Source organism: Varanus komodoensis, unplaced genomic scaffold (assembly GCF_004798865.1).
Source record: "Varanus komodoensis strain SLA01 unplaced genomic scaffold, ASM479886v1 scaffold5, whole genome shotgun sequence".
Taxonomy (NCBI): Eukaryota; Metazoa; Chordata; class Lepidosauria; order Squamata; family Varanidae; genus Varanus; species Varanus komodoensis.
The window spans coordinates 3,516,719-3,588,807 of NW_025336087.1; positions in this window are offsets into that span (position 1 = coordinate 3,516,719).

Here is a 72,089-nt window from a genome sequence, read left to right on the forward strand (position 1 = left end):
TTCGGTTAACTAGTTCACTACTGGTTACTCACAGAGTGTGTTAGTGCAGTGTGCAAGTCTATGCAATAAGGCAGAGCACTATTGGAGGAAAAGAAATTAAGTGCAGGAAGTTGGTTTGGTAGCATTCCACATAAATCACAGGACTGAAGTGAAAACTGGAGGTGCTGCTCTCCTGTCAAAGCCTTCACAGCAGCCGGATAGCTCACAAAGGAAGGAAACGAAACGCAGTGCCAGGCCTTTGCCCCTGCAAAAACCAAGGTGCTAATAAACACTATTTTTTATGGGAGTGAAGCCATCTTCTGGGTCTCTGTTACCCTTATTTTAAGTTGCAGAATCCTGTTAAACCAAAATGTTTTAAAGGAGAACGTTCATTTTCTGCTTTCTCTTTTTGCAACCATTCCCAGAACCAAATGCCATGAGATTTGCATTTTAGTTGAGTTGAGATGGAGCTGCTCTAAAATTATGTCAGGAGCACGCAGACATCTTTACTGCTGGGAGGTCCTCTTTCCAATAAATTCGTAGCCTGGAAAGGCAGCTTTGGACTTCAGTTCCCATAAGTGAGGTGCTGACTATTGACCATGTTGGCTAGAGTATGTGAGAGTTGCAGCCCAAAAATACCTGGAGGACATCAGGTTGCCTTCTCCCATGTTTCATTTAAATTGCATATCATATATACCTAATTGTGTTTTTTTTAAATAGATCAATTTTAAAACAGCCAATGCACAGCAGTGGGATAAATAAATCATATTGGAGCACAGAGACAGGAAGAGAAACACAGTAAAATTCTTCTCCAGCATATCTTCTCACTAGTCCAAAGTCCAGAGAGCCAGTGTGATGTAGTGGTTAAGAGCATGGGACTGGGACTCAGGCGATCTGGGTTCTAGTGCCTGCTCAGCCATGGAGCCAACCGGGGACTTTGGGCCAGTCACAGACTCTCAGCCCAGCCTACCTCACAGGGTTGTTGTTGTGGGGATAAGATGGAGGAGGAGAATGATGTAAGCTGCCTTGAGCCCTTTGTAGGAAAAAGGCAGGATATAAATCAAAGAAAAAAAAAACCATGGATGAACATGGTTATAACCTTTTCAGAATTTCAAAATCCAAGAGTGAATGAGCCAGGTAGCCTTGCCATTATGGGGACTGTTCCTTGCAAGTAAAGCCAATTTGAGCAAGGTATTACTCCTTTCATAACACAAATAAAGCAAATTTAAACTGTAATCTTATACCAGTTTACAGAGGAATCAGCCTCATTGAATTAAATAGGATGCAGTTCTGAGTTGACATGCATAGGATGGTATTAGCGGTCAAACACTGACTGGGTGCAACCACGAGTGACCAGCCTATGGCTCCGCTCATGTTGCACTGAGACAGTGCAGCAGAATGAAATCCAGGAAGATCCCTTCACCCCAATCAAGTGATCAGAAGCACAGCCAACAGCAGAGTTGTTTTGGTGTTCGCTCTTTATAAAGTTTAAATGTAAGTAGTTACAATACTTTCCCCCCAGGGCTCAAGTAGAGAATGCATTTCGCAGATCAGCGGACTGAGGTCCCTTTACTGAATAAAATGCTTTCAGTGTAATAGGGCTTGAACCATTACCATAGGAATTACAGAGCTGTGAGTCCAGCCATTACTGCTGCCACTGCTGCTTAAGAAGGGCCAGATTGCAATCATTTTGCAAAATGTTGGCTGGCTCCATATTTTTAGGGAAAGTTACATGTAAAGTAATCCCAGCAGAGAACAAGTTTCACGGAATGAATGTTAGACTTGGAATAAACAAACAGCCCCAAAACAATTTAGTCATCCCACACCTAATGGGAGATATTGGAATCCAGATAAACTTACACATGTGAATGGTATTAGATTCTCCACAATCTCTCAGACTTTAGCTGTCCTGTCCCTTCCAGGCAGCTGACTGAATATGATGGATAAGGAACTGCTTGTTACAGGCAGGACTAGAGGACAGGAGGGTATCCAAGGGCCTTCAGCATACCATTTATGTCACAGGTCATAAATCTATCCAACATAATCAAGAAACTCTAGTTAAAGAGGCCATTTTATCAGGCTGCTGTTTGTATTAATGATTAAACAAAAGATCATAGATTGCATCATAATGGAATTATGAATACTTCACCTGGATAAAGGAAAACATTGCTAATAAGACTGTACTTTTGGTTTGTTGTGTTTTGGGGGCTGCAGAGCTGAAGCTTGTGTGATTGTTTTACTAACAGAATTTTGATAGTACCCAGTAACAAAAAAACTACAGAATGCTTAAAACCATTTTAAAATACAGAATAAGCATAACATTTTAAACATGTTCCAATGACATATGCATCAACCAACAACAACCAAAATGTTAGGATCTGAATTGCATGTTTTTAAGACTGAAGAAGTTGGGAAAGAATAAACATATTCACCTACCCCTAAAAAGACTATGGTGTTGTTTTCCTTTTTGCATTTTAAACTCCCTGAAATAATAGTACCAGCAGGTCTACAGTGGCCATGCTCAATGAATTCCTGGTACTTTTTAAACAATTGTTTAACTTCCCTTTCCCTCAGCACAGACCAGGAATACAGAACAAGCTGTTTCCATAGCAAAAGTCGAGTTAGTCTGTTGCAGGAGAGCCCCTGGAACCACCAGCCAATTCCACTGCCCTCTTCTTCACGCTGTCTCTTGCGGCAGAAAGATACCATTCCTTTAACATATGTTATATGTTACCACTCAGCATATAAAGTCCTAAACGGCTTAGGCCCTGGCTCTTGCCTGCACTCATATATGCCTACCTGGCCTTTCAGATCAATGATCTCACATGAGCCATAGGGAAGTGAGAGGGCTGGCTGCTAGGAGAAGGGCCTTTTCTGTTGCTGCTCCCCACATCAGGAATGCTCTCCCTAAGGAGAGCCATCTGACACCTTCCTTATACTCTTTTCTGCACCAGGCAAAGACCTACCTCTTTTAAAGACTTTTTAATATCTATCAGTCACCACCTAACCTCCAGTGGTATTAATTTAATGTAATTTTATTCCATTTTTTATTCATATTAACTTATGCTGTTGTTTTATTGTTTTATAATGTATTTTAATTGTCTGATGTTAGCCACCTAGAGATGCAATGGGTGAAATAGGCAGCATAGAAACATTTTAAACAATGAATGAATGAATGAATTTCTAATCTCTGATAAGAGCTGCCCAACAATTGACTGAGTCCCACAAGTAACTCAGTCAATTAGGCCAGAGGCCCATGCCTGTGTGCATGCAGCTACTCCATACATCTATCCAACGTGTAGGTGGGAATGCATGTGCAGACCCTGCCCACAAGGACCTGAAACCCTCTGACTCCACCCCGTCACAGGCATGCTTAGAACAATGTCTGAAGTGTCCATTCACGGAGACCAGGGTAGGCAACTCTGGGGGACTCCACCCTCTAAACCCACTGCGGTCTACCCCTTCTCAAATACTGGCATTGGAAAAAGCCATGCACCTTATTTCCCAGCAGAAGCACTGGGAATCCAGCGGTGTGCTACTAGCAACAATAGCAATGGATGCATGAGGCCCCAAGGATTCCTTGGACCATGTTGCCCATCCCTGCTGTAGATTCTCACATGACTGGGAGTAATCAAGGTTACTGATCATGTGGAGAGCCTACAAGGCTATGCATGGAGTTGTAACTCTTTCAGACCTGTTGATGTTACGGGGCCAGAATTCAGGCAGATATCAGGATGGGGCCGTGTCCTGCTTTTCCCTACAAGCATTCGATATATCTCAAAAGAGTGCCATCTTCTGAGCACCTGCCCAGCTTCCTGCTGGAAAGCACAACATTTGGGTCTTAGTTTTGAGAAGGAGAGGAAAGGGAAAGGGGGAAACTGCAGGATACAAACTCTGCAATCTAAATATGTTTTCAATAGTAATTGTTTTCTTTTTCAGTTGGCTTTCCTTAATCAGAAGCAACATGACCCTTTTGACATCCTTTTTATTTCAAAGCACAGTCGCCATCTGCCATTTGTTTTGGAGATGGCCTGCCTTCTTTCAAAGACAACCTGCAACTTCAGGCTTTCCTTGCATCTTAATACTTGTCACTCAGTAACGTGGGAAGACTTTGAGGTACGTCCTCCATGTCCATGCTTGGAATTACAGTACAGCTCTCCATCCCCACCTTTGGCTGAATCTTATTACACATATAGGTACACATTGAGATAGACAATATATACTTCAAAGGCGAATGTGTGGTTGTTGGGTTTTTTAAAACTAAAATTAAGAACAGGAGTGCCCTTAATAGATACTCCTATGTTTTCTTTAAATCAGAATGTTTCAAAGAAAGTTTTCCTGCAAAGCATTTGAAGTGGTTTACAAAGAATGAAGGGACCCGCTTATCTGAAGTTACTGAAGATCCATAGACATAGAATGATACTCATGAAAGGCAGTTTTATTTTCCTAGTCATACAGCCCAGGAAATGCAGTCTTGCTGCTTATTAGTTGCCCGTCCCATGCCTGGACCAAATGAAAGTGAACTTGTCAAGATACTGAACTTTTGTCAATAGCAGTTGGAAAGCCTTATGAACTGTGGATAGAAGCACATGGTGTTGCAGCTCTGGGGCCAATGACATGGTACCCAAGGACACCCATGGGCCAGCAGACACCCAGTTGTTCAGGTGGCAACTGACATTCCCTGTTTGTTTGTTATTTCTTTTTCTATTTAATAACCAAAAAAAGGTAGATGGGGGTTGGGAAGGCAAGCAGTGAAGTGGTGATGAGAAGCAGCAAATCTTGCCAGTAGACCCCTGATAGTGTCAGGATCCATTAGGGATCCATCAGTATGAAGCACCACTGTATTGTTTGTTGAGAATGACTCAATGGTCTACCTTCTTTCAATGCTACAGGTCATGGAGCTACCGTAGGATGACCATGATATTTAGAAGCACTCATTCTGTGAGTCCAGAATTTTCATGTTGATCCAACAAGGGTTAAAATGGCCATTTCAGTTAGATGAGAGAGCAGAGGATTTGGGGTGAAAGTGTCATCAGCAATTGAATTTTCTATGTTTTGGGCTCCTGCGAGTCCCTTGGACTGCTGCGAGTCCCTTGGACTGCAAGGCGATCAAACCGGTCAGTCCTAGAGGAGATCAACCTTGACTGCTCTTTAGAAGGCCAGATACTGAAGATGAAACTCAAATACTTTGGCCACCTAATGAAAAGGAAGGACTCCCTGGAGAAGACCCTGATGCTGGGAACAATTGATGACAAAAGAAGAAGGGGACAGCAGAGATTGAGGTGGCTAGATGGAGTCACTGAAGCAGTCGGCGTGAGCTTAAGTGGACTCCGGGGGATGGTGGAGGACAGGAAGGCCTGGAGGAATGTTGTCCATGGGGTCGCAATGGGTCGGATGACTAACTTCACGACTAACAACAACAACAACATTGAGACTTAGGCAACATTTGCATTCATCCAGTTGCAGGTTGTAGAGGAAGATCTTTCTATGTCACTTATATCCTGTGAGCTCTGAAACTGAGATGACCTTTGAGATCAGCCTGAATGTCTTGCAGGAGTAGGATGTAAAGAAAGGGATCCAAGAAGTTAGTCAAGGTGGCCAACCAAGGGGCTTCCATGTAAATGAACTGTTTCTCTCGAAGTCACAGATTTCGTCACTTTCTGGAATCTGTGTCCAGTACAACAGGCAAGTTGCCTGGTATGGAGTGTAACAGAAAAAGGAAGCAATGATGCAGGAAATGAAATCATACTTATTTTCACTTTTTCCTGCAAAGTTACAGAATTCATGGAAAAGCAGGACATAAAGAAGTTAAAGTCTATGGTCACCATTTTGAAGTATGCATAGTCCTTGCCTGATTGGAACCCATCCAGGCAATGTTTTTGCTATGCTTCTGAGCCCAGCTTCTGTAGTTGAATACCCACAGCACACAATATGGCCACCAAAAGCCAAACAGCAATGGAAAGCTTGGTTGTGCCATGCCTGGTTAACTTTGGTAGTACCATGCCTGGTCTGCAGTTCGTGGAACTTAAAGACCCATATGATGATCTGTGGCTATGAAACATGAGAAGACATTTTTGAAGAATAGCATACCAAACACTGCACATGATCCTGGCCCTAGATCCCCATGGGGATTGTGGTAAGTGTAATTGATCCAAGTCTGCAAGAGCCTGCCAACACTATATTCAGGACATAGACCCAGAAAACAGTGATTGCCACACAATTCAGAAGCAACCCAGTTGTCAATGGTATAAAGTACATTTGTTTTTATGTGCCATTAAGTTGTCTCTGACTTATGGTGAACCTATGACTGAATGCCCTCCAAAATACCTTGTCCTTCATAGCCCTGCCCACCTCTTGCGAACTCAAGACTGTGGGACTGAACCATCTCCTAGCTGGTTCTTCCTCTTCTTCTTCTGCACTTGACTTTCCCTAGCATTGTCTTCTCCAGTGAGTCTTGCCTTCTCTTGATGTGCCCAAAGAATAACAGCCTCAGTTTCATCATTGCAGTAGAGTACATAGGATTATAAAATATTTGGTGGTGTTAAAAGCCATAGGGCTGGTTATGTGGGCCGTATCCATTGCACCAGCTGGATTATAGGCACTTCTCCACAGCACACTGTTTTGGACTGATAGTCATTGTGAAGGATTCTCACAACTGCTGAACTTTAAATGCATCTGTAGAAAGCAGAGAGGAAAACCACGTATTTCCACATCTTAGTAGAATCAGGTCATGTGTTCTAGGATTTAGCTAGAATAAAGAAAAGGGATACTAAAACAGATCAGTTCCAAATTGCATGGGAACATAGTTTCAAACAAATTTCCAAGGTAGCTTTTAAAATTATAATCAAGCAATAATCATAAGATGCACATCTCATCATATCTATACTCAAAATATCCACAAATATATCCAAATTATCAGTTTAAATATTCTCCATATCACAGTAAAATCATTTGCCAATGCATCAGGAAACTTATCTATGGTTAGTTAATAATAAAATTAAATTTCACACAACTAAAAGGATAGTGCCCAATTATCCATGAAATTATCCCATCTTTGGTTGTTCTCTTTTGTTCTCTCTCTATAAGGGAAGACATCTTTGCCATACTTGCTAAATCCCACTTTGTTGCTAACTTTTCTTTTACATCTGCAATTGTAAATTCTAAGAATAACTTTCAAGGATTTGTATAGCTTTCCCTAGAATGATGATTGAGAAACTAGAGAGTGTGAGAGCCAGTTTGAATAATGCACAGAGTATTTCGTGTTGGATGGTGGAGATATACTTTGAAATCCCCACTCACCCATGAAGTATGGGGTATTTTGGACTATTTTCCAGCCTACCCTTCATTACAGTAAAAATAATGCTGCCCTGAACTCCTTGGAGGAAGGTTAGGATTAAAATATAATAAATAATACATGGAAATCATTTGGACATATGCATAAGAATTTAGTTCTCAAGTGCATGCATTCCTTTTTAACCACTCAGTGTTGGCTAATCAAACCCTTTCTGTGCAAGTGAATCAAAGGGGATTTTATTTGACATTATTGTGGTTGGATTTTTATTTTTGTGGTGATGGTGAAACTGCTTTGCCTGCGCTGCATATGTTCAGAGATTTTCTCATCTAAAAGCACCAGAAGTGAAACCATTTTTGCACCCAAAAAGAAAACATTTTTACATGTAAAGAGAATCCATTTTTGCACCTATAGCAGGGTGCAGTTTAACTGGATGTCTAAAAGCTGGTTGCCCTTAAAGATGGTTGCTGTTGACTTTCCATGACTCATGCTTGGAGATGGTTTGACACCCTAGCAACTCCATTGATCCCCAATACTCTAGAGCAGGAATGGGACACATGTGGTCCTCCAGATGTTCTTATAATGCAAACACCATCAAACTCAATCAGCAGGGCAAATTGTCAGGGATGATGGGAGCTGTAGTCCAACAAACAACATCTGAAGGGCCACAATTTCTCTTCTCCCTCTCTAGGTCTTCTATTTGACCAATGACAGGTGATATCAAGAAGGTCCTTGAGCTATTTCAAACCGTCCAAAAGAGTGAAGAGTAAAAAGCCTGTGGCACAGCTCAGAGGTATAATGTTGAAGAGAAATAATGAACATTAATGTTGTCCGTTTATCACTCGCAATTCACCAGTGTGAGTCCAATGTTGAATTATTGATAGGAAATCTAGCAGAAGAATCTGCTTTTCCTCTCAGGGACAATTGAAAAAGGCTCCAGAAATGGCTCTTCCAGGAAGAAATATTTGGATAGAGGTTCCTTTTAAAAGGCAGGGTCCTCCAAGCCATCTGTCATAGAGAATTAGGAATATAACATATTATGGGACAAGCTTGCATGAGCTGTCATTTTTCACCCAAGACAGTTAGAATGCAATCCTGTGCATTTTTTGCTGGCTGCAGAGATGCCAGAAGTATTTCATGCATATTATTCTACATCTGTGGTGCTAAAAGCACCGCTGTTGCTACCTTGTCCCATAACATACCATATTTTTCGCTTTATAAGACGCACCTGACGCACCTAGTTTTTAGAGGAGAAAAACAAGAAAAAAATATTCTGAATCAAATGGTTTACTAAACTATTTAATAAACTATAACAGAATACAGTAATACCGTATTTCAACCTTGTAAAGTGAACAGCAGTCAACAGTGGCATTAAGAACCATCATCACTGTCATTAACAAAAGAGAGACTTTAAAGTTCGAGTACTCTTCTAGTTTTCGTTGAACCCATAGAACTCATCATCACTAGAGTCAGAATTTATGAAGCTCTGTTGCTCACAATCACTGACATCACTTTCTTAGTCAGTAGTGGAATTATTGAAGGAATCCACAAACTACACCAGTTATACAAGAGCTGCTGCAGACAATTCAATAACAAATCTAAAAAAGCCAGTAATGTCCATGCTGCCCTACTAGTAAATAATAGAAAAAAACTTCTGACAAAAAATGAGATATTGTACGGTAAATCAAACACAGCGGACTAAGAAGCCTTTGAAGAATAAACTTCATACATGAAGGTAATGCTGTTCAAATATCCACTGATCCTAAAAAAAATGAGTCTGAACAACTAACAGATAATTGATCCATGGAAAGCTTCCTGATAATCACAGGCACATTCCCCATCACTTCCCCATGGGCTTCATTAAAAGACAGGTTGCCATTTGAAAACACACACTGACCTGTGATTAACAGCTCTCACCTGCGTCGGAGGAGGGGGGCAGAGCAGGGCACACCGAGCGCGTGCCAGCCAGGTGGTGCCACGTGGGGCCCGCAGCGTGCCGGCGGTGGTCTTCCGGGTGGCGCAGTGGCGGCAGTAGGTCTTCCCGGGCGGTGGGGGTAAGCAGTCCATCTTTCCGTGCGGCCGGCAGGTTAAAGCCTGCAGCTCCTCCTCCTCTGCACCGCTCCCCCTGAGCGGCACAGCTCTCACCTGCACCGGAGGGGAGGGTGGAGCAGGACGCGCCGAGCGCGTGCCGGCCAGGTGGTGCCACCTGGTGCAGGTGGCCGGCAGCGTCCCGGGCGTCGGGCACACACACATTTGCTCTATAAGATGCACAGACATTTCCCCTTATTTTTGAGGGGGAAAAAGTGCATCTTATAGAGCGAAAAATACGGTACTATATGCCTAATTCTCCATGACAAGAGGCCTGGAGGATAAACACACACACACACACACGCTCAATTATTCCTAAGTCAGTTGGCAGCCAAGGTTTGATGATGTAGCATTTAAATCGGACAAGAAGATAGAAGCACGGAGCTCAGTGCAAATTCAGAAGGCAGGCTGAGAACGGTATTGGGCAAAAAACCTTCTACATGAACATATTTTACGGGCTCACAAGTTTTCCTCTTTTATTTGTTATCATTTGTTCATTTGTTTGCATGAAACTTTTTTTAAAATTTATTTTATTTTATATTTTACAAAGAAAATTCCATGTGTGGACAATGTGATTTGAACAGGCCCACAACAGGGCACCAAAAGTGCAGGAATCCTATATGATTCATAGTTCCCACACTGGCTGTTTGAGGAAGCAAAATAAAAAAGTAACCATTTAAATGTGGCATTATAGTTTAATGCTACATGTAACTTGGTCCTTGCGGGGAACAGAATATTAGACTAGATTAGACTTTGGTCTGCTCCAGGAGAGCTCCTCTGAGTCTGGCTTACATGGTTATCGTGCTTTATTCTCATGACAACCTTACGATGTAATGTGAAGCACAGATGAGAGATACAGACTTACACAAACCCATTAAGTGTGCGCTGTGCTGCAGTACGCAATCCTATTGCCCCCACGGCAAATGCTTGTAAGCCTCTGACTTTGGAGGCTTATGTGCACTCGGTGCAACGTAGAAGGTGCAACGGTGGTGATGCCTGCCACCCTTCACGCCCTGCATGTTCTCCAGGCAGCCGTTTCCCATCTAGACCCAGTGCCAGGGAACCGGGGAGGTGTGTGTGGGGGGGGGATTTTGAACGAATCACTATACTTCGAATGGAAAGAGTAGCTATTTCATGATAGCAGGGGAAACTAACGAGGTGGCCAGTATGCCTGCTGACTCACTCTGCCAGTCAGATGCTAAGACCTGGTGGCCCACCTGACGGATTCTTCCTCTCCAAGCGGGACTCAGGCCAGCCACTGCATGGACAGCATGTCTTCAAATGGTGGGTTGTCCTCTGTGAAGCAGGACAACTGCCCAAACTACTTTCTCTGTGTGTGCCTAATAAGATTCTTCCCAATACGATGGCTACTCATATGCAGTAAATATATCCCTACTGAGCATATAAAAGCTGGTGCAAGTATTCTATAAAAAGCTGGTGCACACCCTCCTCCCGCTCCCTTTTACACACACTCACATACATGCAAGCTTTGGAAGTGTGGGAGATAGGATTAACTTCATCTCCCCTCCCATTGTTCTGAGAGCCCACACATGGTGCAAATCGTGCTGCTTTGGACCACAGTGACGGAGATGTGATCCACTACTGTGCCTAATAGGTAGCACATGTTCAGTCAATAGAGTACATATGGAGAACTTCTAAAGAACTGTTAAAGGTAGTCAATGGAGCTACTGTGCAGCAGCAAATTGCAGTGCAGGATCTGGACATCCCCAGTCGTATAGGGAAAGCACCGTTCCAAGGCTAGGAGATCTGCGTATAGTATTCTACAGTTGCCAGTCCTCTGTGTCAAGGCATGTCAGAGGCTGAAGGCATCATCCAAGTCCAGGTTTAGACGAAGGATCTGGAGTCTGGAGGTTGCCATCCATGGTCACCACCTGGACAGCAGGTCCCTGTAAGCTAACGGCACAGGGCACAAGGTCTTCATCATTCCCACTAGGGTGAAATATATTGTCTTTCTTTTTAAGATAATAGTTATTATTTCTAAATTTTCATCCACACATGCAGAGTAAGATATGCAAATATTATGCAAATCTGTGACTTCTTTTTCAGATGGTGCATCTCCTCTTATTTGGCAGTGCATGACAGAATGCCCCAACTGCAAGGCTAACAGCAGCACTCTCCACTCAACCTATACCTGGCATAGCCACCATGGGGCCTTTCTTGAGACACTAGTCTAGAAACCAGAGTTATCTGACCCTCTCTCAGAAGACAGGACCTATCATAAACTTGAGCTTTGCAGGAAGGATGTCACATGCAGTTGGATGCCGTAAAGTCATTCATAGGGAGAGCTCTACAGAATGGATGTGCTTCTGAAACATTTCCCACAAGAGATAGCTTGACAACAGTCCTTTGCCTTTCCAGGAGGTGCATGAGGCAGCAGAGCAATAAAGTGGATATGAATGCATGCAGGGTTTCATTGCTTCTGTTCCGTATTACTGATCTCTCTCTCTCTCAAACTTCAATTAAATTTTACTATGCCTATACATGGGAGGATATCTATTGACTGGCCTTCTTCAATATCTTTGGAAGTAGGAGCTGCAAATGACTGGAAACAGCAGGTCACCCTGCTATAACTGGACATACCCAGCTGAGAAGTCTGAGAAGGCATGCAAGACTGAAGACTTTCTATACCAGCAATGGGCAACCAGAAGCCCTTGACCTCATTTTGTGCAGCCCTTAGGCTCTTGCAAAAGCTTTCTGAGAGTGATCAGTTGAGATGTCTAGGAAGATGGACTTGTCTTTTCCTGGCTGCTCACTGGGCAAAAAGGAAAAGTGGGGATGGGGGAGAGACTGATATTGAAATAAGACATGCATCAGAAAGGGAGAAAGCATGAGAAGGAGGCTGACAAAAGAGAGATAGAAAAGGAATGGTCCCACCTGACACTGACGGGAGTACCCTGGAAGTTTTCTCTCCAGTAAATACAGCCTTCAACCAGGTGGGACAAGGATGCTCATCCCTATGCTATGTAGGCCATGTTCAACCATGCAAGGAGAACACTGGGCATCACGCTGTTGGATGCCCAATAAAATGCGTTGTCCAACTGAATTCACACTGAATCCTTCTTGGTAAGGAGGAGTCAAAAGCACAAGCTCTACTTGTTCCTCCTCAGCCAGGTTCACATGGAAAATGCATATGCATACCATAGGTTTTGGGTCACGTTCCAGTGCCTCATCATGCATGCCTTTGTTTCTCTGACCTCTTTGCTGTCCTGTTTTTCATCTTGTCATTGTTGCTTGGAGAAATGTAGGCCAGAGTCAGATGGTACAGTATTGTCCTGCATTTGCGTCCATGCAAAATAAAAACCTTAGTAATTAATGATCAGGTATTGAGCTGGTGATCTGTGTGCCAGAAGCTTGCTAGTACACACATGCAGTGATGCTGTTGGCATTATCGAACCAGAATGCCCTGTCCTCTTACCACAAAATAGACTGAAAACTTTGTTGTAGGGCATACAGGTTGACTTGTCCTCTGGAAGCCCTTCAGTTTGAAAGGCGTCAAGAATGGTTTCCCACTGAACTGTATGGCTTAGCCACATAACAGCCATTTGCTATCCCAACTGGCCACTGTACCGTTCAACCAGGCATGTAGGAGGTGTTTTGATGAGTTCATCATGAACTCATCACAAGGAAGTCACAGGTCTCTTGCACAGCCTGAGCTGCTCCCATCGATCCACCTGCCTCAAGACCAAGGAGAGACCACAATGATGTGCAGTTCCCTGCACTTTTAGACTACTACTGGGGATGCCCTGCAAGGAAAAAGACAGGAGCAAATGAACATGTTTGTCAAACCTTGTAAGAAAGCAATCATGGCTTTTTCCCATGGTGGGGAAGGTGCACACAGTGCTATTTTTCCATTGGACTCTCTGGCACTAGTAGCTCCAGTCCATTATGAAAAGCAGATACTATGCCAGGGGCTGGGAGTAGCTGCTCTTGGCACCTCTTCCCTTCCCTTTGTTGCCTGCCAACGGGCCTGTATTCACCCAATCCTGCTTCTGAGTATTCAAGCAATGTGAGAAGGGCCATCACTCAGCACGTGCTTTGCATGTAGAAGGGCAGAGGATCCATCCCCAGCATCTCTGGGTAAGGCCAGAAGAGTTTCTGCCCCAAATCCTGGAGAGCAGCTGCTAATACTTGTCAATGATTCTGGTCCGACTCCATACACAGCAGCTCTCCAATGTTCCTACATTTCCTCTTCTTGAATGCTTGCAATAGATCTAGTCTCCAGTAAAACTGTGCTGTTGTTGCATCCCTTTGACATGGCCATTAAATTCTTTACTATCCATTGTTATTTTTATTTTTCTGGCCATGTTAGGAAAAATTTTTACTTTTGCATTCTGATTTTTTAAAATTGCACATTGATGGTATGCTGTTAAGTTTTTAATCAAGCCACCTGCTAAGTCCCACTGATGGGCCAGGAAGGCAGGAAAAGACACACAGAGATAGTTTGAAATGAGCAGGTGAGATCTCAGGAGAAGCTACCTCATTACCTAGAACAGAGCCAGTGCATCCCATAAACTAGAAAAACAGTAGTGCTTGCTCTTCCCATTTTGTACAATGAGATATTGTTCATTGTTTTCATGTTCATTTGTTTGCAATATACCTGGCTTATGATTTTCTATATCTCCATCAAATATCTTTGATATGATGACAAATACAGTTCTTTTTGCATCCAGATTTTGATAGTTGCATGATTTGTTTGTGAATAGCTAGGTCATCTGTCAATGAGTCATCATTGGTTAATGGAATGGATTCTATTCCCTCTTCCTATATCAATCAACGAGCTAATGAGATTTGTGTCTATAGAGAGCCCTGGAGGCTCTATGCAAAATCCATGGAAAGCAAACACAATTTTAAAGGCTAAATGAAATAAGCAAACTCTTTAAAGGTGATGATGGGTCAGATTCAATTATCTGCTTCCTAGAGATTCTTGCCAGTTTGCAGTGTCTATATCTCTATCTGTTAAGCCTTGTGTAGGGTACTAGCTATTGCATGGGGTTCCTTCTTAGCTACAGATCACCCTAATCCATTAATATGCACATTAGTTATGACAGGAGTTCCACCATTATAAGATGCAAGATCAGAACACTCAAACTTTACCATTTGGGAGGCCCTATTCTTCTGCCTCTCCACAGTACAGCCAAGAAGCTTAGGAAACCCAAGGTTCATGGCAGCATACACTTCACTTTATTGCTGCTTTCTAACTTGCTCCTGTGTCCCAGTGAACAGCTGGAACTGGACATGGACTACTCAGTATGCCCAGAGAGCTCTAGTCCAATATCTTACTCAGCAAGAGCAAGGGCATCCTGGACCTCATCTACTTGGCCGGAGGCCTAGCAGCTGCTGCTAGAGGCAAACTTCCTTTTTCTTACTCAAAGTTGGCAGTCACCACATGGTACAGAAGCAAGGGAAACAACTCAGTGCACCCCATGCATCTGAGACAGGGAGGGAGGGAGCCAGCCCTACCATTAGGCAGAGCGAAGGAAACTCCACAGACATTAGATGATTCTTTATTGTGGAAGGTGTCTATTTCATTGTCTCAAGGTGTGGAAGGCCTTGGGATGGGCTTGGTCTCAAGCAGCACAACTGCTTTTCAAAGTTACAATGGCATTGGCACGTAATCATACTGCACTGGGAAAATATCTAATCCTTCTTCTGACACCCTCACAGACACTTCCTTTTATACATGCATGTTATGGATCTAGTTCTCCTCCCCGACTTCAGGGCCTCCAGCAACATGGAGGCTGCCCAAAAGCAATGACGCATCTAGGCACCCAGCACCTGTTTTAAAAGGTCTATTCTGTGTGCCGGTTTTCAGGCATCATTTCTGGCAGCCTTCCCATGATCATCTTTCCATTTAAATCATCACTCAGTACATATAGAGGAAGAGCTGATCCACATAACCCCTTAATGATTTACCAAGGTGATGATAATCCCACCTCAGGAAAAAAAGTGGGAAATGTTTCTCCAGCAACAGCCCCTTCCTGCACACTGTGACCTCAAGAGGTGTTGGTCTACAGGTGCATTGAACTAGAATGCCCATCACTCACTGCCTGTAGGTAATGGGAATTGTAGTCCATCACAGCTAAGGGGTGCCAGGCTGGGTAAGATTGATCTAGAGTTGTTCAGCCTAGCTATCTGAGGATTTGCCTATCTCAGTATGAACCTGTCTGGTTATTAAGAACAACAGGAGAGACCCTTCAGGGGGGACCCCCCTCCTTATGGAGGCCTGCTTGGTGGGCATATAGGAAATGACTTCTTCCTGCATCGTTCCCCATTCTGGAATGCAGTCCCACTGGAGCTACAACTAGCCCCCATTCTCCACATCTGGAAATAGGATCAAGACACATCTTCTTAATTAGGTTTTTAAAATGGGTACTTTGGCATTTGAGGTTGTTTTTAACACTTGACTGTGTTTTTATTTGCTTGTGATTTGCATTGTATACATTTTCGTTTTGGTGATCTTTTCAAAGGTATTTTAGAAATGTTCTACATAAGTTAAATAAATGAACAACTGAAACGGCTACGTCACTGAGCTTCAGGTTCAAATCTTACTCTCACCACCAAACAAGCCACTAAAACATCTCTCCTTCCCCGCCAGAGACCCCCTCCCACCTTCTTCAGTTTACAGACTGTAATAATATTTACCCACAGTTTGTGGGTTTAATACAAGGGTGATTAGGATAATGTTACTGTTTAAATGTGGAGTGCTCTGGATACTTGGAAAACTTTACTGAATATGAGTAGGCCAGAATATCATGCAGGCTTCAAAACGACTGTATGAAAATAACTGCACTCTGAAAGAATAATCTGATCGTATCAAACCAGTCAAGAGTCTACTCTTCCACTCACTAAGTAACACAAATTTCCTGAGGGCACCCTGTATGCCAGGTGCAGTGTTTCTCAATCCAATGTGATTAAGGGAGGATGATGCCAGCCCCACATTGTTTGAATTCTGTTGCTAAGCATGGCTTTCAAGTAAACGTTAGACTACTGGGCTTAGGGAAGGAGAGCACAATATCCTGAACAGTATCACGCTGTTTAAACATGGGCCATTCAGAAGTGTATTTCACTCCTCTGGTTTGGTTAAATAAGGGGTCTGCAACCTGCAGCCCTCCATAATCTTTGGATTAGTGTCAGCTCCAGATTTTGTGGGTACTTGTCAAAGCACCCTCAGAGTCTCCTACCCGTCTTCTCATCACGCTGGTCACCATCTGCTATTGCTCCTCCTGCTCCTCTTTCTCGCCGTTGCTACCCCTTGCTTGTTTGGCGGGCAAAGACCCAGCAACCATTTAGATAGCACCTACCATCTCTTCCTCTCACCACTACTGTTACCTGGGCCCGACGGACGGTTTCCTCACCACTACTGTTACCTGGGCCCGACGGACGGTTTCCTCACCACTACTGTTACCTGGGCCAGAACAAACAAACAACTGGAGAAGAGGAGGGTCAAGCCCAGGAGGCTTTTGTCAGTGGGCCCTTCCTTGGGTGTGCCCAACGTTGCCTACCCTTGGCATCAGCCCTGTTCTGGAGAACAACTCCCCAGCCAGCTTGATCAAGAAATAGAATGCCAGTTGCTAGGGAAGGTAGACTGCGCTCTTGCACACAAGTCCTGCTTGCATATTTTCCATGGGCCACTGGATGGTTACTGTGTAACCCCACTGCTTGGTCCAATCCAGCATTCCTGTTTGTATGCTCTCCTTGATCTGTTATTGTCTCAGGTCATTGTGTGCTTCCACTGAATCACCATCTTCTGCATGCCTGAGATAATCACAATATTGGAATGACTGCTCACATTCCCTTAAATGGAATGTGTAGAAAAGGCCCTACTTAATCAAGAATACTTTCTTCACTTCCAGATCACTTTGGCTTCTTCTTAGCACTTTGAATATGTAAAAATATCAGAGCTTGAACTGAGAGGGAAATGGGTTATTATAGGACAATCAATCCTGTTAAAAAACAAAACAAAAATGCATGTATTGTGAGAAGAACAAGACAGTCCTGGACATTCCTATGATGACTTAGGAACAATTTAAATGTTTAAATGTTTAACAATATAAATGTTTTAATAAATAAATAAATAAATTTATTTAGTCCAGAAACCCTCTGGAAAGATCCAGGAGAAAACTTCAAAATTTGTGATATCAGATAAAAACTTTTCTGAACTGCTGTTTGGTCTGCTTCTCTATTAGGCCAGATGCCTGTGAGTCAATAATTCAGCAACAGCCTATTGTCAATGCAAGTGGAGTACAAACCAGGTGACATACGTTGTGATGTAAAACAGGGGGTGACAACCTGCAGTCCTGGGCCCCATATGGTCCTCCACCCCCAAGACTGGAAGCTCTACATCCACTTTGCAGCAGATGGACTCCTAATCCCTAGCCTCTGACACTTGTTTCCTGCCAGGAGCAGTGACACAACAATGGGAAGAGACCACAGAGCAGTGCGAGTGTCCCTGTTTCGCAAGTAGGAGGGCTCAGGTTCAGTTTCAGCATCTTAAAGGGATGCACGCGCACACACACACCCCTCTGTCTGCAACTCTGGAGAGCTGCTGTCAATCAGAGTCAATAGAACTGGTTTTGATGGACTAATTGGTCCACAGGAGCGTCTTCTGTTCCAAGCAATCTCAGTGGCAACTGTCGATGGATGGGAGGGATTTTAATCTCCAGCACACATGCACACACAACATTAGTCCTAGGTCTCAGCAGGCAAGGATGGAAAGCTTAAACCTACCCACCCCTGCAAACTGGGTAGGGGAGAAGTGCATGTGAACACGCTGTTGTTTAGTCACAATGCCGTGCCCAACCCATCACGACCCCACAGACAACATTCCTCCAGGCTCTCCTGTCCTCCACCATCCCCCAAAGGCCACCCAAGCCCCCACCCACCATCCCAGTGACCCCAACCAGCCACCTCAACATCTGCTGTCCCCTTCTCCTTTTGCCATCAATCAATCCCAGCATCAGGGTCTTCTCCAGTGAGTTGTTCCTTCACATTGGGTGGCCAAAGTATATGCAGCTCTTAGCTCACAAGCCAACACTTGATGTAGCCCTTGGGGCCAAAAAGATTAGGCATCCCTGCTATAAAATCGCATTACTGAAAAAAGAAGCCCATGGGGCTATGTACAGTTTCCTAGGTCCTCCTTCAACACAGTAGGACTTGCTTCTGAATAAACCTGCATAAGACTGTCCTGTAAGATGCAAAACAGCCCTGGGGAGTAAGAGTAGCAACATGTTTCTCTGAGCATGGACAAGCTGCAAACCTAGTCATCATCTCTTAAATGAGGATGAGCAAGCCCTTCTTTAAAATTTCTGCTGATTTCTGTTCTTTCCAGGACTGATCCAAACACTCAGCTGAATGTAACCCTCAACAAGTTTTCCTTTAACTAAAAATGAAAGGAGGGCAAAGAAATTAGATTGCAAGCCATTGGTGGAGGCTTACATTTATGTGTCTTAATCCATGCAGCATCTAACCCATTAGCCACCTTGTCCGTAGAAAATAAAAAAGCAGCACAAAATGATTTAGCTGTTTTAAACAGAGGCTAATTTAATAGCACAGCTGTGCAGCAATCTTGTTTGTTAGCTAAGTAGCCTCAATTCCCATCAGGATTTCATTTAGTTTCACAAATTCTGCACCAAATCTCCAGATACCCTGAAATATGTACACTGACCATTCTGAATTAAGTGTCTTTCTATTCTAATTAAAGATTGTTTTCCTCAAACATGACCATTTTTGTCTCCTATTCAACTGAGTCTTGCTCAGTTTCATCTTGGCAATGGCTTCTTCTGTTCTTCAGCCAGCTACAGTTGCCTGGCAAGGTTCTCCTGAACCATCCTCCAATGTAAACATATCAGATGTCATGCAGGTGTGGAACTTTTTTATTTTTTATTTTTCTCGCTCATGTTCAACCACACTCCAAGCAATCTATTTTCAACATCCCAATAATCCAAAGGTTTTCAGAGTGTGTTCTGCCGAACCCTGCGGCTTCTTGTCAAGGATTCCTTGATGGAGGAGCGGTTTAGTGAAAAGGTATGGCCCTGCCACTTCCAATCTTTCTGCACAATATGAAGTCACAGAAAAGGCTTTGTGCATGTTCCAGCTTGCACTGTTACTTGGCATGGGGCCACAGTGAGTTCCAGTAGACCTTGGCTCAGCATGCTGTGGTGATGGACTGTGCAAGATGGAAGAGTGAAGCACGGAGGCTCCATGAATCTGGGCATTCCTCCAGCTGCCAGCTCCGTCCCAAACACTTTGCTTGGACAGTGGCTTCCCGCACTGATGCAGCAACTGGCGGGATACTTCTCTAGACACTGCTTTAGTGTCTCTGTCTACCCTCATTTTCTACCCAGTTTGAGAAGGTATGGGACTGAGTGAGAATCTCTTCCAATTGGAGGAGGCCTGGGTGCAGCAAAAGCAGTTTCCAGTGGATAGACTGGGAGAATCATTCTCCCAACCTGCTGCTGGGATGGGGCCAGACCTAACAATGCCAAGGGGCTATGGCCATGCATCCTTTGACATTATTTGGCCCACAGAAGACTGGGAGGATCATTGACCATCTGCCCTATTATAGTTGCCCATTCTTGAGTTGGTACTAAATTGTGGTGTGGCACTGCAACTAAGCAGGGGCACTGTGTCTTGTGTGTGCCAGCATATATGGGAGACGTTTTAGGGCTGCAGCAATCAGACCTTCTGCTACAGGACAATCCTACTGGCATTAACAAGAGCATTTCCGGGGAGGTGGCTTGGAAACTGTGGCTTTACTAGAGAATCCAGATCTTCATTACAGAGGGTTTGGTCTACCAAAGAGAAGCCTTCCATAGTATGTAGAATGGGCCGTTGCTACATTTGTCTGCTGGTATACCAAGAACTGAATTGCATCAAGATAACATATTAAGAACAATGTAAGTAGACAGAGTGTCAGTGTCCATGTTCAAGGTGCCCAGTTTTGGAGCTTTTCTAAACCCAGAGAGAGGACGCAGTCCTATCCTGTTTGCCATGGATGCTCACAAGCTTCTGGAGTTGGAGGCTGAAGTGCTTCCAACAGCAGGAGCATCAATCTCCACCACTGCCATGCCTTGCCTCCTGCATTTACTCTAGCAAGTGTTTTGGCCATCTAGATTTAGTGCTGTGGAAGAGGGGGAGAAGGGAGGCCAGGGGAGCAATTGGAGCCAACATAGACCCATGGCCCCAGCTTCCTCCCCTCCCTGTGCCCCCAGCACAACCTATGTGGTGCCCTCTGGGGCCTATTTGCAATGACAAGGGCCCCAGTGTCCTTCCCTCCATTTTTTTCCTTTCCAGGGCTCCTATAGGATTGTTCCCCGAGTTCCCCTAAAATATCCCCATGCATTTCCTTCATTCTCAATCATAATTATAAAACAGATCGAGTGGAAACACATTTCGATCTACCATTGTCTTCTCACTATCTGTTTATAAAATAGCACTAATACTGTATATCAATATTTCACATTGTATTTTATGTGTTTTTGTAAACTGAACTGCTCAAAGTGTTTCAGCTATTGGGCATTATGGAAATAGCATTCATTCATCATCATCTTTCTTGTTTTCTTTACTATATATGGCTGCTCTATTTCTCAGTAGTACTCTTAACGGCAATCGTATGCAACCATCGTTCCGTCAATGTATGTGGCCACCCCTCCCCACCCCAGTCAGGCAAGAAGAATGCAAACCTCAATTATTGCTTTAATCAGACTGCTGCTGCAGATGATTGCAGCAGTGGGTCTGTAGTCACAGCAAAGGTGAATTACAGCTTGTTGCGAAAGCCCAGTAAAATCCATTGTAAAAGTATAAACTCCGAGCAAAGGCTCAGTGGGTTTAAACCACATATCCAGTTTTCAGCACTCAGGAGGACTCCAAGCAGTTCTGATCAGCAACGTTTGAGGCACAATAGTTGGTGTATATCCTGCTCTTGAGGGAAGGTTTCAGGTCTATACTAAATTTGGTTCCATCCACCAATAAAAACTTCAGTTTCACAGCACATACTCTTGAGGGACGTGACATACAAACCTCAACAAAGTATGAAGAAACACAAGTCAGACCTGCTGCAAAGTGTTGTAGCGTGGAGTATGATGGTTCAGAAGAACAGCTCTACATTTTATCATCCATTCTGGAGAAGCTGATTTGATTTTCTTCCAACAGTAAATCAGCATTCTGTGGTCACTGGGCTTTTTTCAGGTACTCTCCAGTAAGGGTTCTTTGACAGAAGACTTTTTGTACTTCTGCAAACATTGGGATTCCCATACACCTGTTGGCACCTTTTTGAGTGTGGTTGGCTCTACTTTGGCTACATAGGCAATGCCAGAGACTGAATGTTGGAACAGACAGAACAAGGGAAGTGCTGCAAATAAATTTGCAGCATATTGCTGGTGCATGCTTACCTAAAACTGGGGCTAAAGCTCTAAGCATGAAGAGAGCAATCCTGGTTTTAATTTGGGTCTTACCTGATGTGTTGCTGGTTTTTTATAATTATTTTCTTTAATGAACATATAAATGTGCATCCAAACTATATGCAATCCAATGGAGCATGTGGTTTCTGAATGTAGCTGAGAGTTGGATCTGACCTCACAGGAGGTCCAAGGAGGCAAATGGATTGATCTATGCTGCAACCTCTGAGATATGAAGGGATTTTGACCTGCACAGCAAGCCAGGCTCAGTCCCACCTCTACTGATGCATTAATAGCTCACTGAATTCTCAGGTGGCTGGAAGCTACTCGCTCGCAGCACAGCGCCCAGTATTGAATGGGACACTGTTAGAGTTCTTGTAGCTAGGCAGAGATTAACTGCAGTATTAGTGTGAACATCACTGCACAGACCACACTCTACTAGCCTGTTCCAATCTGCACCATCAGGACAATGAAGAATGTTGGCTTTGGAATTTTCATTAGCAGAATTATTTTAAAATGCCTTACTAAACTTTAAAAGAAGTGGGGAAAAGAAGAGGCTGTTTCCTTTGCTGTTCCCGGGGGGGGGGGGGGATGGACGCACTGCTATTAACATATTTCTCTGCTGATTTCTAGAGGTACCTCTCACTTTGGCTATGTGAGACTTTAAGAATTATTTTCTCACTATGAGCTGGGAACTGGCATATCTGGACAACTGGATGCTCTTTCTACCATTTTTATATCTATCTGTCAGACTCTGGGTTTCCTACTGTCTTCCAAACAACAGACAGCTTTTGGCAACAGCACTTTATTTCTGAAGTATATTCAGCACACTATTAGCCAGGAAAGGAAGAGTCTCGGAGCATATGCAGAGCAGTTTGTTGAATCCAAACTATCTTCAGTAACCCTGGGCTCCACTCCTCTGGGGTGGCCCTCTGGAAATGGTCAAGCTGCCTAGCTGTGCACAGGCCCTCTAGTTGGCTCACCCTTCTTTTCCAACACTGCATCATGAGGTCAAGCTCTCTGGCTCTTCTCTTGTTCCAGGACTTCCAGGGTCTGCCTGAAAACCTGGAGGTGGCAGCCTTGAGATAAGCTTTCCCTCCTCCTCCATCTATGTCCTCTGCCATCTCTATGTCCACAGATCTTGTTTCCCAGAGAGTTGGTGCTACCTTGGCCCTGGAAAGCATGCCATGAATAACTGCCTCTTTCCTTCACATGATCTGTCTCTCCTTTCTTTTCTGGCACTCTGTTCTATTGCCCCCTCCCAGTCCCCCTTTTACTGGCAGCATTCCATGGCCCCCAGCATGCTCAGTCCACAGAGGGGTTGCTCAAGCATTTGTTTGTTTGTTTTACTTCTTTAAACCTGTTGTAATGTTATTAATGTCATCCATGCTATTTGAGGTATTGACATTTTGGATTAACCACTGAATACCTTCCCAAAGTAGAAATCTGCTTCTGGCAGTGGTGTGCGTGGTATTGCATGCTTACCAAGTGTACCAGCCATGCCCCCTTCCATGGAGACTGAATGTGTGAATGCCGCTTACATGTGTAAAATCAAAGAGAGTTCAACTAAAATTGTCTGGTTGGTCTAGCTTTTGAGTAAAGAAATCAACTCCATAGGTTTAGTCTATGTGTGATGGATTTTATGCTTTCAGGAAGCATTCCCTCCTTCAGTCCACACATGGATATGTGGCAACAACAAAGGTGGAGCTGGTGGCCAGGAGGGACACCACAGCTCCTTCCCACCATGTGGTAGGCGAGATCAAGGGAGATCAAGGGAGATCAAACGGGGTCAGACTAGATGGCCCAAGAGGTCCCTTCTGACACGCTCGGCTTGTACAGTATGGTTCTATATTTGTTGTGGGCAAAATCACTGTAAAAAAATATACACATTTTGTTCAATGCAAATGTGGAATGGGACAGCAAAGCACCTGAGTGAAAATTTAAGTTGTTTCCTACTGCACATTTTGGATCACTCATATATATATATATATATATATATATATATATATATATATATAAATAAATAAAAATCTTGTGTTTGAACCTTCAGGATGCCTAAAGTTTTGCAACAGCATTCCTTTGGAACAAGATACTTCCTCATTTCCTTGAGTTTTTTGCTTCCAAGTAAGAGATTGGAAAGTATGTGGGGACCTTGCGTTTTATAGCCCATATTTGTATATTCTAATTTCCAGATAAAAATTTATTTTGCTTAATTTACATTATTCTCAGGTTTGGGCTAGATTTATGAATGACTGTGTATTAATTGCCATATAGCATTCCAATTTTATGGGGTAGTTGGGTGTGTCTCAGTGCAATCCAGTTTATGACTTGCTTAAGGGTATATTTTGGAAGAAAAACACTATGTTTCATTCTATGCCAGGAAAAAAAAGCACAAAAAGCAGCATAAAAGTTTTTACATTTGTAAGGTCTGTTTCTGAAATAATTTGAAAGGCAAATCTGTTTATTTCCATGCTTTCTCAATCACAGGCCCATTTTATTTCCCGCATAAACTGTGAATCTGGGTGCATAGCCACTTTTCAAGTAAAATGCAGCAAAATATACATGCCAGAAGATGACTAATGGGGGAATAGATAATAAACATATACAAAGATCTCTATGTTCAAAGTTCTTCCATCTGTACCCTAGTATATGATTAGAGATTACTCTGCAATTGTTCCACCAGTTCTTGAAAAGGAAGCTACAGTGTTGCTCTCCCAGTCTTGTCTTTAGATATAATGCTCAATGGAAGGGCAGAAGGGATAAAACTGATAGTTCTTCTTAGCACCTTAAGCCAGGAGTCCCCTTTTGCTGGGGACAGTCCTCTATTTGAAGCCCCCCTATGGAGGGTTTCCTCCACCAAGTCTGGCTGAAAGATAGAGCTCTAAGCAGGGCCTTGTGTGAAGTATCAAGGCTGGCCCCTGGACAGCAAACTGAGCAGGTATGCAAAGCACCTGGTGGCTTTCTTCACTGTTATGATGAGAACTGAACTGTATTTCCGTTAAATGAAATAATAAGTATATCTTATGTTTTATCTATATGTATAGATTAGCATATGTAGAAATAACCTATCTAACCCATCTCTTTGGGACATGCTTCCCATTTTGCATAAGTAAATGGTGCATAAGTAGGCACCTATATTGCTCTCCCCTTTAAATTACATTCTTACAACAAAAAGAATGTTATCACTAGGTCAGCTAATATAGTTATGTCAGCTAAGGGTGAATAGGATTAAATTAGACTTACAGTGGTTATGACCTTTCATCACCAAACCCAGCCCAACTAACTTTTGAAGGAAAGGCACCCAGAGAAAATGACATCTGAAAGTGACGCTAAAGAAAGAACTGACTCACAACAAATGAATACACTGTTTGCAAGGTTGCAGTCTTGATCTAAGCTGCCTTACGGAATTTCTCATCCCTGGTGCTTTAAGACCATTGGTGGAAGGCCTGCTCACAGTATTTACAGTTCTAAAAAGCAGCTGAAGGCATTTTCAGTGGTGGCTTGATCTTTGCAGAATTTGTTCTCCAAATTCACCTGGTGAATGCCTTCCTATTTGTACAGACATTTGACTCTTTTTATGTTCCTGACCATAATTTTGTCTTAATTGGGTGTGTTTTAATCTGCTGCTGCTTTTGGCTCCTACCATTTCTTAAAGTTTTACCTTCTCTTTTTCTTTTGCCCTCTCCTTTCTCTCCTGTTTTCTTTCTTTTTTTCCTTTTTTGCCAGCTGCTGTAAGGGCCAGTTTAGAGTAGCTGTGCATTTTAAAGCGGAAGGAATGCATGAATGAAATGACTTCAAATCATGAACTGTTACTTATGTCAAATAAATCCTGAAACACTCATTGTCATGGAATGCAAGGGCATAGCAGTGGTGTAACAGGATCTTGCCAGTTCAGAGAAAAATACTAAAACTGTACAGGAAGTATCATTTTCTTTAGCTCAGAACATCTATTTCTCTATTATTAGCTCATACTTGCTCCTGAAGTTCTTGCAGCTATTTGATACTGGCTTCTTCCAATAAGTCACTTAACTTTAAGATACCCAGAAGTTGTGAGATAACAGTCCATAATTACTATACTGTTTCTGTCTATACTTCCTGTAGGCATTGCTGGGGACAAAATGGGGCAGGGGAGACTGGTCTTGCCATTAAAGTTTTGTTATGGTAACCATTAAGGAAAAGCAAATTACTGGTCTGAGTTTTTTAAGACACCATTCATAAACCTCTGATAAACAGTCCTTGTAAAAAAAGAAACCTGAAATGGCAAATGAGTCATGGATGTTACATTAAACAGAAAACCACAATGTACTAACCAATTTAAGCTACTGCACCAACAAAGAGGAAAAGCTTTCCACATGAATGTCAGGCAATTGGCAACAAGATCAAACATCCTACTGAACTGCAAACATGATGTAATGAGCAGCAGTGTTTAGTGCCTTGTTTCATAGTGTAATGCACACAGGACACACACACACAGAGACACACACAGACATTCCTCATGAACTGTTTCAAGGCATTAAAAATGAATCATTCTGACAAACTGCAATATAATGTTTTTTCATGGCATAGGACACAGCTCGATATATCAGTCATAAGCCTAAAACAGAAGAATATTTAGCAATTCTCCCATTCATTGCCCAAGGTGCAGTTCGAGTAAAATTATTGAACTGTTTTCAGTGGTCTCCAGAAGTTGTTTAATGACTCATCAACAGGATTAGTAATAGATATTTAATCATGTGTCTCTATAGATTTTTCCATCTGAATATATCTAAGCAGCTAATCTATATCAGCAATAGTGTTGTTCTTCACATGTTATCTTGTGCTTAAATGTTTTAAGACCACGACACTTGTCTTCCCTTATATGTATTCAGGCGACTCTTGGGGAAACCTTATTAGTCATTTCATGGCCAATGAAACATTGCCAAGAAGCAATATCTAAGTTGGCCTCTTAGTGGTGTCATCCACTCTTTGGAAAATTCACATGTGTGGTTCAAGGGGCAAAAACAGTGGCAATTTTCAAATGCCTGTGAAAACACATCTATTCACATGAAGTTACCTCCCTGTTTTATTGCTATAATATTCTAACGTTGTAAAATGTTCTTAATTAACAACAAATTTATTATCTTGTTTTATATTCTTATGTAACATTTTCAACTTATTTTATTGTGGATTTCAAAATAGATATGATGACATAGATTTGAATATATCAATGATACATAAGCTTCAACAAATACAAACCAAATAGCCACATGTTTCTATTCAAAAGGGGCATCTATGCGTATATATAATCTGTTCAAGTACTCAAAGCAGTGTTAGGTCCTCAGTCCTTGTATTATAGGAGGTGAGCATATCTCCTTCCATATAGCTTTTATGCTGGCTGGGGAAAGGTGGGAGTTATAGGGCTTCCTCCTGTCTAATCATGTATAGGACTGTACCCTAAATTGATGTGACCATTATAGCCACCCTGAAATATAGAGTTGTATAACTATACAGGTATGTTGACAGAAAAAGAGAGTGGCTTGACCAAGGCCACCCAGCGAGTTCATAGGTAATACAGGAGTTAGGAAACTGCCTTGTATTCAGTTATCCCATTGGTCCATCTAGCTCCGTATCGTCTACTGTGATTGACAGCAACCCTCCTGTGACCTTTTCCACCTGGAGATGTCAGAGGCTGGATCTAGGTTCTTCTGCATTCTTCCGCTGAGCTTTCACCCATCCCCTGCCTGGTGACCTTCTTGGCCCCATCTCAGTCTCCTAATCACTGTACTAGATAAGTATGGAGTAGATAAGGGAGCACACTGTTAAACTGGGGAATTCACTACCTCAAGATGTAGTGATAGCCACCATGGATAGTTTGGATGACTTTGAAAGGAAATTAGACAAATGTATGGAGGAGAAGGCTAACTATGGCCACTCGTCTTGATGACTCTGTGTGGCATCCAGAATCAGAAGCAGCCCACCCATGTCCTCCAGTGGCTGGGGAACATCACCAGCAGGTTGTTATTGCTCCCGTGTCTCACAGAATGCTGGTCTGGACAGACCCTTGGTCTAATCCACCATGACTCTTCTCATATATTTATTAGAACATAGAATGAAGGCCAGTTACCTATTACTACAGTTTAATAATTTTGCTGGTTGAAACCATAGGGAGGGGCATAATTTTTCTAGTCTTCTATAGAATGTTAAAAAGCAAAGTGGTACTTCTGATTACAATCCAAGTTTCTAGGTCTGGAACAAAAATGCATGCATTGGGAAGGCATATGTACTGAAAGTGTGGGTGTGAGTAAAACTTTCCAGGATCAAGAGGAAGTGTTTTGTAATGCTACATTAAGACATTTCTGGCTATGGCGGTGAATGTGCAGTGGTAATTGATGCTTAAGAATAGCAGCAACTCAACTCTGGTAAATAGTGACATTCTCACATTCTGTGGCCATCTCATCTGAAACAAAAACACTTGTCCCCTATTCAGGCCTATACAGATTGATGTATATCACAGTGACCTGTGTTGACATCCAGTTTTACTGACCATTATGTGCATTAAGACCAATCTTTCTGGACTTTCGCATCCTCTTCCAAAAATGCAGCCTGATCCCCTAGTTTGCTGTGACTGCCAAGAGTCTTTCAGCGCAAAAGCTAAAAGACAGACAATGTTGGAAATCCTTGTTTACCTTCATTAAGTGCCCCCTTGGGAGTTAATTGGCAATACATTGACCTAATTGTTTTTCTTTCCACTCCTTTTTCCAAGTAACATTGATGTTTCAGAGTGGAACCCAAAACCATTGTTTCTGTGAAACTTCATTCTGAAGTCATGGATAAAATTGTTTGTATGTTTGCATACAAACAATTATATTATAAAATGAAATAGGAGATGAGACCCATGAACATCAGTGCACTTATGACAATTTCAAGATGGAACATATTCCCATGAAACTCTCTGGTTCCCATACGCTCCCCTTCATAGTTACATTGCAGCCTACCTTCCATCTTTAGCTCTCAGTGATTAGCAATTAGCACTTCTCGGAGAGAGCTCTGCATCTGTTCTGACCCCACAGGGTAAGCACAGAATATATAAGATATCCCTTTTCCCCCAGACCATAATTAAGGCGGATTACCTCTGGCACAGGAATGTGTCAGCAGCAGCAGCAGTGAAGCTCTCTGGGCAGTTTACAACAATGCATTAATAAAGCAAAACAAAATACAGTACAAATATAATAAAATCAAAGTAGCATTAAAATGAAATTTAAAGGGCTAAAAGGCACAGTAAAAATTATTGTAAAAAGAACTTGGTTATATAAGGCCGACTTAACCTGGTGCCAGAAAAGATGCTAAGTTTGGTGCCAGGCAGGCTGTAGTGGGAAAGCTGTTCTATAGATGAAGGGCATCCAGAGAGAAAGCCCTCCCCCTTATAGCTATACTTATTTTATTGTTTATTTATTATTGTATTTATAGACCATCTTTTTTCCTTCCAAGGAAATCAAGGCAGCTTACACAATTCTCCTCCTCCTCCTTTCAGTCTTACCCTCACAACAACAACCCTGTGAGGTAGGATGGGCTGATAATTCATGGCGTTAACTTATCTTTATGTGAATTTAAAAGTAATCATTATCTAGCCCATGAGAGCAGACCTGCAGTCCCATGGCCCAAATCCAACCCATCAGGGCTCTGAATCTGGCTTCCAGGAGTGCCCAGGTGGCCATGCTCCCTCCCATAGTCTTGCCCTTTCTCCTGGCCACAAATCATGTGGAGGTTTCCTGGATTTTGCAACTTTGTCCTCATTAGAAAGAGTTGCAAAGCCTGTTCAAAGGTGTGAGTATTGGCAGTGAAAGCTATCAGCCAAAATATATTTTTTTCCTTTGTCTTTTGGCCACATCTCCTTTGTTTTTGGCCCCATTCACCACTGGAATGCAGCTGTTGAGAACTTCTCCAAAACTGAATTCAGCCCTCAAACTGAAAGAGATTCAGCATCTCTGACCTAGAAGGTGACATGCCTTTCTTCCACTATATATCTACCTATTTGCCAACAATCTGTATGCTATTCTGCATACAGGATTTCAGGTTGGTTTACAGTTGTTTGAATGATACAATATAATGAATAAGACAATGTAAAATTAAAATGTAATCATAGCCATAAGAGTAAGAGAAAAAACTGTCAAATAGATATTTAAGGTGGCTATCCTATATCCTCTTACATGGAAGAACTATTGACTCGGGTCACATACCATGGGAATTCATCACAGCTGTGAACCCAGCATACAGCTATATATGTGCTGGTCAAATGAACAAAAGCCATTGCCTTGTGAAAACACTCGTTTAAAGGAGACCCAGAATTTTGACAGCTAGCTATCAGAATTGTCAAAATTCCTTTTCCACAGAAAAAGGGGTATACTTTTGCCTTCCTTTGAAAAGTAGCTTGAGTCAGGAAAAAGTGCAAAGAGTGTATCACCCTGAGGTCTGTTATAGGAAGGAGGAAAACATCTTATCACAAAGGGAGAGAGTATCACCCACATCAAATCACTTCTGCCCTTGCTTTGTTTGAACAGCTTGCCTTTTGTCAGTTGTCAAGACAAGTACTTCTCACTGACATTAGCCAACTGAGGGTCCCCATTGCTACACATGTCGTCCTACACAGTTGCACAAGTGCAACATACATACATCAATATTTTGTACTCATTGCATGCACCAAAATAGTTACCAAAATGTTTCCCATTCATTCACAGCCACCCAAAGTGCCACTTAGCCACTTACTTAGGGCTGTCAGCTACTGTCAAAGTGGGAACCATGAATGCCAGCTGTCAAGCTGAATTTCATCATCTTTAGTGGTGGGAAGAATAGTAAAGAGACCAAAATTAAAAAAAAAAACACCAGGAAAAAAGCAGAAATCTGCTCATAATTGCAACAGGGAGACAAGCCGGCTCTGCAGTGGACACTCCTGGGATACCTGTGAGAGCATTAAGGAGAAAAGGGAGAAGGGAGGGAAGGGGAAAACTTATCATGCCAAAATTGAGGGCTTATTGCCAGAGCAGGTTGCTCTGACATGCAAACTCATGCACTGAATTCAAAGGAACTTACTGCTAAGCAGGCTGGCACAGAGTTCCACTGTTAAATACTTCAATGGCCTGGGAAGGTTGGGGGCGGGGGAAGTATTCTGCCTGCCATCTAAATGATCAGTACCCAGCAAGCTACCCTGGAAAGAGGTTTTCACAGACAGGCTGCCACAGCCTGATCTCTGGTCACCAGTGGCCTCAGCCTGAATGTGGGAGGATCTTGCAGAGAGCATCAGACAATAATGACAGCGTATAGGTGGCTCGACATGCAGAACTAGCATGCTTTGGGGCTCAGGCTTTGTGAACTTTTTAAATTAAGAACCAGCGCCTTGAATGAGGATCAGAAATGGCCTGTAGCTAACAAAAACTCCAGCAAATTGAGGAGCTGGATTTTGCATTTCGATAGAGATCTACATACATCATTTTCTTAATGATATTGTAAACAGAAAGGCTATATATCTCTTCAAGTTTGCAAAAACCTGTATCACGTCAATAAAATTACAAATTGTGTTTGCTAGCTTTGAACCATTTATTCTGAAACAGTCCATTTGAAGTGCCGGTGGGACTCATTCAAAGTAAGTGGCTTGATGGCAGATGTAGCTATGAAGTTTTCAATCAGGAGTGGGTGACTTGTGACTATCCAGATGTTTTGGCCTGCAACACTCATCAGCCACTGCCAGCAGTATCTGTGCTGAAGGATAACAGGAGTAGAAAGCCAGAACATCTGGAGGGCTGCAAGTTGCCCACTCCTGTATGTCAGGCCTGGACAAGGATGGATGTTGGAACCTTATTTCAGCAGGCTTCAAAGTTTTCTGTTAACTCAGTTTAGTGCAGCTTTTACCAGCTTTGGCTCTTCCTGTTATGGCCTTCTACTGCAGATCTCGGCACTGACATGAGTCTTGAGCCAGCTTCACAGAAGGCATTAATAAGAACTGGGGTATTCAGCCAAGACAAGAAATTCTCCAAATATGGCAGGCAATATTCTTAACTCTGAATCGAGGGTCGGTTGCAAAGAAGATGAGAATAGCAGATCTAAAGCGGGAAGCTTTGTTGGCAGAATAAGCCCAGCTCGGTTGAATCTTGGAAGCAGTGCAGAGAGCAAGTAGCAGATTGGGCAGGAATGTGGAAGCTACTGGAGCCAGCAGTGAAGAGAGGGGAGCCAGCAAATGTAGGTGATGGGAGAGTCAAGAATGCGAGGATAACTTGTACGGACAAAGGGCAGTGGCAAAGCAATGTAGGTCACTCAGAGTTGGGAGCACCTCTGAGTTGTAGGAATAAGGCAGGATATTTACTCATTTGACTGCTGTATCAGAAATATCCAGGTGCAGGGGAAGCGACCAAAAACCACCATCCTTGTTTCTTTTGGAGCCTCGAGAACTGTACCAGCATGACAGAGTGGAACATAATGAGTCCCTTCTTGGAGAAATGGAAAGCTTCCAGAGTAGCTGGGCATATTTCTGCAACCATCAGAGGTCTTTCAGAAGATGCAGAAAAAGGCAGAGCACAGGGGAAGGCAGCAAAGCACAACCACCCTTGGCTCTGTTGCACCAGCATCCATGTCCCTCTTTAAGAGCTGCACTAGAATGAGAGTAGTTGCTGTAAGAACAATAGAATAGACAGATCCGTTGCTGGTTACCATTCACTGCACTTGGAACTCTGGAGGGGGCTCTTTGTCGTTTGTGTGGTTTGCGCATCCCTCAGTGCATTGGACAGGTTTGGTGTATGTCGCTTTGGCTTGCACTTTACTGATGAATAAGAATTGAGACTGTGTAGGAAGGGCTGATATTGCCTGTTTTGTAATTTGTTTCAAATGTTATATGTTAGCATCAGGGAAATGAATTATTTGGCCTGTTTATTGCTCTAATGATATGTGCTGTTGTAATCAATGCATTGTGTGCTTTTTATTTTTGTATTTCTTGTTGGACACTTTGGGTACTATTTGTGGAAAACTAAGCTGGGAAATGTTTCTGAAGAGGACTGAGTTCAAGCTTTTCCAGTTAAGGATCCTTCCCCACTTACATTGAGAGAGGGAGCCAGGGTTCGGTAACACCTCCAGTGGTGATCTTAAGATAAAAGGGCAGAAGTGTAGGTCAGCTAGCAATATTAGGCTTCTTCAGGGGTTCAGTCATCATAAATGAAGGGCATGGGAACATGGGAAACTGCCTCTTATACTGAGTCAGAAGCCAGTTTATCTAGTCCAGTATTGTTGGCACTCAGTGGCAAAGCTATCCAAGGTTTCAGGAAGAAGATTCTCTGCCATGGAGTCACAGTCCTGGATGGAGGCACATGCTCTGTCCCTACTTCCTCTATTGACAGAAAAAGTCAGGATGCCATCATGTTTGTGATGTCAGGTTGCCACTGTCCAACCTTCTCACCACTGCCCTTCACCATCAATCCAGAACGGACAGGGTGACAGCAGCACATGTGGCCTACACAATCGCATGTGCACAGGATTAATGCCTCAAGCTTTTTCCATTAAGGACATGGGCACATGCCAGAATCTCCTTCAAAAGCTTGGGTAATGCTCCTCTCACAAATGCATCCTGCAAGACCACCTTTCTTCATTTTTGACAACCATCACGGCTAGAAAGATTATGGAACTTTGAATATAAGAAGCTCGAAAATATGAGAATTACTCGTTACTCAAAGCTTGTTTTTAAATCTTCCCCTAAGATCACAGAAAAATTAAAGGCACCAATGGGTTTGGGTACCCATTAAGAGAGTTCACACATCACTGCTGATTAAATGAGTACCTGGGATGTAGTGAGTGGCATTCTCCATCTCATTTGCACTTGATCACACTTAATGGGCTTTTGTTCCATTGACTCTGCTGGAATTGTACTTGAGTAGGGAATGTTCTACAGCTCAGGACCAGTATCTGGGACACTGACAAGTCAACTAAATGGGAACACTTGCCTAATTCGGAAAGAATGATCATACCTTATGATATTTCATTTTTCCCCGTCCTTTGCAGTTTGGAAATGCCTTTCATCTTTAGATCTTTGCAAGTTGCATGATTCCTGTTGGAATATCAGAGAGTGCTGGCAAGATATCACATTCAGAAATCATTTAGCATTTACAACAGTTTTCCTACTAGCTTAGCCAAAGGATGGCCTGGCACAAAGGTGTCTACTCTTTTCACACACACACACATCTGACAATTCTCAAGTCCACACACATATACACACCCCTTAAAAAAAACCTATGGTCAGTTTTCCTGTCACCATTGCCATTAAAATGAATGGGAAATAAAACAAGAAGTAAAGGTGGAAAATGAGTGGCTGTGATTACTAACAAGAAAACCATTAAACATTTGAATGCAGGCTTGTTTTCCTGCTATTGGTTATTATCATTCTACATGAAGAAAGAAAAATGAACATGGCCTCTGAAGAATATGCCATGCACCAAAAGTTTGGAAAAATCAACTCAGGCTGCTGAGCTCTGCTAAGGAAGACATTTGAACAAGTGCCAGACAAATCAGGGGGTAATGTGGGCAACCGTGAATGCAGTGTGGGTTCTGTTATCATGGAGTTTATTAAGGGCAAACACAGAAAGCATCAAACAAAAAAGACCTCCTGCTAAACTTTAAAAAATTGGAAGCTGGAGATGAATGTCACCCAGTGGAGTAATTCATTCTTGTTGTCTGTTTTCGTGTACTTCGTCCATTTCATCAGTACTGGGCACTGTTAGGTAAGGGATATTGAGCCATACTAAATCAGAGCCTTCCATAATGCACTCCAGTACAAAACCCCAGTGAGAAGTATAGCAGTTGTGCAACTGCGCTGTACTCTTGCCCAGATCCCATTTGCGAGGTCTGGCCTAGAATCCAGAGGAGAAACTTTCTGGCAACACCATCCCTCCATAGATTCAACCGTTGTTTCAAGAGCTGAGAGCTATAATTCCGATTTATTTTTAGCTTGATTTGTAAGTTGAATGCACATCATCATCATCCATTTATACTGACGCATAGACCACTGCCTCTCTGGTTGGTTTACAGATTTTAAAAATATACATAGGAACAAAAGCTCCCGCAATGGGAGGACCCTGCTCTGGAGGCCGATGCTGCGGGTGTGGCACAGCACCACCCTGTTTCCCCAGATCCCATCTGCCCTCCCCAGGGAGAGATTTTTGTACAAATACAAGTATTTGTATGCCTGATTTGTCCCACTCATGTGAGATGCTGCAGAATGCCATAGGAGCGGAGGAAGTTGCCTTGTTTCAGGTCAGATCTTCGGTCCATCTAGACCAGCACAGTTGATGCTGACTGGCAAGGATGGGTCTGCAGGAGTTTCTGCAGCCCTGCCCAGAGATCCCGAGAACTGAACTTGGGACCTTGTGCATGCCAAGCAGGTGTGCTAGCACTGAGCCACAGCCCCTTTCTGCGTCACAGGGATAATTCAGGACTGCAGGCTCAACAGGCGAAGATGTGCTGCTCCAGGAGTGGAGGGATCACGTGGGTTGAAAGGCCATGCAGGCCCTCCAAGCTTGGCATCTTAGTACTTGTTTGGCTTGCCTGTCACTCAGTCTGCTGCTCCCCATTTGTATCACTAGGCTGGGATTTTTCCTGGCCTGGAATGCTTCACTTGAGCACGTTTAGCGGCTCTTTCCTTTTTCCTTTCCCTCCCTCCCTCCCTTCTGTACAGTCAAATGTGGCTTCAGTGCTTCAGTTGAATGGCATCAAGACCTGATCTGTGGTGGGATTCTCACCACCACCAGCAGCTGGTTTCATGTTACAGACACCACACGATGTAGCAGCATCAAGCACTGCTGTCACCCAGTCAGCTGAATGGCAAATAGCATAACACAGACAGCACAATCCACAAGAGGGGTGCCTGAGACTCCTTTGTACCAAACTCACCCCAGTTTTGCCTTGCCTTGCCTTGCCTTGCCTTGCCTGCCTGCCTGCCTGCCTGCCTGCCTGCCAATATCAGTTCCCACACTTGCAGTTCAGCACTAAACCAGGAAGCCAGTTCGTGCTGTATTTATGGTAAGGATGGGTTAGAATTTCATTTAGTTCAGGTTTTGGTAACACCTTACCAGAATCTGCAAAATTCTTCATACATGAGATGGGCTGAGACTGAGACTTAAAAAGCTGAATGTGATAGAAAGTGAAATTCACCATGTCTCCATCCTGGAAGAGAGCTGTGAATACTTGTCTCTGAAGATCTGGCTGTGTATTCAGCCACATTTGTGCTGCAGGCTTGGGCCTGTTTTCCTTTTTCTCTTTTTCTCTAACACACTGTACCTATTGGTTGTGGGAAATGCAGAAGAAATTTCAGTTCAGTTCATTTTCAAAGAGAATTTACCCCATTTCTCAAGTTTCTGCCTATGTAGAATGGAGGGGGAAAACCTTAAGTTTTTATAAAGTGGAATTAGGAGAAGGCCAGACTCTAAAGCATCACAGATGATATATCAGCAACACCAAGATGCCTGCAGAAACCTTTTTGCCATCCACCAAGGAACACTATGCCACCACTTTAAAACAAACAAATTTTCTTACTGTGAGTGGAGATTGCTGTGAAATAAGTTTTTGTTGGAGCAGAAAACTGTGTTCAAATGAGTATTTCAGTGTGTTGGAACTTGTTGGGCAGAGCAGTTCTAACCCCCACCCACTGAGCTTGTGTTTGAGGATGTGAGGAGGGTAAGCCACCCCGAGGCTTCGGCGAATGGGGCGGCATAAAAATGTTTTAATAAATAAATAAATAAATAAATAAATAAATAAATAAATAAAACCCTATGCTGGTGGTGAAAGAGCTCTGCCGTTGTTGGGCCTGAGTCCATCCCAGATATGCTTGGATAAAGTTGTGCAGCTGTAGAGCTACCAGCAATGGCATTTCTGTTGAGGGTAGTCCTTGAAACACATTTCAGAAGAAAGGGCCTTCCTGAGATGGACCCACATCAAGCTCCTCAGCCACCCACACCTGGAATTTTCCCCATCTGTTTTGGAGCTGGCAAATTCTAAATGCAATGGCTTTGGTGAGCTAAGCTGTCACTAAAATATCTCCCTGCCATCCCTGACCAGGACCCATGAGCCAGCATGACTTGAGAAGTAGGGGACGATCCATTAATTTAGTTCATTAAGACTATATTCCTGCACCCCTTTAGGCAGAAAAAGGGCTACAGCCTCCAGCTTGACCCAGCCATCCATACCGCCATGCTGGGAGTTGTCAGCCTTTCTTTTGTCTAAAGATGCACAGGATTGCTATTGTGGTCAGGAAGGAACAGATTTAGGGAGCAAAATGGGGCTCGCGTGCCTCTCTGCCACTGCTGCACCTCACGCCCTTTGTTTTCTCCAGCTGGCCATTTCCGGCAGTCTGGGTTAAGCACTGGGGAGGCAGAGGGGAGGATGCTGGGATGCCAACTGGAATCAATGCCATGTTCTGCTCCCAGCCTCCATCCCCAGCCCACAACAACTGCAACCTCAAAGGGCAGCTGGAGCAATTCTTTCCGTGCCAACTTCAAGGGGGTCAGGAAAGGGGCTTGGCCTTCAGAATCCCAGCTTCGAGGTCCCACCAGAGAATCCCTTGGTCTCCCACAAGATTTCAAGAGGCCATAGGACAGTGGCCTCAGCAGAGCACCGTGATTCTAGCAGTTCTTTGCGTATTGGCCACCACCACCCTTATCCTTTGCGCATAAAATAAAAAAATTATTAAGCATTAAAATAATAAGAAAATACAGTGCACACGCATGTGTGTGTGAATGTGTGTGTGTGTGTATTAAAGATATCACATTCCCGGATGGGCCACACATATTGTTTTATACACAGAGATTTACTCGTTTAAGGAAACCAGATGTGAGAATATGTTTTTGTTTTGTGAAGAATTCAGACCTGGAGATTTCACTGGAATGTGTAAAAAAAGCAGGGGGGGAGGGTTACCGTAACTTTGACGGACAATCCTCTTGCCAACTGTTTTCACGAGAATAAATGAATCCTCTTTTATTTTTTACAGTCTTTGTTACCAGCTAAAAAGCACTCAAGGCTGTGTTTTTAGTGTCTCTGTTGCTCTTTGAATTTATAAGTATGTGCTCTAATAAACCACCCCTTCAATTTTAATAAATTTGATTGGGAGGTTATTCAGCTCTTCTACACAGGTTACTGAGAGTCATAAACAGAAGGTAGCTGTAATAAATAAAACTAATAAACCTATTCATTTCCTGGAACAGTGGAAAAGAATATATAGTCTCAGTGTTACCAGAATGCTATGTTCAGTGTTGCAAAATGCACGAACTCCCAGAGGATGCATTCTCCTTTTAAAAAAGTTCATTTAGATGGGTTCCTGTCCACTAGGAAACCAACTGAGACCACAAACCCTTTCAGACAAACAGATCTTCTCTCATATATTCAACCTTTCAGACGAAAGACTTCCCAGTTTCTTAAATTACCAGCTGTCCCTTCACTTCTTGTTCCTTTGCTTATTCTTTGTTCATAGCCAATACTGTCTGAACGCTAGTAATTACAAGGCAGGATACATTCAGGTTTCTAAATAATTACTAAAGTGGGACTGTTCATATTCTGCAATTAGTCAGCAAATTGGTTGGATCCAGGTGATGACAAGGAATGTCTGATAGCCACATATAAACCATATGCTGGCATGTGATTTTCCAGAGGCATCTAGCAATAGTTTGGAATAGATTGCTGGGCTGGATGGAATTGGGTTGGTCCGTCAACCCATGGCTGCAGTCCAGGATCTACCTTCTTGAGAGCAGAGTCCTGGGGAGAGAGAAATAACCCATCAACAAATTTTCCAGACCAGACTGGGGAAAAAAAGGAATTTTGAAGTCAAAGAAAACATCAGATCAACAACAGGCAAACATGGTGAAAAACAAAATGCATGGAGAGGAGGAGGAGGAGGAGGAAAGGAAGCAGAGCAGAAGAATGTGCTGATGCTACAACTATCGGAGGATGAAGTCTCTCCTGTCTTCCTCACAAGAAAGGAATTGACCTTAGGCACATGTGAGCATGTGTGCACGCAAAACCCTTCATTTTTCCAAAGGAGGCAGGAAAGCATTCAAATATCCCTTATGATATTACACAGGAGAATCTTGAAAGAGCAAGCAGTCAAGGAAGTTCAGGAAAAAGAGAGAAAGAGATCTTAACTCCAAGGTAAGATACCTGACCTGGAAGGAAGGAAGTGTGGTCAGGCAGGCAATTAGTCATGTCAGCCTCTAGTGCCAATTAATGCTTTCTTCTCCTAGTGACTCCACAGAGGCAATACTACTCAAAGAGCTAATACTTCTTCCTTGAGGTACTTAATAGGAAAGAAAGAAACTGGGCTTCCCATTCCCCTCAATCCGTTTTCCTAGCTAAGTAAAAATGAAAGACCCTCTACAGCAGGTGTCCCCTCCCCAATTAGGAACCAGGCCTCACAGCAGGAGGTGACTGGAGGGTGAGTGAGCAAAGCTTCATCTGTGAGTGTAACCTCCACAATTCCCCCCTCCTTTCTCTCATGGGCTGCCACAGTGCCATAGTGCAAGAGAAGGAGGTGGAACATAAAGAATGCTCTGACCAACAGAATCCAATCTTTTCAAATGGGCTAAAGCTCCTCTGACTGGTGCCTTGTTTCTCCAGTGAGACGACGATGTGAGATGCCCCTCAACCAACAGTATCCAATAGCACATGTGGACTGTGGCTCGAGCACGGGGCAGACACTCCAATAAAAATGGTGGAATGACTGAGCCTTAGACCAATGGGAGCAGGCAGATTGAGGCGAGGGGGCAGGGCAGGCCTGTCCATATATTTTTTTTTTTTTTTGGTCTTTCAACGAGAGCGCGAACCCTACGGTAAACTGCACGTGCAAGGGATTTAGGTTGCACAATCCTTATGAGAATCTAATGCCTGATGATCTGAGGTGGAATTGAGAAAGTGAGTTGTATCATTATTTCATTATATATTACAGTGTAATAATAATAGAAATAAAGTGCATGATAAATGTAATGCACTTGAATCATCGCAAAACCATCCCCCATCCCCCATCCCAGTCTGTGGAAAAATTGCCTTCCATGATACCAGTCCCTGGTGCCCAAAAGGTTGCGGACTGCTGCTCTACAGGTCCAGACAGTGCCATACCTTTTCCTGAGGATTGACTAGAAAGAGAGAAGAACCATTTCTGTAAGCACAGAATGGACATTTGACAGAAAGACAAAGGAACATCATCTTCATGAAACATATAAAAGTCAGGTCGGTGCCTCCATAGCTGAAGCCTTCCTAACCAGTGGTCTTATCTGTGAGCTCCTTAAGTGATCCTGCAACCCTAAGCTTCAAATGGAAGGTCCATAAGACCTGTCAAGTGCTCCAGAGTTATCAAAGGGATGCACAAAATAAGAACCCGTAGCCCCAAAAGGTATAAGCTGAAATCAGTCTGATAGCAGTCCCCATGTTGTTTATTGCATTCAGTGGCATGGTGTTAAAGTATATATTGAACAAAACACAAGTGCAACAAAAAGATGTGTAAGTAACATTACCAGTCCAAGAGCCAATCTTGCCCTTGTGGGTCATTCTTTGGAGCATAGGCACACTTGCTTTGACCATCCTTTCTTGGCAATGGAGAAGTCATGTGAACATGAGAGCCAGTGTAGCATAGTGGTCAGCGTATTGTACTGGAGATCTGTTCAGGTCCTTACTTGGCCACGAAGCTTATTCGTGGTGATAATGGACCAGTCACTAAGTCCGAGCTTAACCTATCTCCCGGGGCTTTTGTGAAGATAAAATTGGAGGAGGAGAAGGTTTGTGTAAGATACTTTGAGTTTCTGAAAAGAAAAAGGGTGGGATAGGGAGCCATTTGGCTAATGGTAAGGTATTGAAATCTGATAAATACAATACAATGCAATGCAATACAATACAATACAATGGTGGCAAAATATGACTTAGAAGCAAATGCACAGGTATTTACTTCAACACAGTTCAGCTGCCACAGATCTCAGTGAGGATTTTCTTGTTCAGTTTTCACATGCATCTCTTTCCCCTCTATGGTCATTGGTAGTTTATGGGGTCCCGATCTGCTTAAAATGTGCATGAGTTTCTCTAGTTTTCCCCTTACGGATTTCCATTTCTTTTTAATAGTGCCCTTCTTCCTTCCTCTCCCCTCTCCTTTAACTCCCTCCTCTCCTTCAGTTTCCCTCATCCTTGAGAATCCTCTTCAGGATAAGCCCTCTCATGATTCACTCTTTACAATCCTTTCCTGCCCCTGCTGCTTTTTCTAGTGTTCATTTTTCCCGTAGGGTCTTTTTGAAGCTTTTTTGCTATTACAAATCCATGCACTGCAAATCCATGAGCATTTTAGGTGCATTAGATCCATTCTATTTTTATGGTGACTAATTTCTTACTATATTTGGAATAGTTGGCTCATGAAAAGCATTTTCTCTTGCACTCAGAGGGCTGATTTTAAGTCAGTGCCATGTCAAGGGAGCAGCTAACTGGGCTTGCAAGAGCATCTGGTGGAAGGGTGGGGAGTGATGCAGTTTGGCCCCTGGTGTGGTCACATGATTCAGCTTACATTTGTAGTGCAATTCTATGGATGTCTGCTCAGAAGTCGTCATCGTCGTCAACCATTCAGTCATGTCCAGCCCTTGGCCTCTCTATAGATCATTGCTCTCCATGCCTCTCTGCCTTGCACTACTTCCTTCAAGACCACCATGTCCATCCCAGTGTCTTTCTTTATGGTATCCAGCCAACAGGTGCTGGAGCTCAGAAGTAAGCACAATTCAAGACAATATGAAGCCTTGTTTGCTGTTACTTATTGGTGGCCATCTTTGTTTCTTGCTTTTCTTCAGAAGTGGGAGTCTGTGTGTTAAAGATAGTTTGAGCTACTTCTGCTCTACAGGGGACCATTTTCCATGTTTTCCCAAGCTTGCAAAATTGATATTTTTCTGAGAAGGGGGCATTTTTCATACATAGTACTCCCTTCCAAGCAAGTATGATTTCTTCCTTGCTTGCCCAGGCGTACTTTGTCCTGACCTTCTGAGTGATTGGGGAAGGGCCCCCCATCCCATGCACAGACACACATGGGCAAAAAGTTTGACAAATGCCAAACATTAACTATCACACCAAAGGGTACCCTTTAAAATGGAGGATTTAAATGAGAATTCAATGGGTTTGGATGGGGACAAAGCTCTCTGTATGTCCCAGTCCAACCTCTCTCATCCCACTCAACCCCCCTTTTAAAACTGTCAAGTCTGTTTACCCTTTAAAAGGTGGGGCCTTTCCAGAGTCCCCAGAGGCTTGAGACAAAGGGCCATATGTCAATAAAGTTGGGTCCTTCGTCTTTTGAATTGCTATTTGTCCTATCCTTCTTTAACTCCATTATCATCCAATAATCCAATGGCCTTGCTAGCTGTATATTTAAACTGTCCTTTTTAATTGACCTTGATGTTGAGATATGCCCCCTCGCCCCTCAGTTCTTTTAGCTTGTCTTACTGCTGCAAGCTCCTCTTGTTTTCTTCATTTGGGCAAGACTTCCTTCTGTCCCTGAATAGCTTCCATGACCTTGCTTGTTAACCATGCTTTTGATGTGTCGGACTCAGTGCTACTCTTCCTAAGCTGCAGTACACATTCTTGCTGAGCCTCTGTTATTGCAGCCTTACATAACTTCCAAGCCTTTTGAAGAGATTTAATCCTTTGTCTCCCCCTTTTAACTTTTTTTACCAGGTCTCTCATTTAGAGAATCCTCTTCTAACGTTTCTTCTTTGGACTTCCTTGGCAATTTTCCACTTAAATATCTATTCAGTCTGATGTCACTGAGTCACTGCAGTTCCAGCTGGTTCATCAACATTTACATCTTGTACTAGGTCCTGAGGAATAAGATTTAAGATGAAATATAGGGTTGCTTCTCTCTGGTCATTTCCATCTCCAACTATTCTAGGGCACCATTGCTTAGGACACTAACAATTTAACCCTTTTTTATTTTATTTATTTTTATTTATTAAAACATTTTTATGCCGCCCCATTCGCCGAAGCCTCGGGGCGGCTTACAACAAAAAGATTAAAATAACATTTTAAAATATATACAATAAAATACAAATATATAATATAAAACATACACTATAAAACAAGCCGCCCTGGCCAAATAAAATTCAATAATATTAACATTTAAAATACTGCTTAAATAAAAAGGTCTTCGCCTGGCGCCGAAAAACAAATAACGACGGCGCCAGGCGGACCTCTCTGGGGAGCGCATTCCATAACTTAGGCGCCACCGCTGAGAAAGCCCTCCTCCGAGTAACCACCCTCCTAACTTCTTCCATGGAGGGCTCCCGGAGAAGGGCCTCTCCCGCCGATCTCAGGGGGCGGCTGGGCATATAAGGATGTAAGCGCTCCTTCAGGTAACCAGGACCCAAGCCGTTTAGGGCTTTATAGGTCATAACCAACACCTTGAATTGGGCCCGGACTTCAATGGGAAGCCAGTGAAGCTGACGGAGAACTGGAGTCATGTGAACATAACGTCCAGTCCCCGTCAGCAGCCTGGCAGCTCTATTTTGGACCAATTGAAGTATCCGGACCGTCTTCAAGGGTAGCCCCACGTAGAGCGCATTACAGAAGTCCAGACGGGAAGTCACCAATGCATGTGTCACTGTCGCAAGGCAGTCATTCTCCAGATAGGGGCGCAGCTGATGAATTAGCCGAAGCTGGAGGAAAGCGCTCCTCGCCACTGCTGTTACCTGAGCTTCCAGTGAAAGCTCTGGGTCGAGGAGCACTCTCAAGCTGCGAACCTTGTCCCTAAGAGGGAGTGCAACCCCATTCAGGACAAGGTTCAATTCACCCTCTCCGAAGCTCGATCCACCAACCAACAGGACCTCCGTCTTGTCTGGATTGAGCTTCAGTTTATTGGCCCTCATCCAGCCCATTACCTCGGCCAGGCACCGGTTCAGCACAGCCACTGCCTCACCTGGATTGGTGGAAAACGAGAGGTAGAGCTGGGTATCATCAGCGTACTGATGGTTCCGCAGCCCACACCTCCTGATGACCTCTCCCAGCGGTTTCATGTATATGTTGAACAGCAAAGGGGACAAAATGGACCCCTGCGGTACTCCATGGCATAGCTGCCATGGCGCAGAGCCATAGTCCCCCAGCACCACCTTCTGGAACCGGCCATTGAGATAGGAGCGGAACCACTGCAAAGCAGTGCCTCCAACCCCCAATCCCGCAAGCCTATCCAGAAGGATACCATGGTCGATGGTATCGAAAGCCGCTGAGAGGTCCAGCAGAACCAACAGGGACGCACTCCCCCTGTCCTTCTCCCTGCACAGGTCATCATACAGGGCGACCAAGGCAGATTCAGTACCATACCCGGGTCTGAAGCCAGACTGCAATGGGTCCAGATAATCAGTTTCATCCAAGAGTGCTTGGAGTTGTCCCGCCACCACTCGTTCTAACACCTTGCCCAGAAACGGGATGTTGGCCACTGGTCTATAATTAGTGGCCATCTCTGGATCCAGTGACGCCTTCTTCAGGACCGGTCAGACTACCGCCTCCTTCAAAGGGGCAGGCACCCGACCCTCCCTCAGAGAAGCGTTAACCACTTCCAAGATCCAGGTTCCAATCCCGTGCTTGGAATCATTTATTAACCAAGACGGGCAAGGGTCCAAAAGGCAAGTGGTTGGACGTACTCGCCCAAGCACCTTGTCCACATCATCGGGCCGCAGTAACTGAAATTCATCCAATAAATCTGGACCAGACGGCAGCGTTGGTGTCTCCTTTGAAACCTCTGAATCAATAGTGGTGTCCAGCTCGTGACGAATCTGAGCGATTTTCTCCCTGAAATGCCTGGCAAAGTCGTCACAGCGGGCCTTTGAGGGTGGAATCAGGTCTTCCTTTGGACCTGGACGGACCAGGCCTTGCACCACTCGAAAGAGCTCCGCTGGACGGCATTGTGAGGAGGCAATGGAAGCGGAAAAGAATCTCTTTTTTGCCGCCCTCACCGCCACAGCATAGGCCCGATAGTGGGCTCTTAAGTGTGTTCGGTCAGATTCATCTCGTGATTTCCTCCACCTACGCTCTAGTCATCTCCCAACCTGCTTCATCGCCCTCAATTCAGGAGTATACCAAGGGGAAGAGCGGGCTCTGCCCGGTGGGAGAGGACGCTTAGGAGCGATCGTGTCTACAGCCCTGGTCATCTCCCCATTCCACAGTTCGACCAGAGCCTCGACAGGAGCACCCGTCTTGTCAGCCGGAAACTCCCCCAGGGCCTTCAGGAATCCTTCTGGATCCATCCGGCTCCGGGGGCGGACCCACATAATCGGGTCCGCATCCTTACAGAGGGAGAAGTCGCTCTCGAGCATAAACCTCACCAGGAAGTGATCTGACCATGACAGGGAAGTCAAGCATAAGTTACTCACCCTCAGACCACCCTCTTCCTGTCCCGTCGAGAAAACCAGGTCCAGAGTGTGTCCCCGTTCATGGGTGGGGCCGGTGACATGTTGAGACAGCCCCATGGCCGTCATGGAGGCCATGAAGTCCTGAGCCGCCCCGGTCAGACTAGCCTCGGCATGGAGATTGAAGTCCCCCAGGACCAACATCCTGGGGGTCCTCAACACCAGGTCCGAGACAGTCTCCGTCAGCTCAGGCAGGGAGACTGTTGGGCAGAAGGGTGCACGGTACACCAACAGAATCCCCAATCTGTCTCGGTCGCCCAACACCAAGTAGAGACACTCCAGCCCTGGTCTCGAAGGGACCGGAAGTCCCGTGAGGGAGATGGAGGCTCGGTAAACCAAAGCGACCCCCCCTCCCCTCCCCTCCGGCCGTGAGCAGTGCTGGACCAGATACCCGGGCGGGCACACTTGGGAGAGGGCAACATCCCCCCCCTCTCCCGCCCAGGTCTCCGTTATGCAGACCAGGTCGGCCCCCTCATCCACAATCAGGTCCTGGATGAGGGCAGATTTGTTATTGACCGACCTGGCATTAAGCAACAGCACCGTCAGGCCGGAGGGGCGACTGACGAGACTCCCTGGCACCCTCTGGCTGGGAGCAAAACCAGAAGTAGGGACAGGTGTCAGCCATCTGTCCCTCCTTCTTCTATGCGGACACGTTAAGCTCCCAACGCTGTTACGTCCCCTGCCCATAACCACCTCAATGGCGGCACCCGTGCGCTCCCCAGGAAACAAAAGCGGCAGCATGGCCAGGGACGACTCCATAAAAAGATTTAAAATACTACTAAAAAACACACACACACACACACACACACACACACACCCTCACTCACAGCCCAGCAGGACGGCCTACCATCGCCAAGCGAAAGCCCCTGGCCAGCCCCGCCCCCTGCTCGGCCACCCGAACGGCGGCGACCACCCTTTGGCCGACGCCCTTTGTAGCCGCCGGCCCTGCGTCCCCCGCCTCGTCCGGAGCACGCCTGCCACACGTGCTGGGGCGTGGCGGAGCAGCCAAGTGGGCGGTGGATGGCGGCGCGGTCTTACGCGGCAAGGCAGCGGCTCCCCTCCGGCGCGGCGCGGTCTTACACAGCGAGGAGGCGGCCCTCCTCCGGCGTAGGCTGCCGGGCGCAGTTGGTGTCATGACTGGAACATTTATCCAGTCAGAGTAGTAGAGAGTTACCAGGTATCATAACACTTCCTTGTTTAAGGACCTCCCTGATTTTGTTTTCCATTTCAGAATCATGCTGAACATTCTGGTCTGGGAGACAATAGCATGCCCCCAGTATGAAATTGGTTTTGGAGCATGGTATTGCCACCCACAGCAAATCTCCTTTTAGGATTTCTAGTCTGCCCTGCCCAATACTACACCCTGTTTAACATACACAGCAATGCCTTCACCAGGATGTCCTTCCTACAGTTTATGTCCAGGAATGATATGCCACTGGCTCTCTCCATCTCCCCAGTTTTCTACAATGCATGCTATATCAAAGCCCTCTTTTATAACCAGGCACTCCCGATCTCCCATCTTGGCTCAGAGACTTCTAGTATTTTCACTGAAACACCTATATATGGTGTCCCTCTCCAGATGTCTCCAGCATGTGCCTCTTCCCTGTGGGCTCTTTGACCGGCTATCATGTTCCACCATATGCTCATGGCCTGTATCCTCCTTGTCCATCTTTCAGCAAAAAGAAACATTTTCATCTTCATCCCCAAGGGATGATTCACTCTAAACTGGATGCTTCCCAACAATTGTGAGCTTTCCTCCAGGATTCATTTTAAAAGCTGCTCTGCCACCTTTTTAATGTTTAGCTCCAGCAGTCTGGTTCCATTTTGATTCAAATGGAATCCATCCTTCTTAAACAGGCCCAGCTTGTCCCAAGATATTCCCCAGGTCCTAAAAAATTTGAACCACTCCTCCCTACAGCCATGTCTTATTCATGCATCCAGACTCCTCACCTTTGCTTGTCTATCTGGTCCTGCATGTAGAATAGTAACATTTCAGAAAAAGCCCCTTGGTGGTCCTGGAGTTCAACCTTTGAGTCCAGGTGGTCCTGGATTTCAAGCAAGCAAGTTTCAGAGTTGCCTGCTCAGACGAAAGTTCAACTAGATTTCCATCTCCGTAGAAACCAAAGTTCATTTGCAAGTTACTGAGTCATATACAGATCAGGGGCCTCACCAGTCAATTCAGAGACACCTCTCATCTATCAGTTTCTTGACGTGCAGTAGGTGTGGCTTAGTAAAAGAACGCCAGAACAATACCAACAGCTGCATGGAAGCTTTCCACAATCTGAAGGTGAATAATTAAATATAACAGAAGCCCCTAAGGAAGAGATGAGTCACCAGCCTTATAGCCACATTATCATGTAATGCACAGCACAGGGAAATGCTGCAAACATGTCCAGGCAAACTCAGTGGGAAACAGAGAGCTGCACCCCAAAAATATAATGCAGAGTCAGTCGAAAGGCATTTCCATGGCGATACTGTTTGTTGTATCAGTGGGAAGACTGACAGATCCCTTTCGCTTGGAAGAGAGCACAAATTCTTTCGAATGAATCAGTGGTTTTAAAAGTGAGTGGAGAGGAGAGTGAACCGTTTGGTGGCATTAACAATCCAGGTGTGCATCTACCTTTTATACATGGATGGTGTCACCACTATAAAAGCAATTTTTAGAAGGAAACAAAGAAAAAAGTTTGGGGGTTTTTTAAGTTATGTAAGTGCCACACCTTCAAGGCAGAATTCCACAGCACCTGGGCTGAGTCAGCAGTAGAAGTAAACAAGGATCTGTCACATAAAATTCTCAAATCAGAGTGTTTCTCCCATTTCTTTATTGTTAAAAACAAGAAAAAGAAAAAAAGAGATGTGGGTTGAAAGTGTAGTGCTTTCTGGACTGGATCTATTTTTACATCAATACAAGTAGGAAGACTTGAGCATTTATAGGGCTCAGTCTGAAAATCCTGCAAAGCATAGTAATTATTAGAATGGAGCATTTCTCTAGAACTCTTCAAGTAAGCAAACATGGCTCCCATCCCACTTCACATGTAGCTCCACAGAATCTATGAGGTAAGATTAGGCTGAATGACAATTACTTGCTCAAGACCACTCCCTACTCCATAGTTTCATGTGTCCTTATTATAAGATGCCCAGGTCTTATCCCAGGGGGTGTGCTCTTAAACCCCTTAAGAGCACACAGACTCTTAAACCCCAAAGTTGCATTGCCATAGCTTTAATTAATTCACTCAACTACAATATTTGAAGTGGGAAAGTTTACTCATCGGAAGAACAGTTCTTATCTGGGGTAAGTTTTCTTGTGCATGCAAGACACTTCACATTGGAAGTTTCCAAGGCCTCAAAAAACTTATCTCCAAACATGCTTCAGCATGTAATAATTTGCAGTCTCCACACAGGGTTAAGGGTACCTTTGCAAAACCATTTTACAATAAGAAAATATTGGAAGAAAAGTTCCTGGTGCAGCAGCAGGTCACTTAGGGTGGAGTAGTGTTTAGAACGCTGAGCTGGGGGTTCAGGACTTCCAGATTTTAGTCCCTACCCAGCCATGATCCTCATTGTGTAACTTTGGACCAGCCACTGACTCTTATCCTAGTTTATCTCACAGGGTTGTTGTGAGGCTCCTCTGGAGAGGCGAAGGCCAATGTAAACCCCCTTATGAGAAAAAGATGGGGTGTAAATGTAATTGATCTGATGGCACATAGCAGCAGCAGTAACTATAATAACTAAAATATTAATAAATCTGATGTGGAAAGTCCAGGAGATGCAGTTTCTGTAAGATAATTGTTTAATCAATTACTAAGGGTGGGCGTCAACATTCCATAAGACCTTGCTACTGAACATCAAAGTATTGCAGAAAACAAGTGTATTGGGCTATATCATGATCTTACAAGCTAGTGCCCAAAACAAAGCTTTGCATGTCCTTCTGCTGGGAAAAAGAAACTCCTAGAGCAAATAGTTCATACTGAAGAAGTGGAAGGCAGATCTTAACCCTTCTGAGCACTTTGTAGGTTCTAGATTTCCCAGCCTTGGAACCATGTAGGATTGTTTGTTTAAATGTTGTTCTGACTGAACATTTGCAACAACAAAACTCTGAACAATCCTTTTCATGTGAGCAGATGAAATGCTATTGGAGGTGTCACCCTTGTCGGGGTGAGCATTGTGGTGCTCATGCATCCCTGTTCCAGCCACATATTTGTAACAATAAATATGCATCTCTGTAATCTGTAATTTCTTTCTGTAATCTCACAGAAAGAAAACGAGATCCAGGTGAGATGCAGAATGCCAGCAAGCAAATTGTTAAGCAAGCTTCTCTGATTTATCTGTGACAATGCAGTGGGTTCTTTGCTTTCTTTTCCATGGAAAGGGTAATTATAAGTTCAGTATCACATTCTTTCAAGATGAGCCTGCGATGCTTAGAACACAGTGACATAAGATTGATTCCAGAGGAATGCACCAAGGAATGCAAGGGGGGATGGCTCTTCCCATGGGATGATTTGGAAGGTAAGTCAGTTGGCTTGCATTCTGCAAAATGCAAATTCTACTAATATTTCTAATTTTTCATTTATTTATTCATTTATGCATCTAGATATACAGGTTAGCATATACATATTTTATGGAAATTTGTAACCATGGGCTCATGTCCCACATTTTTAAAGAACTAATAATGTTCCTGCCCCATAACCTGATTTGCAGTTGGTCCAAAAGACTAAAGAAGCCCCATTCGATGAACATGAACTGCAACTTGTTTACAGAAAGTAGGTTTGGATCCAAGCAGTTAATTACATAAACCAACAGCAGGTCTATCTGGCATGCCAGACCACGTGGTCACATACTAAGAAGCATTGCTTGGGGAGATCAGCTACTTGTTTCTATCCATGCAGAGTTAGATGTGTGGCTCAGGGTCATAGATTTTATGTGAAACTTGCTTTCACTTACTTTCACATAATTTTTACAAACCACAACTACATAGTTGAACCAAATGAAGTCAATGCACACAAGTCTGTGCTGGGTTAAGGCTATTTTGCTTAGGCTCAAGCTGACAAAGTAGGATAAGAGTAAATGAGTTTGTAGAACATTCCTTGGGGGAGGGGGGATTCAAAGGGCCATACAGGGAAATGGATATGGGGTGAGCTTTTGTAAATGAAGAGGCTCATATACCCATGGGATTTGTATACCAAAGTCTGTAATTGAATGAGTGAAAAGAAGTGGTGAAACATGAATGAAACTGATATAAGAACACTGTGGAGGCTACAAATCTGCCTTGATCTAGGTTATTAGGTAATCACTTTGATGACTATACAAGTGACTAATTATGGCTAATAGGGAAAGTTTCTTCTCCACAGGTAAGTATTCTGTCACTACCTGCATTCATCATCACTGTGTCATTGTCAGCTCTTCAATGCTTGTACTAGAGAGTAACATGTAGTTCAGCAGGTGCAGTCTTGTGATTATCTGGGAACTAAATAATATAAAGGGGAGGACAGAAAGGAAGTCTGAGGAGACAGGATTTAAAAAACAAAATGTTAATGGGAAAACCATCATATTAAAAGTAGCAGAGAATGGAGTGCAATAAAAATGCCATATGTGCTTCTACATGTCTTCTCTCATACTCAGTGACTACATTTGACCCCAGAATTACACTAACAGAAGGTTATGATATTTTGTTCCCAAGGCAGAAAAAGAATTACAATTGTGTTGCCCAATAGGTATCTCCAGCATGATGTATACAGCATGAGGTAGACACCTACAATGAAAAAATAATTGCACTGATTTCTCTATTTCTTTATTACTATTAATATACCACCTTCTTTTCCAAAAAGTCATCAAGGTGATATGCAAAAGTTTAAACAGTAAACCCCCCAGCAATAAAAAAGTGAACTTTAAAAATGGTGAAAACATGGAAACATTATACAGGTACAGTTGAAAGATGAAATCTTCTCATAGAAAGCACCTTGGCCTAGACAACCTGACATATCATAAGACTATTCTAATGAATGCTAGTTTTCAAAGAACCCATTTGGCCTAATACAGATAGTCGATTAATTCAGAAACCTGTTCAGCTCGGAGCAAATTGCTACCTGGCACAGTTTCCCAGCTGTAAAAGTCTGCAGTGGGATAGAGCTTTAACAGGTGGGCTAACACCTTCAACCTACATGCTGGCCACAAGGGAAAAATCATATTAGGCTTTAATTATGCTAACTCAAAGGTCATGAAAAAAATGTGCAGAATCTCAAGTATTCAAATTTGGTCTAGTGCAGTGAACATTTCAGTTTGTTCCTGGGACTCCTGGAATGAAGAAACAAAAGCAGGTCTTCAAGCACTGTTACTATGGATTTTAGAATCTTAATGTTAAACATATTAACTTTTGTTCCCCACTGATTATTCTATGGAACATGTCTCCAAGATAGTGTATTTGGGACTGCAGGCTACATTACTTAGCTATTCTAAAGCACACTGTTCAACTGAACCCATAGAATATTGCAGAGGTTTTGGGGGAAATCATAACAATGGAAGGGCTGAAAAGAGTCAGGGTTTTGTTCACCTGGCAGTCAAATGCAAATCCTCGCATGAAGTTTCATCATGAGAACCAAACACACAAAGGCTAATATAGCAGTGTGACTGTTGTCTCACTAGTAATTCTGTTGGCTCCAGGTGCCAGTGCCGTACTAACAGAATCTTCCTGACATTGATTAAAGACCCTTTGCCTGATGCTCAAGTGCAATGCACCAAAAATGAGGCCTCGGAGGGCTTTGCATCAATTGCCAGAACTATAATTTTTATTCTCTGAGTACATATCCAGCCCTGTGATTCTTCTTCTAGTCCAGGTCCAGATCTGGATCTGTGAAGAGTTAATAATAGTTAACTCCATTGGCAACAGTAGCTGCTGTCCTTCATCATGTGGCTCTGACCATTTTCCCTCAGTGCCATTTTTGCCCACTGCCCATCCTAAGCCTCTGAGCAAACTAGTTCCTTCCATCTTAGAAACAGGCTCAGTTATTCACCTAAGTAAAATAAACATTACATGGAGACAATTGAAATATTGTTTCATTATGACATTTTTGCAATCTAGGCAAGCTCAAGTGCCTTCATCTCCCCCGTTTTATTTAAACTACTGTTTTCCTAGTCAGTTTCTCTATAAAGCATCTGATTATTATTTTAAAGGGCACCCTCCAACCCTTGAAATAATAAAAGCTCCTTTCTTCAATTGATATTCTACTTCCTTGTTTTCCTGCTGCAGCTCAGACGGTTTGTTTTTTTTTTTAGCTTTGACAGAATGGCTAGACTAGGTAATCCATGCAAACAGCTGCTGCCTGCAATGTGATCTTTCACTCCCCCAAAACCTTTTAACAAAGAGTCCTGAACCTGTTCCTTAGTTTTAGATATTGTTGGGAAATATCTAGAAGCTCAAATCTGACAAAAGATGAATGTTATTGACAGATCAACTGTCTGATCCCACTGGTTTTAGTCTTAAGAGCTGCCCCATGAAACACTAAGTGGAACATATGCGCCAAGATACACCATAATAGGAGCATAGCAATAGGGAAATGTGTCTGGTTCACACAGGAGCATATATCCTACATCATATTAATTGGATCTATTCAGCAAGGAAAAAGAAAGGACAATTATTTCTTATTACCCTCCTTGTAAAAACTCACATCCGCATTAACATGCACTGTGGGGGGATGGAAAGCATTTTATCAGTTTTCCCTAGAGAAGAAATGTTCTGAATTGAAAAAAAGTATTACTTTGCAGAAATGGAAGGGACATACCTTGACTGACTACATTAGTTATTAAATCATTGAGCCAAGGGTGCAATATTAAAACCAGGCACAGCAAAATAACATTTAATTTGGTTACAAGAGTCAGCTTATAGACGTGTTAATGCAAATACTGAGAAAGACAAGCTGAGTGAATAGTAGCTTTGCATGAAATACAGAGTTCCAAGGGTATTAGAGATGAAATGTGATTGTCCTTTTGTCTATGTTCATAATAGGAGTCACAGCTACTTGATGCAGTATATTCCTCAATGGTACTGCAAAAAAGGGAAGTGAAGGGAAGGGAAGGGAAGGGAAGGGAAGGGAAGGGAAGGGAAGGGAAGTCAGTTAACCTCAACATTTGCTTTGAAACTGATACATTAAATGAAGCAGAACGAATTTGGGGGTGAGGAGTCACAGAATCCTCACTTTACCAAGCATTTGCAATCCTCTTTGGTGCCATTTTGTTCTCTGAACTTCTACTGCTTTTCTTGCATCATTATTATTACTCACTGTGTTGTTCCTGTTTGCCATCTCTGACATGTAAGATGCTAAAACTGGAGCAGTGGCCACAACTGAGGAGCAGGTACTCCAGATCCAAAGGGATCTGGACAGACTATGAAAGTGGGCAGGAGACAACAGGATGGCGTTCAATGTGGAGAAGTGCAATGTCTTGCACTTGGGGATAGGAATGGGTGTCATAAGTACAGGTTAGGTGACAAGTGGCTGGAGAGCAGCACTTGTGAAAGGGACCTCGGGGTACTGGTTGACTGCAGGCTAAACATGAGTCAGCAGTGTAATCCAGTGGTCAAGAAGGCAAACACCACCCTTGGCTGCATAGCCAGAAGTGTGGCTTCTATATTGAGAGAGGTATTACTACCACTCTATATGACTCTGGTGCGCCCACAACTGGAGTATTGTGCTCAGTTTTGGGTATTGTGCTCAGTCATTACAGAAAGGATATAGCCAGGTTAGAGTCAGTGCAGCGTAGGGCCACAAGGTTGGTGGCCGGTTTGCAGGGGATGGAGTATGAGGCGAGACTGAGGGAACTGGTCTCTTTCAGCCTGGAGAAGAGGAGACTCAGAGGGGATCTGTTGGCGACATACAGGTGTGTGAGGGGATGTCACATGGAGATGGGTAGAGACCTGTTCTCCCCTGCAGAGGAAGGCAGGACACGCTCCAATGGAGCAAAGCTCAGGGAGCCAAGGTTCCGTTTGGATGCCAGGAAGCACTTCCTGACAGTTAGGACCCCGAGGGTGTGGAATGGGCTTCCACAAGAGGTCGTTGAGGCCCCATCGGTGCGGGTGTTCAAAGATAGGCTGGACATGCACATGGTGGGCATGTCGTGAGTGGAGCCGGCTGGTGCCAGAGGTCAGACTAGATGGCCTGGGAGACCCCTTCTGACTCGTTCTGTTTCTATGTTTCCAGACAAGGTTTTCCAGAAGCAATCACCCTCCCTCATTCAGGAGGGCCAGAGGACCACATCTTCCTTCCTAGCTCTCCCACCTTTCATGTTTTCCCACCACATTTTCCAACTCTTTTCTTGTCATGGAAACTCAGTTAAAGAAAAAGGATAGAATTTTGGCCCAATGCCTTCTTGATGAGACGGGAGGCCACTAGGAGCAAATATCACTGAGGATTAGTGCGAGTGTATGCTCAAGTAAGGGCAAAGACAATAAAAATGTCCCTAAAAGCTGTTTTTTGTTACCTACAAACACAAGAATCTTAGGAATACAATCCGATCAAAACAAAGTCCAACAACTAGCATGACCTAGCAAGCCAAGCAGCTGGTGCAGTGGTACAGTAGGAAATTTTGATGTGTAAGCACATGGCATGACATACACATAACCACACAATGTATGCCAAGGCCAAAAATGTAGGCAGTTGTGTTGATCCGTATCTACCAACCAACTCCAACGATGTTCATCATTACCAGGACGAGGTCCTTTATAATGCTCTTGGGACTTAATTGCCCGGTCAAGCCCAGGCTACCGCACAGTTCCCTGCATTACAGGAGGGCTAACTCACAGCCATTCATTCTTACTAAGAAAAGTCATTTCCCCTGCCTGTTCGAGTTTGGGTGGTACACTGCCTCTTTTTGCAATTATTTGTTTAGTCTTCTTTCATTGCATTTATTCCCTATCTTCTTCTTCTTACACGGAACCCAAAGTAGCCCATACAGTCCTCCTCTTCATTTTTTCTTCACAACATCATCCCTGTGAGGTGGGTTAGCCTGGGAGTGGTCCAGTAGGCTTCATGGCCGAGTGGGGAATAGAACCGGGATCTTCCAGGTATGTCCACCACTTGAGCCATTACACCGCTCAGGTAGCAATGTGTAAGTTGCTACCCCAGCCATTACGATCACTCTCTTTAGCTTATTTGCTTACAGTGTTTGTATTATATGCCAGAGTGGTGAACAATAAAATGCTAAAACAGAGAAAAGAATAAAAACAAGACGTTGAAAAGAAGTTGACATTAAAACCATGTTAAAAGCTTGGATGGTCAGCAAGGATGACTTCCCAGAACACAAATTCCTTCAGCAAGCATGAAAAATAACCCAGCGGTGGAGGTCTGTCCAACCTCTAGAAGCAGGAACTTCCACAGAAACACTGAAGACTCTTCTCCTGGTGGGCTTCAGTTGGACCATGGGTTCTTGTGAAACCAACAAGATAGTGTCCCCCAAATACTTCCAATACTTTGTGAGAATAATGCATAATGAATTTATATGGTTATGCAGGGATAGGTGTTAAATTCTAATAGGAATCTTGGAAAATCAGACAACATTAGTAGTTAAGACATGAAAAAGGGCAAGTGAAGCTTAAAGCTTAAAGTAACATTTGTGCAAATGAACTACAAAACATAGAAAACAGCAAAAATGATAAATGTGAAACACCATTCTGGATATATTCATGTATAGATTTTTATCCAAGATCATTGTAGCCCACTAACCTTATGACAGGAAGTTTCTCTCTGTGCCTTATAAAAGAACTTTCAGGCGACAAGATTTTAAGTGGCTTTTGCATAAACAAAGGGCTTACTTTGGCCATCTGTAAGCTCATATTACTGGACAGCTATCCATTTGTCCTGACGCAGCTATGCCGCTTTTTTCCAGAGAGCACTCCAAAGGCTATTTGGTGTTTATCAGGCACCCAAGGTAATAGAAAATTAAAAATAAATGCCAGCAATATTTGAAATGCCCTGTCCTTTTCTCTTGGGCTAATTAGTAATGCATGGCTCCCTTTCTAATGGTTGTTTCATACATAACAAGTGTGTTTTTCATTTTAGGCAGCACTCAGTGTCTCCAGAGTAGAGCAGAAACCAGTTCCGAAGCAGATTACCCTAATTAAAATATTCTTGCAAAACCTGGGGCATTCTCCCCTCTTTTGCTGCCACAAGCAATTCTATATGGGAGGTCCCCTATGAACCCTTTCTTTCCTAGTCCTAACCAGGTTGCCTGGAGTTCCTACAGCAAAGACAAGACAGATTGCCGATGACCACCACAGTCAATATTCTAATTTGGAGACATGTTTCTCACTAAATGCACCTTCTGGACCATCTGCAAAAACAGTGCATGAAGCTGTTCCATGTGAAGGTTACCGGTGCTGAAACAATCATAGCAAAGCTATTTATGTCCAAGAGGAACCATAGTTATCACGCCAGCCTCAGCTGGTGGAAGATTTTCCATTCTGCTGAAGCACGAGGACTGTGGGGATCAGACCTCCAAATTGTATTTTCCGATTTTTCCCCCAATGCTCCTCAACATATTTATGGGATTGATCACAACTTAGTCTTATTTAGAGCTATGGTAGCCACATGGTTTCTTTTACAGAGGAGAATCCTCTATCTGAAGGGCTGTCAAAAGATTACCTTCTCATTTGAAAGTGACCTCTATTGGAAAGGCTGCCCAGTCCAAGTTCAGTTTAAAGGTGAAGAAGAAGCAGAAGGAAAAGCTGAGCCTTCATGTAGTGCATCAACAGCACCTGGACAGCAGACCAAGCAAATAGACACACAGATCACCTGGTCATGGCAGTCTTCCCCAATCTTGTGCCTCCCAGACATGTTTGGACTGCAACACCCAGAATTCCCTGTCAATGGCCCTGCTGGAAGGAAATTCTGGGAGTTGCAGTCCAAATGCCAGGGAATGCACTGTACAGGAAATGCTAAGGGAAATGTATTTCTTGTAGCATTCCAGATTTCTGTTTATTCCAGATTTCTGTTTAAAATTATTGTTATTCTTTTTTGCAAATTGATGTCCTCTTTTTTGGCCACATATGGCCTCTTTGTGGTCAATTTGCAAGTGGCCGCCCTATTTAGAGCAAATTCACTGGCATCAATGAGACTTGTTACTTATTATGCTTTCATTCCATTGATTTCAATGAGTCTACTCAAACTGCAGTCCTGCTGAAGCTGCTTCCAGATCATCACAAAAGATGACAGGAGCCTTCTCGGTCACTCACTGGCTCACCTGTGGAGGCCAAGTTCACTCTCTTCCTCTGCTGTCTCCAACCAGCAGGCAAAGTCTGCTATACTCAGGTGATCCTTTGGTATACAAGCCGGTCCAATGAGCTGGATGTATTTCTACCCCATTGTTGTGGCATAATGTATTTGCTTTTTATAGTTTTTATTGATGATTGTGGGCCTCTCCAAGTGCCCAGTTTGGTTGAAAGGCAGGGTACATAAACAATCACCTGTTGGGAGTAGGGGGCCAGATACGTGAACCAGCCTGGCCAGCAATAAAAGAAACCCATCCAAGAGAGAAGACCTTAGGCCCAGCATTTTATGGCTGAGAATTGGCCCTAATTTTACAGTCCCAAGCTGGAATACCAGGAAGAAGAGCCCTGTCCTGCATCTCAGTGGGAGCAGAGGACTTCCATTGAGCTGAAAACATCTAAAGTCTTTTGCAGTTATTTATTTATTTATTAGATTTATATCCTGTCTTTTTTCTTTTTTTATAACTGAATTCAAGGTGGCTTACATCAGTCTGCTCCTGCTGCTATCAGTCTTATCTCCACAACAACTACCCTGAGAGGTAGGTTGGGCTGAGACTCTGCGACTATCCCAGAGTCACCCAGCTGGCTCCATGGCTGAGCAGGGATTAGAACCTAGATCTCCTGAGTCCCCATTCCACACTTTTAACCAGGGCATGACACCGGCTCTCATTTCGTTCTTAATTTTCCCCTTTCCATCTGTATGTAGTATACCCTGTTTGCTGACTATATGTTGCAAATTATTTATTTCTTCCCATCCATTTGTGATAAACTACCCTTTGGAATGTTTGCTATGCCTGACTTTTTGTTTTTGTTTTCCTTGATTCAGCTGTAATATTTTAGCTTATTTTATTCTTTTCCCCACCCTTGAAGGTGTGATTCGGCTTAGTTTTGTGCCACATGATAAAAAAATAAATAACCAGGTTTATCATTTTACGGCCACACAGTGTAAGAGATATGAACGAATGTGTGAGCTGCATTCGCCAGTTGGCAGGCCACAGCAGGGTGACTAAGTCTGGACTGAAACCCTTGTTTGATGAGACACTTTCCCAAAAGAAGAAAATGAATACATTTCATATCTCAATGTTGCTTAACATTGTTGTCCTTTTAAAAAATAATCCTTGATATCAAGATTCACAAACTGACTGTGTTCTGAATTCTAAAGACTTCTATTATGTTTGCATGTGTACGTGCAGGTCTGTCAGTGTACACGGCAAATTAAAGGGTTACACAGTCAAAAACAGACCATTTCCTGTCTCCAAGGAGCTTAACCTAAAATGGTCAATAGCAAAACAGAAGGAAAGTGGAAAAGAAGAGGGACACTTCTCTACATCAGGTACAGTTGAAGTTGCTTATTTAGACCCTTCCAATATAGTTTCAGACCCGACTTTGGAGCAGGAACAGTCTTGGCCACTCTTGGTCCTGGTGGAAGACCTGGGCTGCTTCCAGAAGGAGGGCTTCTAGTACTAGGAGTTAGGAGGCATTGTGGAAATTGTTTGAGAAGGCCAGCAGTGGCTATGACTTCAGATCACTGTTTACTACCCTCTGTATCAGAGGCACTATGCCCATGTGTGCCAGTTGCTGGGGAACTTCATTCAACCTCTTGTGTTCCTAAGTATTCCAACATTTTCCCCTTTCAGATTCACTGCATTAAGGAAAAAGGTGGAAGAAGAAGCCAGAAACCATGGAAGCATCACAGACAAAAGTGGATGTCATTGGGAAAACATGTTCTTGTACACATCCCATCAACATCCGTTTATGAGGCAGAGTGATGGTGCTATTAAGGCCTCATCTGGAAGCAACCTTATATCGGGGAATGATTTCGGATGGAGCACCATCCTAGTCATTCTCCTGGCCCTCTCAGCAGCTTGCATGGTGTCTTTGTAAACCAAAATAGGTTGCAGAATTCAGAAGACACTTAGGCAAGGCACCTTCAATGGCCCTTCCCTTGGAAAATCTACCTTCTCATAGCCATTATTCTCTACTCTTGTTCCTCATCCTCTTTGTCACCATTTCTCCCACTCACTTTCTTGACAGGCAGGGAACCAGGGAGCCAGTAGGCGATGGCATTTCCTGCTGTTCCTTCTCACCATGACCATTGTCGTTACCAGAGTGAGAGGCATGTGAAAACAGGTTGAAATAATGAGGAAAAGATCATATTTAAGGGGCTCTTTTCACTGAGTGCTGTTCTGCTCTATGGGTTGGGCATAGGAGCCAATGACCTAGGTAGGCTGTGGGCGCTCCCATTCTGGAGGCATTCAAGAGGCAGTTGGACAGCTATCTGTTCGGGATGCTTTAACTTGGAGTCCTGCATTGATCAAGGAGCTGAACTTCATGACCTTATAGGTCCCTTCTAACTCTATGATTCTATGATTCTATGAGATTTAATATCATGGTGGTCCTAGTCCTGGGTGGGCAGGACAAAGTAACAGTTGGGCTTTTGGAATTCATAATTTTGAGCCAATCCCTTACACATGATAGGAGTCCATAAAAGTCTAACAAAGCCTGAATAACCTGCACACAAAACTTCATGTATTCATGGTAGATATGGCCAGGGGAACAAAGTTTTCCCCAAGACATACTTTCTGATGTGCACTGAAAATCCAGACTGGGAGTATGAGAAAACACAGTCTGAATTTATCCAGAATATTGTGCTGTGGTTAAGCAAATAATCTTGCTTGATCAGACCCAAATCCAACTAATTCAGCTTTGTCTCCAGCAGTGTCCAGCTGGGCATCCCCAAGAAGTTCACAGGCACAGTATAATGGAAATGTCTTATTGTATTTCCCCATGTTCAAGTCACTAGAAGGATAACACTTGTAAACAAAGGGATTGCATTCCTATATATGGTGGCTGTTAGCAGGTGGTAGACATATCTGCCATAGGTTAACCTCTTTGCCATTGTCATCCTTAGACAGATTCATTGAACTGATACTGTGCAATACAACCTTTCCCAGCCTTGTGCTCTCCCACATGCCTACTTAAGGATGCTGGGAGATGTACTCCAACACATCTGGAAGGCATCAGCTTGGAGAAGCCTGACACTGTACTTTCAGAACATAAGAATAGATGTTGTTTTCCAAAGTCTATGAATGTATCAAATTCTGTGGCATGAAAACATTTATTCTTTTTGAGAACATGAGTTATGTACCCAATGGATATGACAAAAGTATGAGATGTGTGAAGATACCTTTTGAAACTGTATTGATACAGAAATTTCTCACTACTCCAGGAAACAACTGAATAAAGTATAAGAGTAAAGCTGCAGCAGGAAGGCACAGCAGACGTGATGACAATAGTTGGTACCATTCCTAGTACCTAGAGGCGCATATGAGTCATCTCCTTAGTCACGTCCTCACCTTTCTTACCTCTGCTGCAAATGAAAAGTTACCAAGGAGTGATAAAAGATTCTGGCATCTGCCTTCCCGCTTGCAACACAACTACAAATCTGTTTGTTTTCGGCAGTCAGCTAGAACAAGAAAAGATTCAGAACCACCCAGTAAAGAATAAATTGGGCTAAGTCCTAAAGAAAAATGTAGCATGTGTTCAGTTTAGAAGGGATAACTGTTCTTCTATTCTCATTCTCATGCAAACGAATTTCAAACAATGTGTGTATTCCACCCATCCACCAAAGTGTTCAGGGCACCAAATATTGTGTTACCTCATCTTATTCTCACAGCCACCCAGTAAAATAAATGCAGAAAAATGTCTTGGCCAAGGTTCAGTAAGTTTCCTGGATGCGCAGCAATTGGGATGGAAACTGGGGTTGCCCCTATTCAAATTTAGTGTTTTAGTCACTGAATTCCACCACTTTAGTCAAAATATAAGTACTACCTCATTTTCTCCCTCCAACTTAACAAGGATTGGCTCTTGGTTGTTCGCGACCTTTGATCGAGAAGTCTTTTAACTGTTCTGCTGTTGTCTTTATTTATTTGATTTTTATCCCACACCATTAGTCATAAAGCCCCTCAAGTTCTCACCAATTTATGGTTACCCTATGAATGAAAGCCTTCCAAAATGCCCTATCATTTATCTCTTTGTAGAGGAATAAAACAATAAAAGAATAAAATGGGCCTTCAGAGTCCTCCATAGGGAACCATTCTTACTTTTTGTGGGGCTGGCTGAGCAAGGTTGCTAGCAGGACATGTTTGCCCTAAACCTTGCTGGACTTCGCACAATGTTTGGTGGTACTCCACCACTCGTCTGCCTGTATATAACAAAGGTGCTAGCTTGGTCACGCTTCCTTCCTCTTTCTGCATGCCCCGTGTTTTAAAAAAACAGATGGCCAGCTATCTCCCTGTCTCAGATAGATTTTGGTGTTAGCAATGAATTATTAAAGCCAGCAAAAAACTGAACACTAAGGAATATATTTAAAACATGACAGTTGGTGGTGGGAATTCTGAATACTGTGAATGATAATTAAAAGCGTAAAAGCTTTGACGGTCATGATCTTGCTCAGGGACATGATTTCAGGTTTTCCATGAAGAGGCAAAAAAGATTTAAGTCAGCATAAGCATATAAGAAGAGCTGAATGGGATCAAACCTTGGGTCCTTCTAGACCAGCATTGTCTTCACAAAGAGGCCAAGCAGCTGCTCCCAGGAAACCCATGACCAGGGCGAGAGTGCCCAGCACCCTCCTGCCTCTGATAGAGGACGCCGCATAGAGCCCGCAGGACTCGTCGTCACTGATACTCGTCCTTTGAAATCCCCTTTGAAATCCATCCAAACTGGTGGCCATCTTGCTGAAATAAATTCCACTGAGTGAAGAAGCCTTTCATCTTCTCTGTCCTGAATCTTTCCACAGTCAGCTTCATGGAATGACCTGAATCTAGTATTATGCAAGAGGAGAAAATTCCATTTCCCATTGACTTTCTTCACCCCATTCATGATTCTATACACCACCATCACGTGATGTACACCACCACTAAGCTAAACATTCCCAGCTGCTGTAATCTTTCTTCATAAGGGAGTTTCTTTAGCCCCTGATAATTTTGCTTGGCCTTTTCTGCACTTTTCCTGCTCTACCATATCCCTTTTTCGGTGTGGAAGCTCCAGTATTCCAAGTGTAACCACACCATTGATTTGAATAAGGGAAGTAGAATCTGGGCCATTTCACTTTCAGTTCATTTCCTGCTTAAGCCTAGCATAGAGTTTGCCTTTTTCACAGCATCTGCATACTGACATTTCCATTGCACTGTCTACCACATCCCCAAGATCTCTTTCTTGGTCTGTAACTACTAACTCAGATCCTATCAACTTAAGCTTAGGATATTGTGTCCCAGCATGCATTACTTAACTTTTGCTTACAAGAGATTGGTGGGGGGTGGGGGGCGGTTCTATGCAGTCTTTATTTATTTATTTATTTATTTATTTATTTATTTATTAAAACGTTTTTATGCCGCCCCATTCGCCGAAGCCTCGGGGCGGCTTACAACAATAAGTTAGAACATCATAAATAACCTTTAAAAATATATACATTAAAATAAAATAAAATTATATTTTAGATACTTTTTTATACACTATCTAGAACTGGTAAGTAATATATCTTTGTCTGTCTATCTATGTGTCTGACTGTCATCTCCCCCTCCGTCCCTTCCTCCCTTGTAGATAGAATGGTTGACAGACATACAGACAGACAGACAGACACATACACACACACACACACACACACGGCTAATTCTAATAAAGATGACTGCTCTGTACATATATTGGACAGATCCATGGAGGAGGAGGCTATCAGTCTACTAGGCTTACTGGCTGTGTGCCACCTCCTTTACCAGGGGTGACCTGCCTGGATACACCAATTGCTGAGGAGCTTGGGCAGGAGAAGGGCTTGCACCCATCCTGCTGGAGGGATCCTGTGGGCAGCTGGTTTGCCACTGTGTGAATAGACTGCTGGACTAGATGGATCTCTGGTCTGATCCAGCATGGCTTTTCTTATGTTCTTATGTTCATATGATTAATATGGAATATAGCCACACACAAACACCTGGACATCATACAAACATCTTTAAATACCCTAGTCTATTAGTGCATTCCATCTGTGGACACAGATTGTAAAGCAAAGAGCTATCCTGAGTAAGTTAAGGTTTTCATGTTTCTCAGTAGTACTAGCAAAATAATCTCCATATTTAGAACATAGCAAATTTTCCCCCTAAAATGTGAATATCCTTTTCAGTTAATTTGGAAAACCATACTATTACATTGCAATGTATCTTATAGCTGACATTAACATTTACAGCAATCTAAAATTTGTCCAGAAATGCATCAAAGTCAACTCTCATTTATGTAATGAGAAGGAAAAGATGTAAAAAAAAAAGTTGCATCAGACATACTGATTCCTGAGAGACAGTCTGAACTGAACTATTGATTCATTCCAACAAATCACGGGGAATATTGAGCAGCATTTATTTACTGATAGTTAACATAAAACCATCTAAAAATCAATATCAAGTAAAGTGGGGAAAATACCTATTCAGAAATATAAGTGGACTAAGGTACCTAAAGCAGTAGTATGGAATTGTAAAGAGAGTTTTTTAAGTGGTGTTTGTAGGTGGTAGCACTAAAAACTGGCTTGAATGGCAAGTGTTAGAAATGTAATTGAAGAAAGCAGAAGTGAATCATTCATATACATTGACTTCTAAAAATCAGGATTTATAGTACATTAATCTTGAAATAAATTAAAGATATCATTAAAGATATGGGTGTTGATGGGAACTGCCTCTAAGTCATCAGCCTCCCGCTTTCCCCAGCCCCAGCATAACTCTGTTTCCCCCCTTAAGGTGCATTTGTGATCTTCGGAAAGGCAGTTACGTCAGTTCTTTCCATGCAGGCTGTGAGGAGGGCAGGTAAGGTCTTGGTCTTCTAAGTTCCAGGTCTGGGACTGCAGGATCTTTGAGCTGGGATGCTGAAAACCCATATAACCCCTGTGACAATACCGGGAGATCCTTTGCACCCAACCGTTGCTCATTTGAGAAGTGCAACAACAGGAAAATAAGTTCCTAGAAAAATGGAGTTTCTTTTCACCCACCTCAGAATAACAGGAGCCACGATAATATTCATCCATCCATATTATTTTATGTTGTTTAACTACTATATTTATATTTTATTTATTTGCATAATATAATTATTATAACTCTCTTCAGTATTGATAATTATACACCTATATTTTAAATGAGTTATACTTTGATTAGGGTTGTAGAATGATTCTGATACATTAAGAAATAAATAGTGAAGTGGGGGCATACATTTTTACCTATTGCATCCAGATTCCAGTTGGATTCTTTTTTTCAAATGATATTACAAGATGCTTTTGAAGGGTTTTTAAAAAACTGCTTCTTCTGTCTTACTGATACTTAACAGAAATGTTTGCTTTTAGAATTTTACAATTTCCTGTCACCCCCCAAAACTTCCCAAATCTAATTAATAATTAGCAATTCTGGGGAAACAATAATCAAAGTAACATTTTTCAAGCAAATTTAGGACAGAAGAATGGCCTTAGAACTGTCCACTCGCACCCTCCTTCACTGCCTAAATTCATTTCAGCTGTAAAAGTGAAGACTGACAACGTTCAGCCATGGATAAGAGAAACTATAGAAACAGCCGTGTAACATAGAAAACAGCAATGCTGTCAGAAGTGTACAGTAAACTGAGTGGTTTGCAGATGTTTGGGCCTCATAGAGTTTGGACATTTGGCAACGGTTCCTTAGCTAATGTTTACAAGTGTCCTAGTCTTGGTGGTTTCAGTGGAAAACTGCCAATTTACACAAACGGAGCATTTGATACTTGGTTTATATGTGTGTGGCTTACGCATCTCTAATCTTACGCAAGTGAAACATTTATGTGATCTCATGTTACTGAGATAGTTTTTAACTATGTGCTGCATGCAATAGCTTAGCAAAATTGAAATCCTAAACACTACTTTCTGTGTATTTGCAATATAGTAGAACACATCATTAAACAAATTGCAAGTTATCCGGCTTTCCTATTAAGGATCAGATTCCTATTGAGCAAAAGCTAGCCTCCCCCATTCCCATTCTTGGTTGCAAACAACTCCGAAGTCATAGAAGCACAGAATAATTGGGTCAGAAGGGGCCAAGAAGGCCATGGAATCCAACCCCTTGCTGGTGCTGGGTGCCAGTTACACCATCCCACTCAGGTAAGTGTCTTTTCTTTCTTTTTTGTGACAACCTTTAGGGTACTTGTAGAGAGCTATCATGTCACCTCATAATTTTCTTTTTTCAAGGCTGAACAGGCCTAGTTCTTTCAGCCTCTCAGCATAAGTCTCATTTTCCAGGCCTTGAATCATCTTTGTTGCCCTCCTCTGAACTCTCCCTGGATAAGCAACATTCTTTTTAAACCAACCTGTCCAAAAGTGAATGCTGTATTCCAGGTGACTAATTCAGAGCAGAGGGAAATGAGCACTTCCCTATTTCTGGAAGTGTTACCTCTACTATGCATCCCAAAATAGTGTTTGCCTTTTTGGCAGCTGCATCCCACTGCTGGCTCATACTCAGCTTGTTGTCTGCTACAACTCCAAGGTCCCTTTCACTCTCAGTACTGTTGAACCAAATATCCCCAGATATCCCCGATTTGGTAATGTTGAACCAAATATCTGTGCAGCTTATTTTTTATTTTTAATTGTCTAGCTGGAGATTTGCCACAAGTTGGCATTTGTCCCTGTTAAATTTTATGGCACTGTTTTCCACCCAGTGTTCAAATTTTTCTAGGTCTCCCTGGATCTCCTTTTGTCTTCCAGGGTGTTAGCTACTCCACCAAGTTAGAACCATCCATAAATTTAATTATTATTCCCTGGATTCCTTCATCAAGATTACTAATACAGTTGTTGAAGAGCTCTGGCCCCAGGACTGAGCACTGTGGTACCCTGCTCATAACCTCTCTCCAGGCTGAGAAGCCACCGTTGATGATCACTCTCTGTGACCTATTTTGAAGCTGTTGGTGGATCCACCTAAAATTTCTGTCAAGCCCACCATTTGATAATTTATTTATTAGGATGTTGTGGGACTTTGTTGAAGGCTTTGTTAAAGTCTAAGTAAACAATGACCACTGTGTTTCCTCCGTCTATTTGAGTGGTTACTCAGTCAAAGAATGAGATTAAGTTGGTTTGGCATGACTTATTCTTAATAAAATCCTGTTGGCTTCTGTTTATCACTCAATTTTCTTCAAGATGTATACAAACTTCAGTAATTTCCCAGGGACTGAACTTAGACTGACTGGTCTATAATTCCCCAGTTTGTCTTCCTTTTCTTGTAGATGGGGACCACATCAGCTCTTCTCCACTCATCCAGGACTTCCTCTGTTCTCCAAGATTTCACAAATATTATATGTAGTGGCTCAGAAAGTTCTTGCACCAGTTCCTTTAATATTCTAGGATGGAGCCCGTCAGATCTTGAAGATGTGAATGCAGCTAGCTTTTCAAGGTGCTCCTTGACCATTTGTCTGTTGATCTTAGGCTGTCATCCTTCCCTTTTATTTTGCATTTTCTACTCTGTAGGCAGGTCACATTTTCTTTTGGAGTTGAACATCTCTACCTCTTCCTTGTCATCTGTTACCCTTGATGGCCTTCTATGCACCTCTCTCTTTTGTCTCTCTTTTATTTTGTACATCACTGTAGAAGGTTTTCTTATTATTTTTAGCATGCCTCGCTAGTCCCAATTCATAATTCGCTTTAGTCTTCCTGACTGCATTCCTACAAGTCTTTGCTGTCAGCTTATACTCTTCTTTTGAGGCTTGACCTCCTTTCCCCTTCCCATAAATGTCTTCTTAGCTTTTAAGTTGTCTCCTAACTTTTTGTGGAGCCATGAGGGTTTGTTCGTTTGGTAGTTTTCTATTATTTTTCTTTGTTGGGATTTGTTGTTGTTGTGCTTTAATAATTTTCTAAATATTTCCCATCCTTCATGGACACTTCTCCTCTTTAGGGTGAGTTGCAAGGGGATTTTGCTTATTGCTGACTTGAATTTCTTAAAATTGGCCCTTTTGAAGTCAAGGATACGTGTTTGGCTGCAACAGACTGTTGCCATCCTCTTAACAGAGTATTCAAGAAAGGTGTGGTTGCTTCCACCCATGGAATCCATGGTTGTTACTCTAGCTACCAGATTATCTTTAACAATTAGTACTAAGTCTAGTGTTGCTGTGCCCCTTGTCCTTTCCTCCACTTTCTTCTGGAGGAAGTTATCAGATACATATTTGAGGAATCTCTTGGAGGGACCATGTTTATCTTCCAGCAAATACCAGGGAAGTTGAAATCACCCATGATGACCACATCATTTCTTGTTGCCACGCTGGAAACTTGTTCTTTGAAGATAATGTCTTTGTCTTCTCTTTGACTTGGTGGGTGGTAATAGACACATTTTACTATGTTGCTATTGCTTTTTGCTTACCTCTTTGGTTAACCCAGATGCACTCAATGTGACTGCTTGAGTTCTCCTCGTATAATTCATTACAGATATATGTATTCCTAATGCATCGGGTGACATATCCTCCCCTTTTATCTCTTATATTTTTCTTGAAGAGGTTGTGCCCATCTGTTTTTGAACTCCAGATATGAGAATTCTCCCACCATGTTTCATTAATTGCCACAATATTGCAGTTGCCTTCATGTACTTGGAGCTCGAGTTTGTGTTGTTTATTACACATGCTATGGGCACTGATGTAGAAACATCATTAGAGTTATAACCTGGTTTTGTTTCTGGGTTTGTTTGTTTGTTTGTTTTTGTGAGGATGGGTTGGTATGTTGTTTTTAGTTCTTATTAAGGTCAAAGGTAAAGGTTTCCCCTTGACGTTAAGTCCAGTCATGTCTGACTCTACGGGGCGGTGCTCATCTCCATTTCCTAGCCGAGGGAGCCAGTGTTTGTCCACAGACAGTCTCCGTGGTCATGTGGCCGGCATGACTAAACACCGAAGTGCACGGAACACTGTAACCTGCCCACCAAAGTGGTACCTTTTTATCTACTTGCATTTGCATCCTTTCAAACTGCAAGGTTGACAGGAGCTGGGACAGAGCAACTTATTAGAGGGGCTTTAATTTTAATTTCTTGTTCTCATAGCACCTTTTTGTATGTCTCCTTTCCCTGTTTTAGTTTAAACCCCTCCTAACCAGGATCTTCATTTTGTGTCTTCCTTGTTTTTCTTACTTTGAGAGATGCAGCCGATCGTTTGCCCATAGTTCTTCATCCAAGAAGTGCTGGACAGCTGATCCCCAGGAACTCTTTTGCAGCTTCCCCATGGCAGAAAAGGCACGAAGGAAATGGCTGCTCATTGCCCCATTACAGGGCCAATGTCAGGGCTAGGCATGGCTGGACCCCTTCTAAGACTCCACAGCCCAGCAGGGACCTCACTAACAAGAACCTCTGGAGTCACTCCTTCTCCTCATCATCTCAAACGCCTTGTTCACCTGCCTCTTGATCTGGCCAAAAGGTGGTGAGAAGAAGGAACAGGAGAAGCCATGGCCTACTTTCTCAGTAGCTCGCAGCCTGTCAAGGAGACTAGTGGTAGGAGTGAGAAGGAAGTGGAGAAGCAAGAGCAAGTGTTGGCAGCAGTGGTGCGAATATTGGCTTACTAACAGAGGAGGCTCTTGCCCAAGGACCTCGAACAACTGGAGCCAATGACACTACGCTCCTACTATACCCTCACACCTCCACTGTAGCTGCTGCTTTGACCATTTTAATTAAAGAGCCATTCAGAGGACCACCTGACAATGAAGCAGCAACCATTTTCCCCAGCCCAGCTGGGCAATTATTCTTAGTGCTGTGACTGGACTGCCAGCGTGATTGCCTTCAGGCTGACTTTTGGACAGCCACCTGAATGTACTTGTTCTAGGTGAATGTCCAGGATAGCCATCACATGACTGCCTCAGTTAGTAGCAGGACAGAAATGTCCTTTTTCCTCCATTCAAATGAGCTGAGACTCTGTTGCTCCAGAGAAACTGATGCTGCAGTCATTTGCAGCCAGGCGAGAAGCGTAGCCATAACTGTGCATGAACAGCTGAATGCACACAGGTGCTTCACACCACGGGGACTTGTGCGTGATCACAGACCCCCGTCATGTGGCGCACCGCTCTGCATCCAGGATGCTTCTCAGGTGTGACTGCCTGTGTGGAAACCGACTTTTAATGAGCTTGAACTTCCTTTTGTTATGAGCTTATCTTGCTTCTATTTTTAAAACAATATTGCTTATCTTTGCTTATTAGCCTTGTTTCTCTGCTACTGGATGCAAAAAATGACAGAACTGAAGCTGTTTAGGCACATCATGAGAAGACAAGACTCACTGGAGAAGACCATCACATTAAGCAAAATCCAGGTCAGGAGGAGGAGGAGGAGGGCCAAATATGAGATGGTTTGACTCCACAAAAGAATCCACTGCCTTGAATTGATAAGCACTGTCACAAACAGACATTTTGGGGAGCTTTCATGCATTAACAGTATATTAATTGATACTGCTCCCCCTCCATGTTATGTTTTAATTTATCTTACATTTTGTTTCTTTCTTTTTTGCTTCAATGTGTGGTTTAGGGCTAACTTTACACAATAAAAATAAATAAGAAATAGGGAATTGTGGCTTTGTGGTGGCAATAGAAGCAAATAATGGGGTGACCTATGTGGAGGGTTTCTCCACATTTTTGGTGGCTCTAGCAGGGGGGTTGCCCCAGTGGAAGGGGAGTGTCTCTACGAACAGCAGCAGCTGTAGGATTGCCCTAGAGTAGGGGCTGGTTCCCTTGCATACCTTTGCAGCTGCCTAGATTCAACACATAGCTGTTGAGTGATGGGAAAGTAGCATAAGCTCTGCCAGAGTGGAGCCTAACCTAAGACGCAATGATACTAAGCTTAGACTCTAGCCTAAATAATAGTGAGCTTGTCAAACACCTGTCATAAAATCCCATATCCCTCTGTTTACTTAGATGAAAAGACAGTAGCAGGTTCCCATTCTTTGATGATCTCTTGGATAGGTGCGGTTGGTTTAAAAGAGGGATCCAGATTTCATTTGGAAATTGTCTGTCAGACCAAAAGTGATTCTTAATCCTCTCTTCCTGTCTACATCCTACCTGTGCTGGCTTGTACTGAAGGATAATTCTCTACTGGATCTAGGGGTGGTTTACCACAATTGCTACAGTGTCCGCCAAACTTCTTAACCTCTATGTTCTGGATAGAGAAAGGCATGGAACCAGACATACCTAAAGGCAGAAAAGAATTTTCTCTGCCTCAAGCTTTGGACTGGCCTGATAATGGCTGAGTTCCCTGTTCATACCATTTGGTGTGGAAATCTAGGATACAATTCCAATCTGTTGACTTTGAAGCAATAACTTTGCTGTGACAGTGCTTTGAACTTCTTCCCAATTTGCATGAAAAAATCTGAGATGAGTTCTGCTTAACCATGTTCAGAGAATCTTGGGAAATAACTCTGATGTGTTCCAACATTGCTAGAATATGTTGTAGTTGTTCTCTTAAATGCAGAGCATCTCGTATTACAAAATGTACTGTCGATTTAACTTTTTTTTTAATTAAAAAAAATAGACATTCCAGAGAAAGACAAAAGAGCAAGAAAATAAAAACTGGGGCTTGAAAATTTAATTTCCCCCAAAAGGAACAAGAATTGCATGCCTGTGGGTAAATGATCAGATTATGGAATTATGCGAGAAAAGAGTACTTCTAAGAGATTACACAATCATTAGATTGTGAAATACTGGCTCTGCAGTGTAACATGGCAGAGCACCTGGTAAATGAATGGTGAAAATGATTCCAGTCACATTCTGGAACCAAAGCACAACAGTCATCCTGTACCAGCACACACACACACACACACACACACTGTGAGTGAAATAATGGGGAAAATAGTGCAACCTACAATGTTAAATGTGCAGAAAAATGGCTGCTACATAGAGATGCTTTCAATTCCAGAGTAATTCAAGTTACAAGTTCTTGTCCAAGTATCTTCAAAGGAAGAAGGGGAATCTCAAGCTTAACTTTGCCACCAAAAGGACTTGTGCTTGTGATTTCCCAAGCAAGTTGCCATCAAGAAACAGGCCAGGTGGACTCTTTTACAGAAAAGTGTCCTCTGTTTGAAGGACTGTCAAAGACCTTTCTCTGTTTGAACTGTCCTGTCTAATTCCTATTAAATGATAATGAACTAGAAGAATGATTATCCATCAAAACTCAGCCCCTGAAGAGAGTGAGAAGGCAGGACAGAGGTTATCTGATTGCTGTCTTCCACAATATGGTAAAATGTAGCATATTTTTACTTCAATTATAGTAATATCCCTAATGTTGCACGCATACAGATAAATTAGCATATGCAAATGTTATGCAAATTAAGTCCCTCTTTTGTGCTCTTTTTACTGATTCATAAGTGGCTGTATTAAACATTGGTAGCAGGGCAGCGGGCCCAAGCACACAGCAGGCAGTGCTGGAAATTAATCTTAAGCAAAGCAAGTGAACCTCTCCTTGTTCCGCTTCAGCTCGGGGTGGAGGGAAAACTGGGGAGGAAATTGGCTAAGAATGCATATCTTCATGCCTCCACCACTGGGCTTCTCAGTTCTGAGGGCAACTGGTCCTCTGCAGTTTGAAGGAAATGGGTGGAACTGAGGCACCCAGCTTCAGACATTTGAAGATGCGTACCCCTCAGTGTGCATTCCCAGAATCCTGCTTGAC